Below are 62,972 nucleotides of genomic sequence, written 5' to 3' on the forward strand. Positions count from 1 at the left end.
CATCTGTTGCGCGAAGAGGTCACTGGGAATGGCCCAAGTAGATCCATTCCTATTTGTTGGAACGGTGCTTGAGGAGGGTCCACAGGGTGGAGAAAGCCAGCCGGTTTAAAGGGCGGTTTCTTGCGGCGCTGACAATCGCGGCAGGTTTTCTTTCCCAACAGAAGAAAAAAGCCGGGGCCAGTAATACTTCTGTCGTATCCTTGCTAATGTCTTAGCGAATCCCAGGTGTCCCGCGCATGGCTCATCATGGCAGGCTTGCAAAATGTCTTGGCGCAGCGCCGACGGCACGACAAGGAGGTACGTATTTGGACCGCTTCCGCAGTTTTTCCTGTAAAGGACGTTGTTGCGCAAACAGTACGATGATAAGCCGCGCACGAGCGAGCGAGGTAAAACACCTTCAACTCCTTGAAGGTGCTCGATCAGCGGCAGCAGCAGCTCAGGGTCAGCGCACTGGTGCTCAGCCATCTTTACGGCGTCGACAACGCCGACAAATGGCAAGTCATAGTCAGGGTCCGACGATGTCGTAGGGAGCGGTGCGCGGGACAAACAGTCAGCGTCACTGTGCTTCCTTCCAGATCGGTAGACAACGGTAACGTCGTACTCTTGTAAGCGCAGGCTCCAACGGGCTAGTCTGCCTGAAGGATCCTTGAGGTTGGCAAGCCAGCACAGGGCGTGGTGATCGCTGACAGCCTTAAAGGGTCTACCGTACAAGTAGGGTAGGAATTTACTAATTGCCCACACAACCGCTAAGCATTCTTTTTCAGTGGTTGAGTAGTTTTTCTCAGCCTTGGTGAGACTGCGGCTTGCATAAGCAATAGTACGTTCCGCACCATCTTGCCACTGCACAAGAACTGCGCCGAGACCCGCATTGCTGGCGTCAGTATGGATTTCTGTGTCTGCGTCTTCGTCGAAATGAGCAAGTATTGGGGCAGCTTGCAAACGCTGGCGCAATTCATTGAACGACTGCTGCTGCTCGTCCGCCCAAATGAAAGGCACATCGTCGCGTGTAAGCCGTGTGAGAGGCTCAGCAATTCTCGAGAATCCCTCGACAAAGCGTCTATAATAGGCGCCCAAACCAAGGAAGCGTTGGACAGCCTTCTTGTCTGTGGGTGGTGAAAACTCGGCGACGGCAGCTAACTTGTCGGGGTCTGGTCGGACGCCTTTAAGACCAACGACATGGCCGAGAAATTTGAGCTCTTGGAACCCAAAGTAGCATTTTTCGGGCTTGATGGTGAGGTCGGCAGTACGGATCGCAGCGAGGACGCTCTCGAGTCGTGCGAGGTGCTCGTCGAACGTGCTCGAGAACACGACCACGTCGTCCAAGTATACGAGGCAGGTTTGCCATTTGAGTTCAGCAAGCACGGTATCCATCATCCGCTGAAAGGTGGCAGGTGCGGAACAGAGACCGAAGGGGAGAACTTTGAACTCATAAAGGCCGTCAGGTGTCACAAACGCTGTTTTTTCACGATCCTGTTCATCAACTTCGATTTGCCAATATCCGGATTTGAGATCCAACGAAGAAAAGAACTTGGCATGTTGTAGACGATCCAATGCGTCGTCGATGCGTGGCAGTGGATAAACATCGCGCTTGGTGACACGGTTCAATTTTCTGTAATCTACACAGAAGCGTAACGTGTTGTCTTTCTTTCTGACTAACACTACAGGGGAGGCCCACGGGCTTGTGGACGGCTGGATCACGTCGTCTTGGAGCATCTCTTTCACCTGCTGCTTGATCGCTTCCCTTTCCACTGGAGACACTCTGTAAGGATGCTGGCGAACAGGACGTGCGGATTCATCCGTAATAACGCGGTGCTTTGTGATGGACGTACGCCGTACTTTGGACGACGTTGAAAAACAGTCGGCAAACTCGTTCACGAGACTCAGTAGTCGGTCTTTCTTATGGTTTGGCAGCGTAGCGTTAACGTGAATCCGTTCTTTTAGGCTGGGTAACTCAGATTGCTGAGACGATGCGATTTCCAACGTGCCAATGTCAGTAACATGAATGATTTCTCGAAGAAATGCGATTGTCGTTCCTCGTGGTACATGCCGATACTCGTTGCTAAAGTTTGTTAGCAAAACAACTGAACATTTGTTTTGCACCTCAAGAAGTCCTCTGGCTATGCAAATGTGGCGCTCAAGAAGCAGGGGGATGTTTGCCTCAGCAATTCCTTCGGCGACGTCCTCCATGTCGCATCGGACAAGGGTAAGCACACTGCTCTTGGGTGGCAACGTGACGTGATCGTCTGCAACGCGTAGCGCGATGTCACGGTCGTTGTCATTACTGTGCGCTATGGCTTGCGTAGTAGCGAAACTGACTCTAGACTCTTGCAGGTCGATGATAGCGCCGTTCGCCTGAAGGAAATCCATGCCGAGTATAAGGTCCTTTGAACATTCAGGAAGAATGACGAAGTCGCCGATGTACGTGAAGCCTCGAATGTTGACTCGTGCCGTGCACCGGCCCATTGGGGTTAAGAGGTGCCCTCCCGCAGTACGAATCTGAGTTCCGGCCCATTTCGTCGAAACTTTGTTCAGCATACGTGCGAGATTCTGGCTGATGACAGACGTGTCCGCACCCGTGTCGATTAACGCCGTGACTTCGTGGTCATCTATGGTAACTGGTACGTCGCAAGATACTGACACCGAACTGCACCGATTTCTCTGCGTCTCAATTACGTCATATCGCGGTCGTCGTAGTGGAGGATCTTCAGCGTTCGCAACGTCAGCGACCTCACCTCCGCAGGTCGCTGGACTCAGTTTTCCCGGGAAGCAGGGCTGGGTGAGCGACGCCTTGTTGCGCTCGGCGTGAAGAGGGGGCTGGAAGACCTGTTTCGGGCGGGTGACGGTGACCGGGTGTCATGGAATCGTGGGGCAAACGAGGTCCTGGCGTCCGCGAGGTAGGCTTCAATCTCTAGGGGGCGTTCGCCATTTCGTGGGCACGGGGCGTTCAGTGAAAATCCACGGAGCCCAGCTCGGCGGTAAGGACATGCCCTGTAGAGGTGGTCGGCTTCACCGCAATGAAAACACAAGGGCCTCCGGTCTGCAGTGCGCCATACGTCGCTCTTGCGGGGTGGTCGCGCTTCAGCCATGAATGGCGTGCGGCGAGGCCTGAAGTCGCCAGTTGCTTGTTCCACAGCGCGCACTCCATAGAAATCCGGCACGTCGCTCACACCGTGAAAAGTCGGCGACAACGAACTTCGCGCAACTTCCGCATACGACATGCGAGGCTGTGGCTGCCGTATCTCGGGCTGTGGTGTCTCGCTTCGCTCTGGGACTTCCTGCACTGCCTGCCTGATTTCCTCTCGGATGACCTCAGCCAGAGCAAGTCGCGGTACCGATGCCGGAGCCACCTGAAGCTTCTGGAGCTCTTCTCGAACAACAAGCCTAATGAGCTCCCGCAAGGCGTCGGTATTGTCAACAGGTATAGTGAGATGGTCACGTGATAGGGTCGACACGTCGCGGTTGTACTGCCTTGTTCGCTGCCGCAGTGCCTTTTCCATTGATATGGCTTCCGCGAGAAACTCTGCAACGGTCCTTGGTGGGTTGCGTATCAGGCCTCCGAATAGCTCTTGCTTGACACCACGCATTAAGTTCCTGAGCTTCTTCCGGCATGGACGGATCCGCGCGTCGGAAAAGTCGGCACATATCCTCGACAAACATTGCGACGCTTTCGTTCGGCCGCTGTACTCTCGCCTGAATTGCAGATTCAGCTCGCTCCTTGCGATCGAGGCTGGCATATGTGCTGATTAGCTGCCGTCGGAATTCGTCCCATGTTGATAGGGCCGCCTCACGGTTCTCAAACCATGTCCGCGCATAGTCCTCGAGGGCAAAGTAGGCGTTGCGTAGCTTGCGCTCCGGAGTCCAGCCGTTGAATTCTGCGACACGCTCAAAGTGATCGAGCCAGTCCTCAACATCCTCGAAGGTGTCCCCATGGAAGGATTTGGGGATTAGCGGCTGATTAAGCACGACCTGCACTTAACCTTACCTAACACTTCTACATCCTGCACTATGCTTGGATCGGCAGAGAGTATGAAATCTATTTCATTCCTTGTTTCTCCATTAGGGCTTTTCCAGGTCCACTTCCTGTTGCTGCGCTTCCTTCCAAGAGAAGGGAAGCGCAGTCGAGGACGGCAGAAAGTCAGGTGGGATGATGAGGTTAGGAAATTCGCAGGCGCAAGTTGGAATACGCTAGCGCAAGACAGGGGTAATTGGAGATCGCAGGGAGAGGCCTTCGTCCTGCAGTGGACATAAAATATAGGCTGATGATGATGATGATGATGATGAAGCACGACCTCGGTCGGTGCAGTTGAGGAAGAAGACGGAACTGATGTACTCATCGTTCTGACTCGGTTGGGTAGAGGCTCGTGCACCGGTGGCAGTCCTTGAAGTCGACGGCTTGTCCGTACGTGAACAGGAGTCAGCTCGACCGGACTTCGTACTGGGCTTGTAGGCGGGGTTCGATCTGGGAGTTGGTAGCATGTACCCAGCACCTCCACCAGAAAAATGTAACGTAGATCGAAGACGGAGTCTTGAAAAATAGATGCTTCTCTTGATGATGATGATGATGACCTTTTCTTTGGCGCATACCCACTCACGGGGATCGGCCAAGAGTCGGGCAGATTTTATATACGTGCTAAGTGAATAAATTTAGCAAATGTTTAATTTTGGTAAATATAAGAAAGCGAATAAATTCTAATACAATTTAGTGGACAATAAATATATAAAAAAGTAGGCGTACTAGTACAGGAGGGAATAAGGTAATGATAAATGGATTAATATGATTAACAATGGAACCGGTTTGATTCAACAATGAATTTCTCTATGGCGATGCATACATTCCTGTGTGAGTGTCCAAGCACAGAAGCTCCGAAAGACAGCAGTTCCGGAGAGTTCAATGGCAGGCCGAGCTGTCGCATTGCAATTTGCAATGTTCTTTTTCTTAGGGAGGAGAAACGCCGGCAGTCCAGTAAGTAATGGTCGATCGTTTCGAATTCGTTACAGAAATGGCACAAAGGGGAGATCGCCAGACCAGATCGGTGCATGTAGAAATTTAGGCGGGGGACTCGACATCGCAGTCTTGTTAATGTCACCTCTGTTTGTCTGGATTTGCAAAAGTTCCTGCTCCAAGGGAATTGTAAGTGGTGCAGTTCGGAGGATGATGTTAGTTCTGATTTTGATGCCATAAGGGTGTATCTTCTAAACCTGGCAGACGTTATGAAACCTGTCGTTGGAAGAAGGGAACACACAGGGCCTGTAATAGAAGCCTTTGCCAGGCTATCTGCCGCTTCATTCATAAATATGCCTTTGTGACCAGGTACCCATACTAATCGCAAATTCTGCAAATGACTTGGAACCAATGAGTGCAAATTTTTTACTATATGCGACTCGCCAGGAGCAGTAAGTGAGGTGCACAAGGATAGAGAGTCTGTTAATACTACCGCGGTTGTTGTGGGAGGCTGTAGCTTACGCAAAGCTAAGACAACAGCTAGGAATTCCGCTAGGAATATTGGAGTATAGTCGGGGAGTCGAACAGAAAAAGACCAGTCTAATGCAGATGAAAAAATTCCAACCCCGGCTTTTTCCTCACTCTGCGAAGCATCTGTGGCTATAATTACGTTTGTTTGGAGCTTGTCCAAGTGATCTTGGAGTAAGCCGTTAAGAATATGCCAGGGAAGTTGCTTCGCATGGTTGGGGTATATGTTATCATAAGTAATAACCAATGAATTTTGGATGCTGCTTACCGTGATTATATCATTTAATCGTACATTTAACGGACTTAATAACGATTCTGTTTTATTCACCTGTGGCGTGTGAAACCGAGGCCATGGGACTCCAAAAAATAAAGCGGGTTGACCAATAAATATCGACTGGGATCTTCTTATTGGTGATTCATAGAGCCTTATGAATGTTTGAACAGTGAGTATTTTAAATCTCATTTCTAGGGAAGGAAGTCGTGATTCCTTGTAGAGCACGGCGTTTGCTACAAACTTTGGCAGCCCCAGACATAAACGAAGTGCTTCCCTTTCCAGCAAAAGTAGTGGACGTAGTTTGTAAGCAGGGGAGCCAGAGAATAACACACAGCCGAACTCTAGTATTGGCCGGATATACATGCGGTAAATCATTAAAAGTGTGTCCCTGCGCATGCCCCATCGATTATTGCTAATCCTTTTCAATATCCCCATTGCACGGGAAGCTTTTGAGGTTATATTTTCAATATGTAGACGCCAGTTAAGGTTTCCATCATAAACAATTCCTAGGTATCTGACTTTTTCCACTTGTGGAATAGTGGAATGGCGGTACGAAAGGGATATCGTAAATGGGTCTTGTACCGGAAAGACAAGAACAGCGCTCTTATTTACATTAAGAGACAAGTGAATACTATCCAGCCAAGCTTCCAACTCGCATAAGTATTCCTGTAAGTACTCGTACAGTGCCTGAATATCATTTGCCGAAGCAAAAAACGCTATATCATCAGCGTAAACGTACGTGCATATATTCTGATGACAAGGAATGGAGCTTAGCAAGATATTAAACAAAAGCGGAGATAACACTGAGCCTTGTGGAACCCCGCGTGTTTGTCTGAATTTTCCTGATGCAATTCCACTTTGCGCACAGTAAAACTCCCTGCCCTGCAAGAACTCAGCAGTCCACGTTATGAAGTAATCAGGTAATCTAATTTCCTGCATCCTTTCTGTTAAAATAGGGTATTCCACACTATCGTATGCTTTTGAAATGTCTAATGTAACTAGAGCTGCACATTGGTTGTGGTAGCGAGCCAATTGAATTCTGCTTTCTAGGTCGACGTGTGCGCACCAGATTGACATCCCTGGCCTAAATCCAATTTGACAGGGGCTCAATAATTCTCTTGTTGTCACAAATTCAATCATGCGGGTGTATAATAACCTTTCTATTAATTTTACAAAATTTGATGTTAGAGAGATCGGCCGAATATTGTCTAGTACATACCCTTTGTTTTGGTCTTTGAGCAGTGGAATCACCTTCGCGATTCTCCACACAGGAGGGATCCAAGCATATTGTATTGAGTGATTTACAGTATCTAACAGAACGTTTGGAGCGATGTCAAATAGAAGTTTAAGCATCTTAGTAGTGAGTCCATCAGGACCTGGGGCTGCAGCTGGTAAACATGAAACAGCCTCCGACAATTCCGACAAAGAAATCTCTTCGAAATCTTCAAATGTGCCCTGTCTTTGAGGAGAGGAGGGAAAACAGGTCGAGAATCGGACCTCCAAACCTCTCGCAATTACCTCTAGAGATTCCAATTTGTCACTCGTGGTTAAAACTATTGACTCCAAGTTCAAGGGACGCGGAATAAATTTTTGTGATCTTAAAAACCGAAACAGTGCACGCTTATTATTTGACTTTGAAAGAAATTCAAAATGACGAACATTGTAATCATCTTTTGCCTTAGATACCGTTCTTTTAAACGTTCCAGCCATAAATTTATAGTTATTCCAGTTTCTCGGAGACTGGTTCTGCATGAGTTGTTTCCACGCAGCTTTCCGTCGCTTGTAAGCCCGCGAGCAGTCGTCATTCCACCAACGCGTAGAAGTACTGTTCTTGCTAGCTTTTAACTGGAATTCTGATCTTTTGCGCGAAGTCTCTAAGATTGAGCAAATATCCTCAGCGTTCAATGCATGATTTTCAATTGTTGATTTGAAAGTGGTCTGCAAACATTTTTTAAATCTATTGTAATCCACAAATGAGTGGATTCGAGCCTCCACGGCGGACTGCGAACCTATGACTTCAAACTTAATTGGAACGTGATCACTATTTGTCCCAACATTCACTGTTTCCCATGCTGATATGGAAAGACCTGGACCCGAAAATGTAAGATCCAGCACAGATCTAAACTGTCCGCGAAGAAATGTAACTGATCCCGAATTTTGACATAGAAAATTATTACTTGTTGCCCAGTCCCACAGACGCTTACCACACTGGTCTGATCTGACTCCCCAGGATATATGATGTGAGTTGAAGTCTCCAGCCAATACAATTTCTTTACCGCATTTTGCCAGAACTAAGTCTAGTGGGCGTGTATCCTGAACACCCGAAGGAAAATATACATTAGCCAATGAGAAGGGCCTACTGCCAGGGAGAGTAATTTCTACCGCTAAAATTTCACATTCTGGAGACATCAGCTGGAATGATACATTTGCCCTGTGGCAAAACTTGCTTGATACCATAATTAATAAGCCCCCTCCTTTAGACGGACGATCTAGGCGAAACGATCTAAAATCACGTAAACAAAATAATTTTTCAGGAGATAACCAAGTTTCTTGCAGTATAATTATATCTGGACAAAGTTGATAAGACAGAACGTTTAAATCGGTAGAAGCAGCGAATATTGATCTGCAGTTCCACTGTAGTACCCTCATCTACCTTCCGGTGATGAGAGCACCGCAGAGGCAACTGCCTCCTCCAAAATATTAGATTTTGAGTTGACTTCAGAGAGGATTTTCTTAGATTTACTAATTGAGCGTAAAGTGGTATTCTCCAGTGGAGAAAACCTCCTTTTCTGAGCCCTCACATCAATTTCCATGCTTGAGGTATCCTGTGAATCAGAATTGACTGAGCTAGTAGTGTCTTTGCTTGAGGAACCTGGAATAGGCCTAACTTGTTTTATGAGAGATGTTGCAATAACCTCATCTTCCTGAGCGTGAGGTGTAGTAGCATTCATTTCAGAGTGCATTGGTTGAGCAGTAGCAGTCGGTAATAATTGCACTAGTTGTGAGGATATAAGGCCATTAAAACATTCCGTGACGCTTTCTACAATACGCTCCATGATTTTAGCCATAGACTTTTCAATCGCTTGTGCGATTACCTCTGACAGGGTTCCATCAACGACAGCCTGGTGTCGTGCTGTCACACTCGCATATCCATGAGCTCTTTCCTTTACGGCCACAATGGCATCTCGGCGTGAGCAACGCCTTTTGTCCATAACTTCCAGGATTTGAATTTCTTGATTTCTAGCAGGGCAGTTAGAATAATCAGCCTTGTGGGCTCCAGTCGCAAAGGCAACACGTGTCCGATTGAGCCGAGCAGTCACTAGCGGAATGGCTCTCCCCGCATGTACAGCAGCGAAGGCTAGATTTACAACCGCCTATGCTATGTCCGAAGCGCCAACAATTGCGGCATTGTAATGGGCGCGAGGCAAGCGGATCCACTCTGAAGATCAGAGGCCAGACCTTTATCTCAGTGGGGCAAGATGTACCCGCAAACGTGGCAATTACTGATTCTGTGGGTACACGTGCATTGTCCACTAGTCTGTTGCACCGGTAAACAGAAATTGCCCCAGCCGCGGAGAGCTTTTCCAGGGTCTCTGCCGGACTTAAATTCGAGTCCACACCACGAACTATTCCCTTGGTACAGGCAAGATGCGGAGGGATGAAGGCACTTACTTGCAATGATCCAAATGATGAGCACTTAAGTAGGTCATACACGCACGCCTGGTCTGGCGATCGGCAAACAATCCCACCCCTGCCAAACTGTCGTACATCGGTGATGTGCAAGTAGTGATGCGTGGCCGCCTGAAGCTGAGCCTGCACTGCCTTTGGGTTGTTTAGCCGGATGGTTCCTCCATGCAAAGGCACCAGCGCCACAGGAATGCTGCTCACCCCGCTACGGAAGAAAGCTTCAAGAGGCATTTGATCAGGTGGTAGGGAGGCCGACCAAGGCGGAGATCGCCCCGGGCCATCCCCCGGAGAATTTGTCGACATCTGTGGCACTATCTGACTATATAAAAATTAAATTTCTCTCAAAACGATACTTAGCACCCACAATCAGGGAAATAAATCCGCCCGACACTTAGCCGAAACCCCAAAAGCTCACAGTTCGTAGAACCAGGCAGGCGCAAGATGGCTTCCTCTATCAGACGGCTTCTCTTTAATGGCGGGCCAGAAGAAGAACGTGCAGCCTAGGCGCTTCGTCGTCTTTCACGGCGCCGACCTTTGCGCGCGCCGTCCCGCTGTGCGTGAGCCCCACATCATTGTGTCAATATATATATATATATATATATATATATATATATATGGGTAGGTTTCGGAAAGCTGGTCGGGCCCCAGCTTCCCCTCCCCCCCCCCCCCCCCCCCGGAAAAATGAAAACTTCCCGCCTATGCATTGCAGGCAAAAGGCCAGTTCACTATCAAATGTGCAGAGCGATACATTTGTGACTGCACTACCTGTACAGTGTACTGCTACGTATGAAATGAGTATTCACTCTTTTCGCGGCGATCCCGTGAGCGCCGCCTTGTTTGATCACTTGGTGACGCGTCCATTACTTGCCTCAGCTGCCTCCGTCGCTTCCTTGTTTACAATGGATGGGCATGACGCCCGGTGCGGCGCAGAAAACCTCTGTATTGGCGGGCATTGTGGACGGTGACTGGGTGAACGACGCGAAGCTTTGGCCACAGCTTCAGAGGACATGCAAGCGCTTTCCGAGCTCATTACGCCTTTTCCAAACGGCACGAGCAGCATAAACGGGGCTTGTACTAAAGGTACGTGGCACTAGAAATGTATTCCAAGCTGTCCAACCTTCCCGCTTATGAATTAAGGATTAGAGTGTTTTGCTCTTCGTTATTTATTTGGCAAACACTTTGAAGCAGCGGCCTTGTCATGTTGCTGACTCAGTAAAGTGCATCGGTGTGTTTTTGTGCCTAATCGCTCGCCGCTGTGCTTAATTTCGACAGATTTGTCCTTGCCGAGCACAAAAGCTTGAATCCTAGATGTTCTGTACTTTGTAATAGCTTGTAGCAAAGATGTGTTATCAATAGTCATTCTCTTACTGTGACCGCAACGAAACATTTAGCTTTGACCATTCGTGCGCTGACGGTGCATTGATTGAAGTGTCACTTATCCGTGGTACGTTGGCGATAGAGTGCGCATACGTTTGCATGCGAGTTGGGCTAGATGCGTGTAGACAATGGGCGAGAAATTTACTATGTCAGGAAGTAGCGCTACTCCCTTTGCCATTGTTTAACGAGCGGTGCACTCTTGCCGACGTTCTGTGGTTGAAGTCCTTTCTTTGGAAGTTAGCAATACAACGCTGGCAGATGAGCGAATTTTTTATAATCATGGAAAGGCTGTGTATCGTGAAGGTCCGGCAACACAGGCAGTCTAGCAGTGGTCCGTGAACTGGGTCACACGGATTCGTTCCATTTCTTAATATGCCAATCACCATTTTTGCAGCCGACTACGGCACACATCTTCCCTCTACCAGTCTACATTTTGCAGCATGAATAGAGCACAGTGCGTTAGCAAACACCCAGCTGGATTTCCGACAGCTGATCGCACAGAAGAAGGGCAGAAGTTGCCAACGGTTTTGTATTCGTGCGCTTTCACCGAGGCAACATGCAGCGCGCCGCCGACGGCGCCATCTCGTTCCTCTGGAGCAAATTGCTCCGCGAAAAGGGTCAATAAGAAGCTGACATTAGCTTTGTTGTCAGCAGTATAGTCATCTGGAGGGTGCAGGTTGCACATGAAGATTAAAGTAGTTCGACAGACACCTTTTGTATTACTCTCATGCATGACTACATAGACTGTGATGTTGATTACAATATCTTGCTAGGCTGCATGGGTACACCAAGCATGAAATATTTTTGAAGAGCAAGTGAAGGACAAGCAGTGAACTGGATGAAATTGGAGGCACGACGACGCAGCGAACGTGCCAGTTTGTACAAAGGACAGGTTTAAAGAGCATTCGTTTTATTCGTATTAAGAAACGGCGTCATGAACGTTAAAAAAAAATGCAGGAGGAGGATCAAACACACAGTATATACCAAATCTTGCATTGCATAAAATCTGTAACTGTAACGAACACACTTTAAAAAATGACCTCTCTCTCTATATATATATTTATATATACGTATAAAATAAAAACTTTTTCAGCAGTTACCACACTTTTCAACATTTGTTACAAAAAGGAAAGGGCCACAGGTACGCCTATTATTGAGAGCTTTGGAGCCAGACTGCTCGTCACCCGACAGATAGACACATCTTGCCAAAACACTAAGCACACTTATGCCACACCAGACGCAGAACAAGCTGCTTAAAATGTATTCTCAATGCCTGCTGTAACTGCCATTGAATGCCAATATCCGATGTGCTAGCTAATGCCAAGGTGACAAACGGTGAGGCTCCTTCTGGGCCAAAGGCTTTTTTCTTATAATGCAGCCATCAGAACACACAAATTCATTAGGTGCCGAAGTGAGGCTCAGAAGCGGCAAGAAGATTTAACATGTTGCGCCACTAAAGCTGTGAACTGAACTTTGCTTGTAAACGCTTGTGGATTGTGCTATTGTGGACGCAAGTGTGCGGAAAATTACTTCTCTGCTCAATCTCGCATGGCAAGCACAAAATTTGGCATAAAAGGCTGCACGAGACCACCTTCTTTCTATGTCTATAAGCACAATGCATGCCTATTTTATGCAAGATGGTTGCTGAGTACTACTACGCTGCACTTAAATGGTAGTGCAATGCCGACCATTCCAGCCAGATAAGAAAGAAATTTCAGGATTAGAAACAACATAAGAAATCGGCCATTTTTACTTGCATTGTCTGAGGCTCTCGACATCCTGGCTCTCGAATTCCAAGACGTGGGAGTTAGAATGTGCCACACACTTGCTTCCCGAGCACACACTACCACAGATGTCAACGACTACAGAGCATGAATGCTACACTGCAAGCAGTCCACAAAAGCACACCTAACGATCCTCACTCGGCACAACTGATGCCTCACAATGACCCACTGAATGGTAAATCTCAGGACCTACTTCACATACAAAGCTGCAAACACACAGAAATGGGGAGGGAAAAAAAAAGTGATTTCACCATAGGTGCAACAGACAGAAGACCACAAGTACGAAATCAAGGAGGTACCATGCAGGGTAACCATAATTGCATGTTTACAAACCAAACAGTGTGTTTCATGGTGAAGAGCACAGTTCTTTACATTAAGACACTGCAATTTCCACATGCAAAAATTCTTCTCACATTAACACATTGCAAAAGACAATAAGAAATGAGGCAAAAGATGCGAGCCAAGAACCTGCACCAAGGCAGGACTGAAATCATATCGAGATGCTACTTTAATTACAAACCTTGACATATATTCCTTGCATAACATTGAAGGAGAAACTTCACAAAAAAGAAAAAGAAATGCCTATGAGATTCTCCAACTACAGATCCAACAGTGACTGACATTATTTCCCTGTACAACCTGCACTGCTGCAGTCATGACTTCTTGCAACAAGCATGGAACTTCATTCCTCGCCCCTTCATCCACGATGAGCACAACGCCAAGTCTTGTAAGCGGCATTCCATGAACTACAGAATGCACTCCACAAAGTGCTGCTGCCTACACAGCGAGACTTCCACCTGGCCTTCCAGCCCATATTTGAGACTCGGGTTCCACTCTACAAAATGGAACTGTTCACTCTATATGGGTCGCTCAAGAGCTAGGCTACCACAGTCAGAAAGCAAAAAAGCTCGCAATGCGAAAAAAAGGAAAAAAATAGTCACAAAAGGAGACCTGAAGGCACCAATGCTCAGGCATCTTGACAGCATGTATGCTTGTACACGTTGAGAGTTTTTAACATAAGAGCAAATATCTACAATGCAAGCATCGGCACAACTGTGACATTGTGGTTGAAACAATAGTAGCGCTGCAATTTTCATAACCAGGTTCCTCGATTGTACAATGGTTAAAAACACTGACTTTCTGTCTATAAAGCAACTCGCGCTGCCATATTCATGCATCTAGCTTGTCCGCCTCCCTGCTGCACCTGAACTTCACTGCATGATTGAGCACCCGTTTTGCCATTCATACTGGATGAGCTAACGATCATGGATCGTACGACAGACCGTTGTGGCACAAGAAAAGGGCCATACAAAACGGAGTATTGTACAGGCCAGCTCCTCTCAACCTGCTCCAACATAATGTTAGCGACTCTTTGCCAACTCCTTCCCCATTACAACTTTGAACGCATATACTAAGCAAAATTTCATGCCTGCAACAAGAGTAAATAGATTTTACAGAAGCTGGCTTGCTGTGTTTTGTTTGCAAGGCTGAGTTCAAAGCATAAAGCATGAAATGATTCTTTTTGAGAGCTTGACGGCAGCATGTGGCAGCCTGACATAGCGATACACTTAGCCAACATGGGAACTGCTGAATAGACATAATACAGGCTGAAACTCGTTCTCTTGCTCTTAAATTCGGACTTGTAGTAACATTCATTTTAATCCTTTAACCTGACAACAAAGTAAGATGATATTCAATATGCTTTAGGTCTGTTGGTCTGTTGCACATACAAAGCTCAATGACCCTCAAAGAGATGGCTATGTCTGCAAAAAAAAAAATACCAAGGGAGGAACACACCACCCAAAATATACAGCAAACAAATTCCTCTCTTATACCCCAGCACACTGTAGCAAAACGGAGTATGAAAATATTGCAGAAACAAACCAAACACATGAAGTCAGGAGTCAAATACCAATTTGAACAAGCTGCAAACTGTAGGGAAAAAATAAAAATAAAGTTATGTTCGCCTTGTCTTGCATGTTCCGCTGAACAGTGTTGCACCAAGAACACAAGCGTAAATTTATCAACAGTCTAGCAGTGGAAAATGGGCCAGCGTATGCATTAATCAATCACTCAAGACTTGTCTTCTCATGGTACAGACAATGGCAGCATGCACCAATCTTGTTCTTGGACACTGCTGCAACACGGCCTGTGAGCTGGCATGCCCATGCACACATGACTGTCTCTGGGTATACATGCATACAGACAGTGGATTTCACTGCGTTGTTGGCTTGCTAGAAGAGAAACTAAGCCTGCAGTGAGCTCTTTGCAAGGTATTTAATGATATTCAGAACAGATTTTCCACCAACTTTTTCCTTTTCTTTTTTCAATTTCTGCAAAAACTCATGAAAAATCAGAAACACGTAGTCTTTTTAAGAAAAGCTGCATTTTTTTAGCAGACAGATGAAGAATCAAACCTGCTGCAGGTATGTTTCAAAATGTATTTTTGATAACCTTTCTGCCAGCGGTGCAGGGGACTTGCTTAATACTGAGTGAGGCCGTATGCTCAACAGCGAAAGTGCGCCTGTGGATCATGCAAAAGACTATCTTGCCTGCTTCTGTGAGTCTGCTCAAGAGTTGCTGTACCCGTCAGTACAAAAAGAAAGAAAGCAGGTTTACGCAATAACGAGCATCACAGGCAGGATGTGGGCGGGAAGAAGTTAACAAGTTGTATTTTTAGGCTTAACTATAAACTATGATACTATAACTACATATATTGTCTTATGTACATACTACTTAAAAACACGCCCAGTAATGTCTTTGTCAAAACTGAGAAGGTAACATTATAAGAGACAGGGAGAGAACACAGATATAAAACAAGCAGGCATAACTGAGGTGTACTCTTGACGACAGTAAAATAATGCGCGAGGAACGTAAGTCAGAATTCTAGAACACTCCCCCTCGACAGAAAATAGTGGCCAAGGTAGTTCATTGACAGGACAAGAGCTTTGACACAACAGGACAAGCGAGGTACTGGACGCAGAAAAAAAAAAGTCACTCTGCCTGACGCACAACAAAAACTGCCGCAAGAAAAAAATGCGCACCGTTGCACTTAGGGAAAGTTTCTCGGCCTCGTATCAAAGTAATAAAAAAAAAAAGTTAAACGCCTCGTAAGCTGAGCTGCTAGGTTTTTCCCAAAAGAAAACACCACTGTCGGGAATGTTGAAGCGAGATGCTTTATAAAAAAAAGGGCATAGGAAGCATAGACCAGAACCATGCCGAGACCGGGTAGACACCGAGAAAGTCGGTACTACTAGCAGCTTATGAAAGTGCCCTTCTGTGAGGTGCCAGCTAAGCTGTTACACTGCTCTTTCCAGTTGCTGCAGTCTTTCTCAATTCTGTGCATTCTCTTGACCCTTCCTCTCTTTCCTATGTTTGGCCAGCATAGGCGGTGAGCCGCTCATTTTGTGTCCCCCTTGAATACCATACCTAATGATATCTATGAATAGTAAATTGGGGAGGGGTGGGGAATAAGACAAGTTGGGCTTGGAAAACAAAGAAAGCAGTCAGGTCCCAATGTTCGGCAAAAACTGACTCCCAGCCTGTAGGGAGAGACCAGACAAACAGTGCACATAGTGCTGCCTTCAAACGCACAGGCACTGGCCCGAGGGCAGGAAAGGGCAGAATGCAAGGAATGCATATGTTCCAAGGTAAAGCAGTGAGAAGCTCTGGTGGCAGCATGAAACAAGCAGTCGCGACCAAAGTCGTGAAAGCTGTGCTCTGTTCTTGCTACGTCAAGAAAGGCACTTTGTTGTGCGAGATCCAATAGCAGGGTTAGGAGGTTCTTGCAAGAAAGATTGTCATTTAGCATGCCCTCAACTACTGCAGCACTAAAAGCACGCGGATATGTGTCAATGGAGACAAATCTTGGAGGCAGTTCTGATAACAATGCAACTCTGTCTCGTGGTCACGAAAGTGATCAATGCACATGAAAGTGGCTGTAAAGAACCTACAGATAGTGACACTTGAAATTGCACAATCAAGTTCCTCCACAGAGGTGTACTTCTGGAAGCATGGCAACATCTCGTCTTGCAAGGAAGTCAGCTAGAAGAGATTCACTTGTGCAACTTCCTTGGGTCTTGGAATTAAATTTAGAGTGCTGTGCAAAGCAGAACGTTATGGCCACATTTTCGACACAGTTATCGGAACCACCTGTGCCGACTAAAGGTGAATTCACATTACAAATCGAAACAGCCGATTCAGCCCACAGAAGAGACAGCAAACTTTCAGCAACGCCCTTGCGCATTTCCCGAATTAGTGCCGTTGAGATATGTAATGCTCTGTCTGCAAGATAAATCTGAATCTGCAATTTGATAAACACATCAGTTTACCTTTAACAAGATTACACTGCCAGATTGGCCAGCATAGGCGGTGAGCCGCTCATTTTGTGTCTCCCTTGAATACCATGCCTAATGATATCTATGAATAGTAAATTGGGGAGGGGTGGGGAATGAAATAAGTTGGGCTTGGAAAACAAAGAAAGCAGTCAGGTTCCAATGTTCGGCAAAAACTGACTCCCAGCCTGTAGGGGAGAGACCAGAACCTTGCAGTTTTACTGAAGTAGCTTTCTTCACGGGGCAGGATGTTGCAATGTCCACAGCAGTAACCTCTGCGAGGTAGCTTAATTTTCATCATCAGAGAAAACGCCACATTGAGTACAGACACGATGGTACAGCCAAGCTAAGTCTGCTGTGTTGGCTCCCACCACAGCGATGGCTGATGAGCCAGTCATGACAGAAGGTGCAAAGTGCCAATGAAGCCAGTGCTAGTGCAATGTTGAATCATTTAGCTAGCACAGAATTGTGACACTTTCTTTTTTCAAGCTGAACACATTATACAAAGCACATGAGGTAATTGTACTTTTGATTCTCGTCAATTCGCTGTCTGTCAGCAAGAGCTGTTAACAGAATTTGATTCACAGTCAAGTGGCAACTTTTCATCTCCCTGCATCGCTACCACTGCACGCTACTGAGAATTGCTGCACGGATGATGTATCAAGAACATTCTGGAAAGACAAGTGCTGACCACCGAAGACAAAAGCATGCAGCTGTGACAACGGCCACAGCAAAGTGTAGAAGCTTATGGGTGAAAAGCTGTGAGCAATCGCTGAAGGCACAAACAGTGGCAGCATCCATGTTGACCTCTGTGAACCTATAAAAATCCTCACCAAGTCCCTCAGTCAATGTCACACGACTTGTGTGGTACATGGGAGACACCTCCATGCAGCCAAAAAAATTCAGGACCATTTGGTGAAGCTATCTCTTGAGTTAGTTTGATTAGGCACTGCACCTCAACACTGGTGTAGCTACACCCACCACATAGACCCAAACAAAGCTTTTGTGTCAAGAGCACAATGGAATGTACGTGCAGCAGTGGCCTCCAAGCAAATCAAGCCTTCCGACCTTGTAGTGGTCGCAAGTATTTAAGGTCAAACAACATTGCCTCTTGACCGAAAGAGGCCTTGCACCAGCGCTCCCCTGCAATTTCTACAGGGAGGTGTTGCAAGGAAAATTCCTCAGGATCTCCACTCTCCAGCACTCTCACACAGAAGCTGATGCTGCCAAGTTAAAAAAATGTTGAAAGTTTTTGGAGTGCGGACCACTACAGATGAAGGACTGCATTTTCCTCCAGTTTCCGGAGCCAAGTTGAGGTGTCAATTTGAGAACTGTTTAAAAGTGTGGAGGCCACCATCTCCCTTCCCTTAGTTACAGCGCTGAGTACTTCCCAGTGTGGATGAAGAGGTGCAACACGCAGCATGCTAGCTGCGACAAGAATGCAATAAATAGCTGCTGCAGCCAGCTACATGCACGACTGCTCAGTTTGAGCCATGCATGTCTACTGTATAGGGTTTTACTCCTAGGAGCTTTCTGCCACCAACTACAGAAGTTAAATGATGTGCGGTGATAGGTGCATAAATTTTTATCTATTGCGTCCTGCACCAGCAATACTACGAATTGCTTGCTCTCTTCCCTGTGCGAGACCACCACTCATGACATTATCATGACATAGCAGCCAAGACATAGCAGCACGTAGGAGAAGCAAGCAGTGAGAAGTTGTGTGGGCATTTACACACTCAGGGACTTCGAAGTACTGCCCGATTAGGAATATCTGAGAATTCCACTAATGAAAGGTGCCAGCTCTTGCGGTGCCCTAACACCCATACAGCTGGAATTGCGTGACAGACGCTACAACACTGCCCTAAAACTAAGCCCATTGTTGCCAGCATGTTGCCAAAAACCTGTTGAAGTAATGGGTCAGTGTCCAGTTAACCTTGTGGTGGGCCCTCGTTGTAACAGGGTAGACAACTTACTGCAGTTAGTTTGCAAGAGATTCCCCTTGAGTAAGAGCAAGCAAGCTCTGTTCCGCACAACACTCCAGTCGATTGAGGGCCATGGTTAAAGCAGAGTGCCCCTAAAGTATATGGCAGCTGAAGTCAAGTGAAAATGGCAAGCATTTTGCAATGAGCAACAGGTTCGCACTGGACGCTTTAGGCCACTAGCTCAACACTGAACACCTCAAGCGCTGAGCCATATTCATTATTGATCACTATAAACGAGACATGCATCTTGCGACATGCCATTCGGCATAATTTCTCACTGAATTAACTAACACTTGTTGGCAGCGCACTTCTGCTGTATGCCTCGTCAAAGTACAGGAAAACCTCCTTAATACGTAGTTGGCAGAGAACGTGGATCAGGTATGCACATCGTCATCCATGACGATGAGGTGGAAGTGCGCGAAGCATTGGGAGCAGGAAACACGTCCTGGCTACCGTGTTTTGATGTCACTATCGGTGGCAACTGTAGTCTGGAAAAGGCCCGTGCGTCGCAATTTTGCTATTTATGGTCTGCGCGTGTGCCATTTCAGAGTCCATGCTTGTATGCGCTGAAAAATTAAGTAAATACTACGCACTACCCATTTCGAATGTGTTAAGCGACTACGGTTTAAGCAGTCAGCCAATACATTAGGTTCAATGGTGACAGGGCGGGGGATCCGTCACGACTATATTTAAACCAGAATTACTTATTAAGCAGGTACGTATTAACAAGGTGTTACTATACTTGACAGTGCTGAAAGGGAGGGGTGTGAACCCATACCTTTCGTTTGTCATGCCTGCTTTTGCTGCCCACAGAAACTACAACTATTCTCAAAACAAATGATCAACAGAGAAGGCAGCCCACTGGTTGCGTCTTTCTCCATTGACTGCCCAAAGTAAAAGATGCCACGACATGTTTGCCTGCTGCACAGACGAGTCCAAGCACAACAAGAGGGAAGTGAATAGAAGAGGGGAAGGAGGGGGAGAGCTGAACAGATGGGTCAGTGCTTGAAGCCGGCAGAGCCGACGACTCCAAGGGAAGAACTCGCTCCTCCTTTCAATGTCATTACCCCGGCTCCTGAGGTCACGACATTGTTATCAAAGTCGTTGGCCGTTGGACAGCTTCCTCAGATATGGACCGAGGTGGCGGCCGTGTAGCGGGCTTCACCATGGAGCCTCCACTGGCTCGGACGATACTGCAGGCAAGGAAGAGTATTTAGGCACACAAGACATGTTCACAGATGATGAAATGGTGCAACACAATAAGCGTCTCGTGCTTTGCGCAGCCGATTTTGCCGAAAAACATGTCCCGCAATCGTGCTCGGCTTCGGCAGCAGGCCTTACAGATGCTCGTAGAGAAAGTGACAGAGCCGCAACTGAACCCAACGTCTAAACCATCAAACATTCATTGCAAGAAAGTTTCACTAAACACAGTCTCCCAACTGCAGTCCATTTTGCCCCACTGAAACTAGAATTATTGTTCAGCAAATACAGTCGTGAATGAATGATGGCATGAGTGTATGAGTTTCTTTTGCAGGTGTAAAACTGAAACACCCGGAGCACTCAACTTGAATATGTGTTGGGCATCTTATCAGATGCTTCATTGTACAATGTGCCTCTTGATTAATTCTGGCGTGAACGCATACAAGATTGATCATATGGCTTCAGGATTACGACTGCCATTGTGCTAGAACCAAACAAATGCACTCAGCACAACACTGAACACAGTATAACCCTGCTGATACGTTTTTCACGGGTTTCACGTAATATCCAGGAAACGCAAGAGCCAAGAAACAGGAAAAATTTAGAAACGAGAGTGGTGGTGAACTGCACAAAATTTTTTAAAATTATTACGTTTGAATAAAAGTCGCAGTTTCGCCCGAAAGCCGAAGCATCGATTTCGATAGCAAATTAGTAGACAGGTATACAAGGTAAGGATAGTAGTATTAACGTCCATATAAACTTGTAAACATTCGCTAATTAACTATTATATTAACTAGCATGATGTCAGTGCCGCAGCAGCTGCAAGCGATGCGATCTTTGTGCTTTCTATCACTTCAACGCAAACTGAGCGCTGAGAACACACAGCACACACAAAGCTACGAGCCGCTGATGCGCCTACACTGCCTAGACGCTGCCCCAAATGCAGATCGTTGATGCCAGAGTACAACGCCACGCAGGCATGCACTTTTTCCTTGTCGCAGATTGCGTTCAAGATACGGCGCCCACGCGGCCGCCGCCGGAGTGAACTCCCGACAATACGTCATAGGTGTCGCCTCCGGCACTTTGGGCGGCCAATCCCATCGTCAAGCCACCAAGCCAAGCGACATGAAAAGTCAACATGGCGGCTCGAGCCGGCGCTGGGTGGCAGTTCAAACTGCATGATGCGGGAACGATCCCACAGTTGCGACGCAACAGTTGGGTTACCATGGGTCCTATGGAAGCGATGCCGGGACCGGCCGAAAAACGACGTAACAGCCAGGAAAATGCAGCACCCAGGAACGTAACAGCGGGTTTCTACTGTACTCTTGAAAGTGGGCTGTTGAGGGACTCACCTTGATGAGGAGCTGTCCAGCAGGCGTCTGGGGGTTGCGGTATGCATACAGCAGCCACACGCCAACGGCAACTACGAGCACCAGGATCATGATGACAGCGACCACCGTGCCAGAGCTGACAGCGTGCGATGATGAGGAACCGTCCGATGGCATAACTGGAATTTAATCGTCGGTGTTTGTGATCTGCCCTCTAATTGGCGACAGTACTGCACTGCTTTTCCTTTCAGCTCCCCAAGCCCAGCATGCATATGCACTGCACGCATTATATGACACTAAAGCGCTGCCGGAAAGTTAACAGCCCAATCAATGAAAGAAATGCTCTATGTCCATGTAAAGGGCCCATCGCAGGTTTGGAAGTAAGAAACAAAGAAGTCCAATGTGTAAATTGTGTGCTTTGTGCAAAGTATTAGTAAACCGGCAAACATTGCAAAACCGGCAAACATTGCAAAAACGGTGGGGAATTCGAAGCAATAACCAGTCCCTGCTTCTCAGAATAGCTGATCTTTACACCCAGATGATACTGAAGATGCATTAAGCTTGTTACAGACCTACAATGCACCCACTGGTTGGTGTACTCTTTGCAAAAGTCAATTTTACTTTGCTGTAGGTCAATTCCTTCCTTGGTTGCCGAGGCAAAGTTACATGCAGCACCAGCTTCCATTGGGCGGCAGGTGCATGCCTTGTTCCTACATGCACCTACCGTGCAGTGGCTTACCGCAGCTGTGATGACCCCTTTATCTATGCTTGAAAGAATGCAATCAAAACATTTTCTTTGTTGCAGTAAAGATCCCTGCATGCTGTGCATCTAAAGACATCCAAATGCCTCTATTAGTTTTGTCTATTATAAGCTCTGCCACCACTTAGAAGATTTCACAGTTTTGCTGTGATTGCGAACTCATTTGTGCACACTTAATTTTGGGTTTTCTACACTCCAAGCAAAGGGTGTATCTTGTCCCCGAACAATAATTGTCATCAGTATTATTGCTTGCATTTCCTTTCTTGAAAACTATGAGCTCACTACGTTCCTGTCAAGAATACTATGTTGTGCTGATGTGCATGCAGTTCGTGACCAATAAGTACCAGGTGCACAGCGTTAAAGAAAGGAATTGCATGCAGGATTCGTGATCATTTTTGTTTGGAGACAAGATAAGCAACAATGAGTGCAAACTTTTCTAAGAGTGATCGCTAAGCTCCCTCTAATCTGGCAGCACCAGACCGTGAAATATATCCGCCTAGAGGTTGTTGATGCACAGGGAATGCTCCTGCCTTTTCGTTAAAATGACTGCAATCCATAGTGCCTCGAGCAATTGGTGGACTTACCGGCTGCACTGTGTGCTGCTGCATCACCGTGCACATCGTTGGTGTGAATGGAAACCACCTCAGGAATAGTACTGGTCGCTGCATACAAAAGGCAAACACTTGGCGTCACTCTACTATGTTGTAAACGTGGGCAAAATTGCATCCTGGTAATGCTGTACTTTGGGATTTATTGATGTGGTTTAATGTCCCAAAGAAATACTGGGGCTACGAAGACAACATAGCAGGAGGGGATGGCTCCAGGTGAATACAGACTACCCAGAGTTATTTAATGCACATATGAGTCCAAGTACACAGGTGCCTTTAGACTTGATGTTGCATTTTTCATGTCATGTGAAAAAGTGTGCCTTAGTTCAGCACAGAAGTAAGAAATGTATAATACAACCTTACATTACACAGGAGACACTAACATAACTATACAAGACTTTTCTTTTTTGTAGTTACGAGCTTAAGAAACCCCTACCCATTATATTCAGAACGTGCTATGAATATAACATGGGAAACTTCATTTTCCTATCTTGTGCTTCTAACGCCATGTCAATGCGGTCTTGGATGCCGCTGGATGTGCCGGCTGTCGATCCGATGGCACCAGATGTAATACAGCTAGGCCCAGCGGAATCAACGGCGTCGGTAGAATGTGAGTCGGACGCAACAGGTGGTTCTGGCCGTTCCTCGGTAGAATGCTCCTCTTCGAATGCAACAAAAGGTCGTTCCGTCAGCGCGCCATCATCCGCGATCTTCAGCCGTGCGTTCCATGGACACTTTAGTTTTTTCCCGCAAGACTTACGCGTCTTCTTTAAGCGAGCGTCTCCTGACATATCACCGTAATATGAAAAAAATGTGCGTGAGCCGCATGAATGCAAGGCGTAGCAGACTACCGAACCGGGAGCAATGGAGGACTGATAGCGGCGCGCGCAAAACACAAATAAAAAACAAAATGGCCACCTCGGTCACTCGCGCCAGCCAACGGGAGGGGCGAAACGGGGAGGGGGGGGGCTCGTCTTGCGAGTGCGCGCTCCGCCCAATCAGAGGCCTGCAACCACCCTTCGGGAAAGCGGCGAGGCTTCAGCTTGAGCGGCGCCAATCCGTTCAGCTTGAGCGAAGTCATTTTGAAGTGGCGCAAAATGCTCACAAAGAAACCAGCTACAAAACAAGCCCAAGATGGCGACGGTCGGGTGGCGGCTGCGCCCGCGGCGCGTGCGGGAAGTTTGAACAAATTTTGCCTGTCGCAGGTCATTTTGCAGTTCCCGTGGCGTTCTAAAAGTCGATTCTTTCCTATTTCCTGATCGAAATCATGGTTAATAATTTGAGGGCACGTGCATGAAGGCCCAAACATTCCTAAAACGCGTTTTTCTAGAAATAAATTTTTCGGCCGTTTTTTACCATTCTAGAACCCGCGTCACCCTTTAAAACACATTCAAAACATAGCCGGCCAACCAATAATTTGAAATTTGTTTGAATTATCACGAGTCTACTGTATCACAAAGGTTTTTTTTATTCGCCGTACTGCTACAATGAACGCGTCGAACCCGATCACAGTAAAAAGGGGGCACACGCAAAGTGCCAAAAAACAGAAGTGCAATCAAAGTGGGCACATGGCAGCATGCATCTGACTTTCAGTCCAATCACGATGATGACATGGCCTTCGAGATTAGCGCGCGACCGTCTTGCAAGGATTTCAGAAGCCATGAAGAAGGTCATGTGTTTTCAAGGTGTGCAGCGTACAGCATAGACAGCATGGCATGGGGTGTGCACTGGTGCGATAACGGATGCCATGACAGCACCATGCATTACGCCTGCTGCATTACGCCTGCTTCAACCATTTGGAACGACCATCTATGTCTTTCCAAATTGGCAACAATGACCACTCAAGCGTTCCTGTCGACGCAGCCCTAGGCGGCCTGAGCCAGCGAGAACGCTGCACCACATGCTACCACAACACAATGTTGCAAAGGGTCGGCGGTTACTACACCGCTATCAGGAGATGACGATTCGGCGGTGGTTCATTTACGCATTTGCCGATTGCTGATAACCGTTCGCAGTGCTGTTTTACTTGTCGAACATCACATTTTTTTCCCCGCCTGAAGCGACACAGATAATGTCATTTCACGGTTCTTGTGTGGCTGATGCACAGTCGTAACGCCAAAACCATGATGCCTGAGACCTTCGCAGAATAGCGGTATGCCACAGTAGTTTCCGAAGTTGACGCTTGTGGCCAACTAAAACGCTTCACTCTCGTGTGCGGAATACAGTCATGCGTTGCTGGTAGTAAAACTTATCACAAGCTCTCGAATAAGAGATGGCAGCTGTTTTTACAGTTTAGAAATGCCAGGTGATTGGACCCGGGCACCATTTTGTAAGAGCTACACGACACCACATTTCGTTTTTTAGATGGACGTTTCTAACTGAAGTTGGCAGCTAGGTGCGGGAATGCAACAGGAACAAAAATGGCACTGAACATCTGGTTTTTGGACCAAAGTGCAGCCGAATTGTAACTTCTGACAGCAGCTTCAGTGTGGTTAATTTTTTAGCGTCTTTAAGGGCGAGTCCATGGTAATGAACTACTGATATAACTATTGCTTTTCGCAGAAATATTAAGTTTGTTATGAATGGGTTAGACTGTATTGCGTTGACAGCTATCCATTAAAGAAAGAAAGAAAGAAAGAAAGAAGACCATGACAGAAATTTCGTGTCAATATTTTCTTTAAGGTAAACATGAGGAAACCTTGAAGATCTGTTTGTCTTATATATATAAAAAAAAGCCTATTAGATCAGCAGACCTAAACAATAGTCCCAAGGCTGTTCTGCTTTCAGAGAATTCGTCTTATCAAAGGTGCGCTTAGAGGCAGTCCATTATAACGATCTTTAAGTATAAACCGCATGCACGCGATCTTGTGCGCGACAGCGACAAGCGACGCGATGGAGATGGTTGTCGCAGTCGCTCGTCGCCTACAAGTCGTACCGCATGCGAGCAACGACTTTGAGCGACATCTCCTCAGTGTTGCCAGTATGAGGGCAGCAAATACTCGCCGAAACTGGGGTGACGCTTGCTTTATTAATTTAAGTTGATGTGTTTTAGTGTAAAGAGCAGCATAAATATTTCTAAAGGTCTTGCACTACTTTATTATCCTTGCACGTATCAAAATCTAGTCATTCGCTCGTTCCGTGCGACAATCGGTAGTGCCTTGACTGATTTATATCCAGTTCCGGCTTCGCGCTATTGGCTAGTCGCCCATAGCACTTCTGGGCGACGAGCGATGAATTCTAGATTTCTAGAACCGAGCGAGTGAGCGAAAAGACTGAACGATCTGTTTGCGTGACGGTCTGTTTCGTCGCTCGAAGCCGTCGCTCGTCGCCGTCGCGCACAAAATCGCTCTCACGCGGTTTGGGCTTTAACGTGCTCTACAAACTGAAGCGTCATATCATGATCACTGGGTTGACGACTATCGATAAAAGAGATACAGTTAAACCTGCGTATAACGAACCTCCATATAACGAATTTCGGGATATAACAAAGTTTTTCTATTCCCCGCCGTCACTCCACAGAAGCAGATGTATTTCAAACCTCTACGTAACGAAGTGGCAGCGGGAGACCCCCTCGAAATAACTAATTTTCCCCGCCGACAACCTAGAGATTTCACCCCAAATTTTGCCATTTTTGCACGAGCAGCAACCGGAAGCACCTCCTCTGCCGCGACGGAATGCGAAGCGGCGGCGGCGCGCTTGGCGCACTCGAATTCACGGCGACTGCGAGGCGCGAGCACATGTGCGTGCATGCGAGAGGCAGGCCTACATCCCTCGACCCAGCGATCTTGCCGCCGCGGGCGTTACCTTTCCCCCTCCCTTCATTCAAACCTGATCCCGCCGCTTGCTGCAGCTGGCCTAGCCCGCCAAGCTGGCACTCTCCTTTTCCTGTTGCCGAAGGAAAAACGTTTTTTTTTTTCAACGCGCTGGCAGCGCCACTCTTTGGTTACTGCGCAAGTCTCTGTGCTTCACCACTAACCTGACACTAGGTGACACTATACAACGCTACGACGCCATCGTGTCGCTCGCTCTTCGTTTCCGACGCCTCGCGCTTGTGCGAAACGACACGCGTCCACGCATCCAGTACCCGGTGTGACATTCCAAGGATGAGTGCTTCGACGAAGAAACGCAAGATATTGACTCTTGAGGACACAATGGCCATCTTGGACGCCGTTTGGACGCGCTTTACAATCGCGGGCGTGTTAGAATCGAGTAAATACGGTAAGCGTTTCTTTTTTGAATTTTCGTGCCTAACCTGCATATAACGAAATCCTCTTTATAACGAAGTTTTTCGGGAATTTGTCAATTTCGTTATATCCAGGTTTAACTGTACAGTAGAACCTCACTGATACGATCCCATTACATACGATTTCCTGGTGCCAATGTTCGCAACCGCGAACACAAACAAATGACCCAATACAACACTGCCATCGTATGATAAGTTTTTCTGGCTACTTGATCCTGTGTAAACAAGATAATGTGTGAGGCGCACGCGATAGAGAACAGTAGCCACACACCCAGCAGCTTCCCCACAATACTCGCCCGCCCATCTCACCTGAAAACCCTGGTGTGCACTCAAGTTTCTTATTCTGGTACCAACAAACCTCCTCCCGGGTTTCACAGTGCATGAGCCGCAGTGCCGTTGGAAGCATACTGCACACTTTAATAGGCGAAAACCCGAACGTGCGGCAGTTCCTAGCTGCAGCAGGTGTAAAGGAAGCATAATGTAATGCTCTGGTGACATCGTAGGCATCTTTTTCTAGTGTTGCCCGCCAGCTCAATTTCGTTTATATTACCCATCGCAGTCTTAAAAAACACTATGCAATCGGAAAACGACAATGTGCGTTTCGGGTCTCTTGCGTCCTACCAGCTCGGCTTGCGTCCGCGCCTGCCGCAACGATTCGCGCCCCCAAAATGCGCTGCTCGTAGAAGCTGCTGATCCAGGCTGAACTCGAGGAGTGCAAATGTACTCCGGCCGAAGCCTTAGGCTGTGTGAGCCACACCGGCTTGGCTCACGTCGGCATCTCCCGCTGCAATGATTTGCACAACGGTTCGCATCATGTAGGTGTCAACTACAGTTGAGTGCCAATTTTTCTAGCGGCTTCCGATCCTATGTTTTCTCAGATAGCACGTTCTTTCTCAAAACGTATCAACCAGGTTCTAGTTAATAAAGCTTAGACAAAAGTCTCATGTCAGTACACATTCGATATGGTTACACAAGCAAACGTGTACAAAAGGGTACAAAAGCAAGCACTGGATTACCCGAGTACGAGGTGACAATGGCGGCTTTCTCTCACCATTGGCGACAGCGATGGATGCATTGGCCACTGCCGCTGTAGCAGAGCTGCTTGGCGCTGTTGGAACAGCTGGTGGTGGCACTGTGGTGCGTGGAGTGGCACCGCACTGCGAGGCATTCTTCTTTTCCTGCAGAAAAGAGGACAGCTACTGACGGAGCACAATTTTCAAATCTACATGACAGTAAACTCCACTTGAACAAAAGTCAAGGTTGCCAAGTGGAAATCAAAACAAGTGAAAGTGTCACGGAAGCAGCTCCGCAAGCCCGCTTAAAAACACCTTCGTGCTGCGATAAGCCATCTCAACTACACTTTGGGGGAAAAAGCAAGTTTCAAACGGCCTCCCTTTCGCCAGAAGTTGTGGCAGGTAGATTTATTGGTGAACTACTGAGCTTTGGCCAGAATTTTCAAAGCTTGCTGAAATTTGATAGTAGCAGGCAGCTTAAGCCAAATACTCATGCACAGCTTCCCCATGAGATGTTTCCGAACTTGTTCCACCTTGACACTTCTTAGGATCCCTTGATCGAGGAATTCTAGCAGTGAAGTTAGTCGTCAGTTAAATCTTAATATCCCATTTAGGGAAATTTAGGGAAATCTGCAATATAACTATTTTGTTTTTATTTCCTGGTCTCAGATTGAACACCATGTATTTTGTTTCGGCGAGGATACCCTGAAATATCAACTTCTTTATTTAATCAGATATCTGAATGAAACTTTCAGGGTAGGTTCATAGCGCAGACACCTGAACCAAGTGCAAAGTTTCATGGAGCTGTACGTGCTGGTTCTCAAGTTACAGGGTATTACAAAATATTTCATGCGGGTCCCTTTGGATGATTTGCAAAATGTGCTGGCACTGTTAAATTCATTATGATCATTCCTGGATAGGTACTTCAAGGCAAGACAGAGCCTTTTTTAAAATTTAATTGCTGAAAGATTTTAGCACAGCACTCAATTTAGTGTGGTTGACCCGACTTGCAATTGTCAAATTCTTTACTACACATTCTAGACAAAATATATCTGACATTTGAATTTATTTGCAGCAAACACCAACAAAGTTCATCCTGCAGGTTCTACAATTTAGACTTGCTTACGAATATCGACAATCACAATAATAATAAAAAAATATCAATTGAGGCATGAGATTGTAACAGAGTCAAAGCAGTACAATATCAGACCATACTTAAAAAAAAAGTTCTACGCACAGAAAAAAAAAAGAGTTCTATCACAGGCTTACAGGGATTCACTGCCAGAGGGCTCCTATTTACAAATATGTCAATGTTTTTTTCTCATTGTACATGGTGTTCAGCAATGTGGGCAATAAGAACTGCAGAAGAGCGAGAACTGCAGAAAGAGCCAGAAATTATCACAATAGCTGTCCATAGTAACGCAATTAGCATTTGAGCAATGTAGTCACTCACCATATTTCTGAAGTCAAGGTTATTTAACACCTGCAGTAGTTATTCTGAGGCTTCTATTGCTTCACCAATATGTTACATAATCCTGCACCTTCCCAAGTTGCTTTAGCACTCGCCTGTCAAGGTCATCAATGAGCACAGGGGGGCATCGACTGTATTGCGCTGTCGCACTGATGATGAAATGACGACGAAGGAGTCACATCGCACTTACAACGAAGGAATCGCATCGATGGAACGACAAAGATGGTATGAAGACAACGACATGATAAAAATGAGATCACGATTCTTAAATGACGATGACAATATGAAGACAGCATGATGACAACGGCACAAGCACAATGAGATGACGACAATGGCAAGACAATGACGCAAAGTGTCAGGCAATCGGCCACCAACTACCGCAAACGCATACACAGTGGAATCTCGATATCATCTTCATGGAAACCGAAAAATAAAGCGTACTATCCGAAAACTGTATGATCCAACGTATTATCCAACTATATCGTATTATTGGAAAAAGTAAAAGAAACGTATTACCCCGAAAAACGTATTATGCAGAATCGTATCAACGAGATTCCCCTATTGCAAAGTTTCTCTGCTGCTTCTTCTCCTGACTTAGATTTCCGGCCTAGCCCATGCGCATGATACGATCGCCGAGGCTGATCCACTGGGGACACCAGGAACACTGGCAACAATACATTCTCGTACCAATGGTGCAGTAGATATATAGACAGCGTTGGTGCAATTGCCATCTTGTACCAATAGAACAGAAGCTATGTCACTGAATAGGTTGACGTAATCATTGGCGGTCCGCTTTGCCAGAATCAGCTTCGCCATGCGGGCCAACTTTATAGAATGCTTCTATGCACTGAACCACTGACCGAACGTGTGTAGCTTCACTCCACGGATCATGTCTCATCATGCAACTATCAGGCAGGCTACATGAAACTATTGAAGGAGAAGGCACAGCGAGAGATCGTAAAGACGGTGAAGACTCGAGAAAGTGCAACGAGTGATCGCTGCAACTCGTTATATATTTGATTTTAAGCAGTTTCTTGATGAATTAGGCACTGATAATTACAGAAAAGGTAGTTTATGACATATACAGCCCAAATATGCAGTTTTCTGAAAATCGAGTTACTTGAGATTTTTTGGTTTTGGTTAATCAAGGACCAGGTACATCAGACACACCTGGAACCTTTAAGGGGAGAGGCGGGTCAAAAAACGGCGAGTTTCATTAAAGAAATAGGTTTTGTGTTTTTAGTTGTTTCAGCAACATTGATCTCTCCTATTTTACATATGAAGAAATCAGAGCCAGAAATTATCGGGAAAAGTATAATAAACTAGGTTAAAGCACTCGAGGTGGCAAGAAAAGGCACAGATATGACACATTTTCAAGCGCGCGATGCGTCAAACCGCGGTGTCGCACGCCATTGTGCTCGTGCAAGGTGGAAGGCCTAAGCTTTTTCTCTCCAAGGTTAGCTTCGCCGCATCACAATCTCCCCGGGAAGTAATAATAATAATTAACAGAAGTAAACAACTTTTATAACTTTCAATCACGTTTTCTCAACTTCATATTTTGGGCAAAACAACGCGTTTGTGTACAACATTTTATGTACTTATTGCGGTTCAATCAAGACCAATATTGATGGGCGTAATTTTTAGGATATGCAGAATGCACTTATCTAGGATTTATTGCAATCACTTTATTTTTTTAAGGATGAAAATTTTTAATGTACTCGGGCACCAGCCACTGATTATGAAGCACCAGATACAACATTCTCTTAAAATGCTGCGTGTAAAGGGAATCACATTATCTTGCTTATTAGCACTCAGTGGAGTGTTAGGGATAAGAAAAATAATTTTGCACTGCTTTATCATGCTAACTGCTAAGTCCAGCAGCTGCACAAACATGCACTGCTTCTCACTTATGCATGGCACTTAGGACATGAAAGCATCGAGATATCCTAAAACTAAAAGTAGATTTCGAATGAAGAGATCAAGCTCTATAAGTGGTAGAATTTTCATTCGCCCAGCATCATTATTTAAAAAGAAATGTTTCTGAGGAGCATCTCCCCTTAAGACCAGTAAAAGGAAAACATCGCCAGACAGTGAACTCATCATTGGCTTGTGTCCTTGCTCATTCAAATGTTGCCGACAAGCAGCGAAAAACACCAACTGTCGTGCAGGTGACAGAACACATCCCTTTCATGTCTGTCATGGCAGTAAGGAAACTGTGCTGAGCATGTCCCATCCATGCCAGATGTGCTCCCAAACATGCCAGTGTCCAGTCGAAACAGGAAAGCGCCAACCACAAGTGAGTTTTGGTAGCGATGAAAGGAATGAGCATTGCCTTGGTGGCAGCATGCTGCGTTGCTATTGCGAACATTGGTCCAGGGGCAATCAATTACGCTAATAAAAATACCATTTAAAATTATATTCCGGGGTTTTGCGCACCAACACCATGATCTGAATATGCGGCATGCCCTAATGGGAGACTCCGAATGAATTCTGATCAGCTGTTATTTTTTAATGTACACCCAAAGCACGGTACAGGGACGTCTCTGCATTTTGCCCCCATCGAAATGTGGCTGCCGTGGCCGGGATTTGACACCACGACCTTGTACTTAGCAGTGCAACACCGCCACTAAGCAACCACAGCCGGTGGATACCAAGAAAGCTTGGATATACAGCCAGGCACAGCATACAGGCACTTAGTGGCAAGTGCATGCCTTAGGAACCGCTGTCAGCGTTCCCCACGGTGCATACTACTTAAGAGAGGCCAGTCTTGCTATCTGCGCCCTCGTATGTAGCAGCACCGGTGCTAACATATCGGGCAGAAACTTGGAGGTTAACAAAGAAGCTCGAGAACAAGTTAAGGACCGCACAAAGAGCGATGGAACGAGAAATCTTAGGACTAACGTTAAGGGGGGACGTGGCTTTGAAAATCAACTTCCTGATTTCTTCATGGATTTTGATGAAAATTGGCACAAATGTTTAGAATGTCTCCCTGATACTTCCATAAAAGTTTCAGAGTGATACCTTGAGAACATTTTATTCAGCAGAATTTTTCTCTCTTGAACTTTCTGGAGGGCCTGGGGAGCTTAAAAAACATGATGGAAGGCTCATTGAGTATTGACTGCATAGCTCAATGCGTGCTGAAGGTCGTGACAGTCTTACTTTTTTTTTCGCAACACAAATTTTTTAGATAGTCATTTTTCAAGTTACCTTCGCACCAAGCACACTTTCGGGGTGAACGAATAGCCACGCCATAAATTTATAAAATGTCAAGATAAAAATGCGAGACTGTCTCCACCTGCACTGTAGTCCAAGGAACGTGACAAAAAAAAACAGAATCAAAATAGGCTAAACGGTAACGAAGAAATCAGCTCCAGAAACTGAGCAGAAAGGCGAAAAAACAGTTTTGAGAAAACGGCTCTCAAAGTTGCACCTTCTCTTCAGTTCTCTAAAACGCACCAAAGTTGTAATCTTTGATGTGTTTTGTGACATGGGGCTTCTTGGACATGTGGCCTCTGGTCTGCTGAGCCTTCGTTCTGCCTTTTTCATGTTTGTATGGCATTCTTTACTGCTGCTCTACAAAGAGCATGGTGCCTGGGTTTCAAACCAAGTGAGGTGCAGAACTATGTGGGCATAAATATACAGTAGTTCTAGCGTTGTATCTGCAGACTGCCTCATTGATAGCAGCCTATAGTGCAGTCAGTGAGGCATTGTTTTCTTTTGGTAGAATCGACCATGTTACTGAATGAAGGCTCTCAGCAGCCTTCTGAATCATCTTCCATTGACAATGGCTATGGAGGTTAGGAGAGCCACTGATAGATAGGCAGCAATGCAGCTGCTATAGGTGCTTTCCAGCCTGTACTTTTTGTATCATGCCTCACTTATACAGCCAGGTGTCTGTGCCAGCCCAAGTGGCCTAGTGAACAGAGCTCATGATGAGGTTCTCTTTATGAAGGGGTGGTATGATAGGTATTATTAGTAGATATCGTGGCATTACGATAACAGAGTCAGCGCGCGATGTGCTAAGTCGCGGGTCGATCCGAGGTGCCGATGTGCGAAATGCCTGGTCGCGGGTCCGCGGAATAGACGCTTGACGAGCTTAGTCGCGCAGTCCGAGGTGCCGATGCGCGAAATGCGTAGCCGCGGGCTCGAGAAGTCGACGCTCGATTTGCTTAGTCGCGCAGTCGGAGGCGCCAACGCACGAAATGCTTAGGCAAGGATCCGAGAAGTCCGCGCGCGATGTGCTTCATCGCCGAGTCGGAGACGCCTGCGCGCGAGAGGCTTAGCCGCGTGTCCGAGCATTCCGTGCCCGAAGCTCGGTCGCGAAGTCCACGTCACCGATGCTCGGAATGCTTAGCCGCGGGTCTGAGACGTCCACACTACTGCTATGTCGACGTAGCGCCCGCTTTAACACTCGTCGAAATTACGGAAACTGTCCGGAGCTCGCGAGGACACCGCAACAAACGGAGCAGACGACGCCATCACGGAGCGAGCACCGAACCAATGGCGAACCGCGCTGGAGTCACGTGGCGGGCGCGGCCAATCGGTGGCTCCGGCACGACCTTCAATCATTTGCTTTTTGTGTGCTTGTTTCTGTATGGAGGAGATAGCTGAAGCGGCAGATTTGAAGACGGAGAAATGCGCTTTCCAACGAGACCAAGATGGCGGCGCTCGGCTGCGCCGTTCCGAAGATATCGTGGCTTGAAAAACGCCGTTTTTTCGCGATTTCCGCGCAATTTTTCGGCACCTTGGCTGATACAACAATTTTTTTAGAGCACTTCTACTTGGTTTTCAGTGATGATATTTCGGAATCAGATAGAATAAGAGTTACAGAAACTGAAAATGTGATTTTCAAAAAATCGATTTTTTAGCCATTTTTCGCGATGCGAAAGCCGCGTCCCCCCTTAAGAGACAGGAAGAGAGCGGTGTGGATCAGAGAACGGGGATAGCCGATATTGTAGTTAACATCAAGCAGAAGAAATGGGGCTGGGCAGGCCATGTAATGCGTAGGATGGATAACCGGTGGATCATTAGGGTTACAGAATGGATACCAAGAGAAGGGAAGCCCAGTCGAGGTCGGCAGAAAACCAGATGGGGCGATGAAGTTAGGAAATTTGCAGGCGCAAGTTGGAATACGCCAGCGCTAGACAGGGGTACTTGGAGATCGCAGGGAGAGGCCTTTGTCCAGCAGTGGACATAAAATATAGGCTGATGATGATGTAGCAGCACCGTACAGTGGAATCTGCCTGCTCAGGTTGTCATTCACTTTCGCTAATCTTTCTTCCAGAGAACTGTACTGCCACAAATCGTAGATGTGGACAACCACGAATCACTGAACATATCTCTGCTTTCTTCCAACACCACCTGTGCAGGATACCCACCTCAAGGTCACACTGGTTCTCCAGCCAGCTCTGGCGGTGCCGGTCAATGCCACTTGAGCAACGTTGCACCGCATCACACCACGAGCAGCTGAACGAAAGCTGTGCTGAGCGGCACTCTGTACAAGTCTTCAGGCCCAGGCACGCTGCAAGATGGTAAAGGGAGAGCATGGTCAGTTGCCCCAGTTGTGCTGCAATGCAAGCATACGTGCGCCTCTCGCAAATACATTGTCCCTCAGTTTTGAGACCCACCACTGTCAAAGAAGAACGTTGCTAGATCCCGAAAATGAATTCTGCAGCAACAATTTTTTGAAAAGTGCACTTAAATGGACAATAAAGAGGAACATGTTGACTTAAAGGTTTTAGGTAACAGTAGTTTCTTGCAATAAGTGTATAGCTGCAAGCGCATGCTACTGTGGGCAAGAGGAACAAATGGTGGTGACAACCTTACAAACCTAGAAATGTCTGAAAGGACAGGGCAACTAAAGTGTAGACCGCTTATAACGCAAGTTGCCGGAGTTGCGAATATCCGCACCATAAGCGGTACCGCACTATAACCAAAGCAACAATTTTCAAGGCCCGCACATATGCAAAACATGTGCACCGAGCCGCCACACGTATGCGACAGTCGAGGAATGCTGCTAGAACGTTTGCATTCAATTTACAGTCGAATGTCGTTAGTTCGAAAAAAATCATGCGGCGGCGCCTCCGACCAGCATTGCTCCGCCACCGCCATAGAGTAAAAGCTTAGGAGAGATCCCTCAATGTCGTGCGCAAACAAAAAAAAAAGAAAAAAACGCGGCGGAAATTTAACCCTCTCTGAAATGGCAAGGTCGCCGATTCTGCGTTGCGCCGGAACATGCGTGTACTAAAGCCCCTATGCATAAAAAGTAGCGACACTCTCCTCCTCTGCCTTCCCTCCTCCTCGTTTCTCCTCTCTTTCGCGCTCCTTTTTCGACTGTTGCGCTGCCTACATCGCTTGAAACACGTGCACTTGATCAGCGGCGCCGCTGATCAGATTTGACGATCGCCGACTGTGTTCGCCGCTATCGTCTTGCTCCTCGCCAGTCGGTAGACGCTTCTCGGGCGAAAATGGCGATGGAGCGTGATCGTAAACAAACGCAGCCAGCGCCCGGGGGCTCGACGGTCCACGTGATGCCATTAGGCCAATACCGACGCGGCGTCGGCCTCGGACAGGGTGTGCGAGGAGGCGGCGGCATTCTTCAAAGCGTGACGCTACTTTTTATATATAGGGGCTTTAGCGTGTACGTGCCGACGTCTTAGCCCCGCTACCGTAGCAATGCATAGAAAATGGCAGTGAACCCTTCTTTCTCCTTTATGCTTCCTCTACTTTCTAATCATGTGTTGACCTTGCACGCTGCGGCTACGGCGCAGAGGGAAGCAGCGGCACTGCGCACGCCGGCAAACGCCCGCTTCCCAATAACAGCAGAAAATGAAACTTCGGGGAGCTGGCGCCGGGCCGGCTCAAGCGGCGGCGCCTGCACGGCGTCGGGCGCGCACGGTGACAGTCCAGTCGAAAGTGAGGGAGCTATGAGGGAGGGCGAGGGGAGCCACCGAAGCGGCGGAGTTGCAGAGGCGAAATCCGCTTCCCTGCCGCCCTCGTCCCTCACATTCCACGGTCTCCACGTGCGCCCTTCCCCGTGCCGTGCCGGCGCAGCCCGCTCCCTGAAGTTTCGTTTACTGCTGTTATCGTGAAGCGAGCGTTGGCCAGCGTTGGCAGTTTCGTAGCCCTCGCTAGCTATGCGCGCCGTGATATTTCACGACTCGCACTCAAGACTCTGGTTTCAGCCTCACTGGGCCCTTCTCCACGTGCCCTTCTCCTCCACTTCGTCTCTCTTTCTTCCTCGAGCACTCCTTGGGACACCTGTTTGAGGGGAGCGCTCGCCGTCTCCGCTGACTTCCGTACTCCCAGGCAGCCGCACTGTAACCGGTATTTCGTTTCCCGCAACTGCACTATAAGTGATACGTGTATACATGGAGTGCTATGGGAAAATTAACGGGAGTCTGAAAAGACCGCACTATATCCGGTCCTGCACTAAAAGCGGTTATGTTATAAGTGGTCTATACTGTATTAGGAAGCTGGAGCACACAGGTATGGACATTTGCAGCCTGATCCCTATACAACAGCTTGCATTATTGGCTAACTGCTCACATGCACTGCCACAGCTTGTCCAATAGATCATCCATGCTTTCAATTGTGTTTCAAAAGTGAGAAACTTTTACTAACTTAACCCAATTGCTACTGTGTGCCATGCACTTAGCTTCGGCATTTTGTATCAAATGTTTGCTGCATTGCAAGGGACATGGCACATCTTTGTACAAGCAAAGAGGATAAATTTGCACCTCATGATAAATGCCATGAGCATGAGCATGGAGCTTGAGAGACTCTACTGAAAGACTTCCTCATCATTTGCCAAACATCTAATAAATAAAGCCCACTCTAACTTTTTTGGTATGAAAAACTTAATCCCACTGAGGCATCAAGCCACCAGGATGTTTTCTACTTGAGTTATAATTAAACTAATGCTTTGAGCAGCAATTTTCATCCCACATACGTTCACGATCAGCACAGTCATCAACACTTTCTATGCCATCATCACTTTCGAATAAGATAACCACAAATTCCTTCCTTTAGAGACCATGGTGACAACCAGCTAACACCACGCTTCCCACTCACAAAGCCCACCACAAACATGCAACAGGTAAAAACATCATGGCAAACTATAATGATAAACTAGCACTACATGTTCAGAAAGTCTTTCAGCTTAAAATAAGAAGAATAAAAGCAACAGCAGCTTCATACAAATCATGAACAAGTATATGAAATCGCAATGTTCTTGCACACCAGTGTTTTGCAGGCTTTGCAATTTTCTGTCCCACCATGCGAGGCAGGTAATCTACAAGCTTTGCTAGCTAGTGGTTTACATGTGAACTGTGCACTCCAGCACTGCTCACAGTAGCAGTTGCAAGGCTACTTTTATTACCGTATTTATTCGAATCTAGTCCGATAGTTTTTTTCAAATAATCACATACGAAACTCTAGGGTCGGCTTAGATTCGAGGATTTTAAAAAACGCCCCAGTTTTTAACTGAAACTGATAAATATGGTGCATAGTTAGCGCCATCTAGAAAAGTCAGTACCGCAGCCGCTACTAGCCGCGCCAGTAGCCAGCTGAAGTACACGAGCGACGTCGCCATTTTGACCTGCGTCGTATCGGTAGTATCGGTATGATGCAGCATCGGCGCGCGGTGTGGCGTTATCGTAATGGCACCAAATGGGCGATGCCATTATAGTGCCGCTTTCTAAACGAATACTGTATTTACTCGAATCTAATGCGCACTTTCAACACGACCCTAATTCTGTGTCGGCATTTCAAAATGGCCGCCTCACACGCGCGTCGTGCCTAGTTACCGTAGCATGCGGAAGCTTCCTCCGTGTGCTGCAGTACACGTGCTTAGGCAATAGTCTACCGTCTGTCTTCACGTTCTCAGCGTCTGCTCTATCTATCAGCATGAAGTACCGAGTTCATCATGATGCCGCATTTAAAAGGAAAGTGATCATCTGTGCGGAGACGGACGGAAATCGGGCCGCATCACGGGCGTTCGGGGAATCCGAAACTTGCGAGCGGGACTGACGCAAACAGAAGGAGAGGATTTTCGCCAGCAAAGCAATGCGGAACGGTTTCAGTGGACCGAAACAGGACGTAATCTGCGACGATCCGATACGGACGTAACGAACGATACGGACGAAACAGGACGTAATCTGCGTAATCTGATACGATCAGGCTTGGCCCTATCTTGAAAGCAATCTGCGACTGGTAAAGTCCGCCACGCGCCGTGTTTTCGCCGCGTTGAAGCGAGAGGCATGCTAGCACGAAGGCGCGCTTCGTCTCCAGCGTTTTGACAGTTCGTTTCCGCGGTCAACGAGCAAGGTGTTTTCATGTTTGCTTGAGCGCGCGTGACACCGTGCTTGTTAATAGCGGTCTACTAATTTGCTACCGCATTCGATGCATCGCCTTTCGGGCGAAACTGCGACTTTTTTTATTCATCGCAACATCAGTGCATCGGGAGGAAATCTATTTTTCCAAATTTTTCCTCACGGAAAACAGGTGCGCGTTACAATCGAGGAAGCGTGAGAATCGAGTAAATACGGTAGTTGAGCTAGCCGTGGAGGCATCGTCAAACGTTCAAACCGGGCGGAACTTCGGCATCGGTCTGTCGTTGGAGGGATGGTTTTTGCGTGCGCCGCAACGTGCGCTCCTTCCAAAAATGCAGCATCTCTAATGCGCTGGATGGTACTGAATATAGCGCACTGTTTGAAGATGTCAGCAGTAAGGAAGATAGCGACGAGGCTAGCAGCGATGGTGACATAGAATGAGCTCGGCATGTTCAAATTTAATAAATGCTGTTTCATTTTGCGAATGCTGTCCTCGCTTTTTCGTTCGGCCTACATTCGAGGTAAGTTTTTTTTTTTTTTCGGACTTCGAACTTTTGGGGGGTCGGCTTAGAATCGGAGTCGGCCTAGATTCGAGTAAATACGGTAATGACAACTGAGCAATGAGAAAGGCAATATCTTGCATATGGGAGAAATGAGGCACCACACACTCACTGGGCAGGGCGGTGAACACAATGGCCGTGTTGCTACGAATGACGTCACTCTTCTTGCTCACCTGGTGGTACTCGTAGATGGTCTTCCGCTTGACAACTGCAGAAAACAAGGCAAGAGATAGATATACAGCATGCATTTTTTTTAAAGCTTGCCCAGAGCATACGCTTTTTGCAGGGACACATTGACACCTCTTATTAAAGATATTTACAGGAATATAAGGCAAGTTTTTTTTAATCCAGAAATCTTAGCCTTGAAGTTAATCCTCACCCCACCCCCACCTGATAGAGTATGTTTCAACATGGCAGCAGCAGCACTGTATTTCCGGCGATTCAGATCTTAGACGGCAGGGAAAATAGTAGCAACTGATAAATTTTGGCAGGTCAGGCAGCATTGGCCGTCACACCAACACAAAGCAAATGCTGTTGATCATCATAGTCATTAATGAGTTATCAAGCACACAAAGTGCTGCCTTGACAGCCAGTGGAAAGCAGCTGTGGGACATGCCAGAAAGTGGCATTTACAAGGATGTATTGATTTTCTTAAGTTTTTTTTTCTTACGTTACATTAGGAATTAAGTAAACTGAGTCGGTTGCCGTTACCTCAGCCAACAGTGGTAGACATAACAAAAGGAACAGCAAGTCCCTTTGAAAGTGCCCCTAGCAATCCGGATATTCTGAAATTCTGCTTCTGGTAAATGGGTAAATCTCATGCAGAACTCAAATATGGTCACTACTCACAGAACACCATGCGGTCAAACATGTAGGCATCCGATATTCCAACTTTGACTGGGTGGCTCCGGTCAGGAATTTCCGTTACGGCCATTGGCAGCTGAAAATGTGCAGGCATCACCACACGAAATGGATTAAATGATGAGTCTAACATGGCACGTCCCATCACATAGCATGTCCCTGGGGACATGTTAGGTCATGGCACCATATTTGGTACCACATTCACACAATGCCAACACCAATCCCGTTTTAATTTACAGTGCAGACCACTTATAACGCAACTGCTTTTAGCGCAGAACCAGTTATAGCGTGGGTTTTTTTTTACCACCGATATCTCCCATAGAACTCAATGTATAGGCGGACCCGTTTATTGCGTAGGCGCACGAAGCAGAATACCAGTTATAGCGCGGTTCTTTGAAGCGCGGGACCATGAAATCGGTGCACGGAGCACGGCCGCACGGTTGCCGGGCGTGCAAACGCAAAGGAGTGGGAGCGTGGGCGCGATTGGAGACCAGCGGCGAAAAGCGAAACAAAAAGTCACAGTTTCCCCCGAAAAGTGAAGCAAATTTACTAGTAGAGTATACGGAGTAAGGATAGTAGTTTTATCGCCTGCATAAACTTGGCCACATCTGCTTACTAACTGAATTAACAAGCATGGTGTCAGCACACACAAGCAAACATGAATAGATAGCACTCGACGACCGCAGACAAGCACTGTAAAAACGCAGGCGTGAGCAAACGCGGCAGGAGCAGCGACTGAAGGTTCGTGTGGTCTATCGCTTCAACGGAAACTGAGCGGTGAAAGCACAGCGCATAGAAAGAGAAAGCCGCGCCCCCTCCCTCCCGCGCTGCCTTCGCGCTTTCCTCCTTTCGTGTGGGAGATTGAGTCGCCAGTTGCCCTTGCGCCCGGTCGCAAGATACGCATTGAGTTCCGCAGCTAAACGTCGCCTCCCTTCCCTCCCTCCCCTCCCCCCACGGCCTTCCACACGACAAGAGTCATCGCGTTTGCTATCCACCATACGTTCACTCCAGTGGCGTAGCCAAGGGGGGGGGTTGGGGGGGGTTCAAACCCCCCCCCGAAATTTTTGGCACCCCCCCCCCCCCCACTAACCCACCCTTTGCTCTCGTCGCTTCGCGCTGACATATTTCAAGAAACCGGTGCTACTTTCACACTTTCATTCCTGGGCGCTTCCGTTTGGGTTGGTAATTTACAGCGAATCATGTCTGCATATGAAAAAAAAAAAAACTGTCACGGTGTTTGTCAAGGCCTCGACACTCTGTGAGGTTTTGGGCGTGAATGTGGCGGCCGCATTCTGAAACAACAAATACGCAACAAATGAAGCAACAAATGCGGCAGCCGCATTTTAGATGAAGGCGAAAATGCTCGAGGCCCGTTTACTTAGATTTAGGTGCACGTTAAAGTCCCCAGGTGGTCGAAATTTCCGGTATACATTTCCGCCGCTTCCCTTCAGGTGCCGGTTAGGCCGCGTTCGCGTAGGAACTTGGTCTCGAAGCTGGCGGAAGCGGCAAAATCTTGCAAAAATCCGCCCGCCTAGGCGGCAAAACAGGCAGAAAAACAGGCGGCGAGCCAAATTGGTCTCGGACCGATTTTTTCGCCATGGCGAAGCGGAAACGTGGCGGAAAGTCGTTCTGCTCGACCGGAAGCTACACTAGCATGTAAACTTCCGGTCGTAACATTGAACATGGCACCAAAAGTGTAGGCTGCAATGCTGATGGACGCGATCAAGAACCACCCCTTGCTCTACGACAAGAGAAGTACTAAAACGTACTGTCAGCAATACTCGCGATAGTATTCAACGTCGCGCGACCGGAGGTGCGGCAACGAACCCTTGGCGTGACCCAACTTCTTACACTTTACCAAAGCCAGGCGAACCCACCACTGCCGTTTCCGAGGTTTTCTTGTCTTCCGTTTATTCATTGTCCATTTCTAGAAAACAAGTAGGTAGAAGTATAAAAGCCATTTCTTCTTCCACTTCCATGACAGACAATAGTTAGGCAGATTCCTCGTTGGCACTCCATAATTCTCCTCGCTCGTGCACGGTATGTTGCAGAAGTCGCGGGGTGCTTTTCTCGTCGCGACGATAGATTGGGAGCGTAGGTCTCACGTAGGACGCGCAGGCTTCGGCGAGCCCCAACACAAGGGCCAGCCCGGGTTTTAGCTTTGGTGTTCCCGTTGCCGCTTTCGTGTCCTGGAGGCGCCGAAAATAATACGAAATGATGAAATGTTATTACAACTTGTAAATAAAAGCTATTAAAGAAATATAATCACGCCTACGCAGCAACCTGTGACACAGCGCTACCGCGCCCGTCTGAGGAGAATTACAGAACGCCAACGAGGAACTTACCGAAGGTCGCAGATGACACGCGAAATTGCGCAAGATGATCACTTTTGATGACGGGTGGGTCAGTGAATGAACATACCGCTCGAAATAATGCGATAATGAGCGTCACCCCGCCGACAAACGTACGCAGACTATAGATGGATGTGGACGAAAGCGGCAGCGGTGGCCGCGGTGGTAGCAAAACAAATGTGAACTTGGACATGCGCGGAAAAGATTTTCCGGCCGCTTTGGCCTCTCCACCCGCTTGCCGCTTCCCAAGTGTGAACGTAGCCATAGTCTGCAACGCAAAACGTCTCTCGTTTGCGATTGCGCCCCTACGGAAGGCTGGTAGTTACTGTTGTGTTGCTGAATCCCAAACCAGCAATTACGAAAGGCTGGTAGTTGCTGTTGTGTTGTGGAATCCCAAACCAGCAATGTACACACGAAAGGGTTGATGCCAGCAGTGAAATTCCACCGACTCGCAACAGAATGCACGAAACAGACAGCCGACAAGCATGGATTACTGCTGTGCGCAGTACAGCGTAAGTAAACTCTTGTTGCAGGCGCTGACAGTTCTCGTCGGAGTTCACGCGTCCTGAGAAATTGATTATGTGCACTATGCACTGAACAAGACCGGAGTTCATTCCTGCATCACTAGTACACCAATGAGTCGAGATTCTGTGAGGTACAAGGCCACTTCCTGTTTGCACCGGCCTAAGTGAAGCAGAAATGACTCGCACGCACTACTTAAAATGCGTACACATGCCGTAACTATGCAGTGCGGTGAAATATTCTGTACAATTCTGAATCTGTTGACGTAAAGGCAAATGACGGCTGCACGCTCGCACACAGCGGAAGACACAGCGGCCCATGCACTTGCCGCAGGAAATGCAAGGCGACGAAAGCTTCGTAAAAAAAAGCATTACTCGTTTTTGCGCGTATTATTAAGTTTTCTAGCGCAAAGACGCAGCGAACAAGCTATTGCTATGGGAGTAGGTATAGCCTGGTAACACGTGCATTTTCACATGTATAGCCGTCCTTGACCTGTGAAACGCACTTAGCCCCGACGAGGACGACGCCATCTACGCTTAACGGAGATTAACAATTAATGATGCCGTCTCCGATCGGGCGGGTCGTCTCAATGATGCGTTTTCGAAGACTGGTCCATTCAGTGGCGCGATCAGAGACGGTTGCTCCAAACGCCCACTGTACCTGTCGTACTTACTGTATTCTACTGAGCTTACATTACTTTTTACTTAATTTCTTCACAAGCACACAGGCACACACACACGCGAGGGGGGGGGGGGTATACATGCAGAGAGTGTGCTTAAACTACCGATATTTATTATCGATCACGTCACGTAGAGGAAAGCAGACGCTTACCCCCCCCCCCCCCGCCTCCCGGTCGGGCCGATGAACCCCCCCCCCCCCCCCGAAAAAAATTTCTGGCTACGCCCCTGGTTCACTCTCCGTGAAAGCACACATCCTTAGCGCACTTTTACTCGCACATAAAAAAAGCGGCATACAGCATTTTTTTTTCAGGAGTGGGAACATGGGCGCGTGCGTGAAGATCAGCGGCGAAACGCAAAACAAAAAGGAGGAGAAGGGCGGGAGACTTTGGAGGAAGGAGGGCACGTGTTTTCATCACTATAGCAGTGTCTAGAGTGAACTAAATAGCAGCGTCCAAGCGGGGTGCGCGGAGTGCGGGAGAGAACGGTGGCGCAGTCCTTTTTATTTAGTTTTTTTTTTCATGAGTGGGAGCCTGGGCGTGCGCATGGAGACCAGTCTCCAGATGAAAATAACAGCGTTCTTCCGCTGATGCCACACTTAAGGGAACTTGGTTTCTGTGCTGTGTTGCGATTGTGTTGCATGTGTGTGTGGGTGAAATATGTAATAAATTGTGTTTGAAAGGTGGGTTGCTTGTTTGGCATAAGCAAAAGCTGAAAAAAAAGCATGCTTTGGTTATAACGCGGCACCGCTTGCAGCGGAGATTTTTACAACTCCCGCGACTTACGTTATAAGCGATGTACACTGTATATCATATTGTTGCTTGCAAAAGCCCCGGCTTCGATTAAAGTGATACTTTGTACACCTTGATGAAATATAGTTAAATCTCAATATACCAAACATGGATATAAACAATTTATTAGTGTTGTGCAAATATTCGAAATTTTGAATAGTAATCTCGAATATTACGCTATTCGATATTCACTTTGACAGCAGTTGTAATATTCGTGCTTTTGGTATTGTTGGCAAACGGTCACGAGCTTGTTTACTGTTTAATAATCAGATCTGCTGGCAGCCACAGCCACCCCTCCTTCTCTAGGTAGAAAGGTACATCTAGGTAGAAAGAAAAAAGAATAAGTGCAGTCCTCTGGAGCGTTGTCAGCCAAGGAAGAGCGGGCATGGCCTCGGGGACTGAAGATGGCGCGAGCTCTCTATATTGATAGTGTGCCTCCTAATCTCGGAGGCTATAGAGCGAGCCACTGGAATCCAAGCCAGTGCAAAATCCAGCATGGCGGCCTCCAAGATTGGGTAACGTAGCTCAGAACGTAGCTCTTTAGTGCAGAAAATCGCACTTTGGGGTCTCAATTCGTCCAAAAAATCGGTTGCGAAAATGCATGAACTCAATGGGAACCCTGACAGTGCATTTTTGAAGTCCTGAATATCCAGCAAGTACAAATTTTTGGAGTCAAGCACTCACACGCCCGCTTTAGCAGCAGTTATCGATTCCGTGATGATCGTCCGCAACTTTGTTGAGTGCAGTGCGGGTGATATTTACAGTGGAATCTCAATGATACGATCACAGCTAATACGAATTTCCGGATAATACAAATTTTTCTGTGGTCCCGGCGGAGCCCCATTGCTTTGCAACGTGCTAGAGAACGGTTGTTACGAATTGATTTTCGACCCATGTTGATTGATACGAATAAACGCCGCCCCACCGACGGCCGCGAAAGAGAACAGCGCGCAGTCATGCTTTCTCCATTTCTGTTTTGGTATAGAGGCACGGACGCGGCGCTGGACAGCGCAGAGCCCGCGAGTGGGCACAAAGAGTTTGAAGCGGTGGCGCTTTTGCTGCTTTTCCTTTTGTGCATTTCCCCACGCAGGCGTGGGGAATCGCGGACGCCACAGCGAGCGAAGGTTCGTGCGGTCTATTGCTTCAAGGAAAACTGAGTGGCGTAAGCACAGTGCATACAAAAGTCAGAGCCGTGTGGAGATCGCTTTCAAGATACGGTGCGCGCAATAACACCGACAGCCGGCACAGGCGCAAAGTACAAAAATGCATTTGTTGGCAGATTAGAAGCCGCCCCCCCCCTCCCTCTTTCCCTCCTGCGCTGCCTTCCCGCTTTGCTCCTTTCGCGTGGGAGATTGCGTCGCCAGTTACCCTTGCGCCCGGTTGCAAGATACTACTTACACCGTGCAAGATACGCATTTGGTGCCGCAGTACAGCGTCGCCCCCCTCCCCTCCCATACCCCCACGGCCTTTCGCGCGACGGAAGTCCCGTTTGCTCTCGGCTGTGCGTTTGCTTTCCGTGAAGGCGCGCGTCCCCCACACGCTTTCACTCGCACATATGGTGCGCGGTGACGATTTTATCGCCCTTGGACTCATGCTCCCCGTCTCCGCAACGCCCTCGTTGATCTCCTCTCCCATCGTTGGGCGCACCTCGTTGAACCTCGTTGAGAAGCGTGCTCGCTACCGCCCTTGTCGGCGAGATTTTCCTGCGGAAGCCGGATTACAACCGGTATTTCGTCTCACGCGGCTGCACTCTGAGCGGTATGTGTATTACATGGAGTTCTACTGGAAGGCAAACGAGAGTCTGAAAAGGCCGCGTTGTAGCCAGTTCTGCACTATAAACAGTTGTGTTATAAGTGGTCTATACTGTAAATGCTCTTTATGTGCATGTGCCTGAGTGAGTTCACCTCTGACTCTTTAATTTAGCTAGTTTTAATTGTGTTTCGATGATACGAATTTCGGCTAATACGAATATTTTTCGTAACCCCGTGAGATTCGTATCATCGAGATTCCACTGTATATGCTACGTGTTGTGAGCCAGCTGGAGAGCATGGCACTTGGGGCGGTGAACTTATGCACCAAGTAATCCCGCATCAGTGATTACTTCGAGTAATCTTTTTTGGACATGGAAAATAAAGGCGATTTATTTTTGCGGCAAGTTCTTGCTTGTTTTCTTTTTTTATTCATTTCGGTTAATCTGAAAATCCGCTTATTTCGAAGAATTTTCAGTCGTTCGGCAACCTTCAAAATATCAAGGTTTTACTGTATTCCAATAAATAGTCGTACTTGAATTAATTGTGGTCTCATTCTCACAAATTACTCCAATAAGTGCATGTATCCAATAATTATCTTGCATGCCACTTTGTGGCCAAGATTTTTGAACAGCAACTATTCAATGTTTGATTAAAAAATATTTGGCCAAAATCACTATTCACTTCGAATTCGCTTCAAAATCAAAATCCACTATTCGCACAACCCTACAATTTTTAGCAAAACAACGTGAATCTAAAATCCAATTTTTTTTTTTTGCCACCGCGTATATTACAACAAACATTGCTATATGAAGGTATTTTCATGTTGGATGTGACTTTATTAGAGTGAGATTGGACTGTATTTGCCTACTGTGTTTTCTGAAAGGCATAGCAAAAACAATTCATTGCCTTGCTCCATGCGGCAGACTTCAAAACATAGGTTGATCTATGTTAAGTATGTACAACTCTAATGCAGCTACTAACACACAAGGCTGACTTATATTCATGGCCAACCTAATTAAATCAAGTCACTCACATCTTTGTAGACAAAGACAATGTCTCCATTTTTGTGCAGCACAGCCTGGAATGTGTAGTTGCCTCCTGCAAGAAATTTCACGCAATAAAAAATCTTAAAGGGGTGCTGCGACGCTTGTTACATCTTCGTGATGGCTTCCCTCACTATCAAAAATTCAGAAAAACTCACTTTGACTTGCTTGGGAAAAACCGCCACATTATTTTCAGGCTATCACATTTGCTAGGCACATTTGCTTGGTACTGTCTTCATAAGTGGGAATGAAAAGTGAGATGTGTTTGTACTTGGCAAAAGCATCCATAAATACAGCGATAGCCATAGACAGCATACACTGACCTAGAACCAGCATCAACTGAGAGTGAACAGCTTAATTAAGTCTGCAAGGATTTCAAAGGGCTACATAAAGTTCCTTATTGCACAATTGCAATCTCAGATTCTACAAGACAACCTTTGGAGGCAATATCTACGCCTGTGTGAATTTCCTATCTTCAGAGCTTCACCTTGGCACCTCTAGTGACACCTCTAGTGACAATGCCTGTGGGGATTCCTAGCTAATACCTTTATGACCATGACTGCTGGCTACACACAGAATGCGGTGCCACCAAATCGTGAGTCCATCTGAGCATGCCTGTCCATGCTTCCAAGTTTTGCTGCAACTTTGTAGCTTAGTTACAGGCTTCAGTATCTTATCACGCACTGAGGGAATTGCCACTACCTACACATGTTCTACTCGTTATGTGGCAACGCTTTCAAGTCACTACTGCCTCTATGCACCTGCCGTATGGACATTCTTTGAAAATCTACCCTGCACGCACGGAAGACAAATGTGGAGGATGGATGGATATTCAAATGTTTCAAATTCTCCCTTTATTTATACGAATCAAACAGCAATCACTATTCAATTCACATTTGAAACTTTGGATATTCACACACATCTACAATATGATGCACTCCTGCCTGTTTCTTTGTCTGAAAACATTTTCCCAGAGCTAAGCATGCTGTGGTAAATGATTCTTTTATGGTCATGGAAGCGCTCACGTAAAATGAAGCTCGACTAAAACTCCCTTCCATAAAGAGAAAAGAAAGAAAAAAAGAACCCCCCCCCCCAAAAACTTGCATTTTAGCATATGCAGCAAGTATTTATTTGAAGGTTGCAGTAAATGCAGTAAAAATGAACTAATCTTACCACTGGGCTTGTCCTGCAGTACAACCTGATGCCACTCCACCACAAAGGATGTACCTGCAATGCAAAATGCATGCTTTGTTCAACACACACTGTGCAGGCAAATACTAATAAAACAAAAAAGCACAGTTGCATTTTTCATTGACCAGCTTCATAAAATGACAGTGTGACGGCTCACTGGAGTAAAGGTTGTTCTGCTTGGTTGTAATATACTGGTTGACTGCCAGTCAGTAATTGCCAAATGCCAATCAGCATAAAAAAGTTACATGGGTTTCACATAGTGTGCTTTCAATCGCAATCGAGCCCTATCACGATTGGCTCTTCTGTACAAACTGCAGAAAGGAACCAATCACAGTTGAGATATTCTATCGCGATCGAAAGTGCACCTTGTGCCACTGGCATTGTATCGCTGAAAGCAATCGATCCAAGATGTGGCCCCTGATGGCACTTCCTCAGTGACTGGAACTACATGATGTACTGTATTTACTCGATAGTAACGAGAGTTTCCTTTCCAGATTTTTGCTACCTGAAGTCGATCCTCGCATTACAACCGAATACCGAAATTTAAGTTGTCTAAAAAGTGCAATGATGACTCAATTCTAATCAACAAATGAAATATGCGAGTGAAAGCGCGCGAGGGACTCGCACTTTCACGGAGAGCGAACGCACGGCGGAGAGCAAATGCGACGTCTCCATCGCGCGTAAGGCCGTGGGGGAATGGGAGGTAGGGAGGGAGGGGAGGCAACGTTTAGCTGCGGCACCAAATCCATATCTCGCGACCGGGCACAAGGGGAACTGGCGACTCAATCTCCCACGGGAAAGGAGGAAAGCAGCACGGGAGAGAGGGGGCGCGGCTTCTACTCTGCAAACTTGTAAGACCTTATGTACTTGCACTTTGCGTGGCTGCGGGCTGTCACGCGCACCCTATATTGAAAGCGATCTCCACACGGCTTTGACCTTTGTATGCGCTGTGCTTTCGCCGCTCAGTTTCAGTTGAAGCGATAGACTGCACGAACCTTAGCTCGCTGCTGTCGCCGTGCTTGTTCACGCCAGCGTTTTGACAGTGGTTGCCTGTGGTCATCGAGTGTGATCTATTCATGTTTGCTTGTGCGCACTGACACCATGCTTGTTAATTCAGTTAGTAAGCGAATGTGGCCAAGTTTACGCAGCCGATAAAACTACTATCCTTACTCCGTATAGCTCCTTACTAATCTGCTATCGCAATTGATGCTCCGCCTTTCAGGCGAAACTGGAATTTTTTCATGCATCCGGTGGTCTCGCGTTACTTTATCGGTTTCCTTCATTTTTTTTTTTTGCTGGACACCACAAAAAGTAACCCCTCGTGTTACTTTCGGGGTTTCATTTTTCTTGATGGACGCAATGAAAAGTCACCTCTCATGTTACAATTGAGTAACGTTACTTTGGCGGTTTTATTTTTTTCTTGATGGACGCAATGAAAAGTCACCCCTCGCGTTAATATACGGTATTTTGACTTCATAAATGTTGTACTTTTGTTACAGAGTACACTATGCAATAGTGTTCTTCTGTTCTTCAGTTAACAGGGACAGTTCCCGTTCAGGGAGGTTCTGGTTAATTTGTTTGCATGATGCCCTGCACGGCATAACCAACCTGTTAATGCCATCACAAGCAGCGGAGGGGAGATGGGTGTGCGTGCATACCTAATTACAGTGTAGACCGCTTATAGTGTAAGTCGCTGGAGTTGCGAATATCTGCACTATAAGCGGTACTGCACTATAACCAAAGAAACAATTTTCAAGGCCCGCACACATGCAAAACATGTGCACCGAGCCGTCACGCGTATGCGACAGTCGAGGAATGCGGCTAGAACGTTTGCATTCAATTTACAGTCGAATCTCGTTAATTCGAACCAAATCACGCGGCGGCGCCTCCGACCGGCATTGCTCCGGCACCGCCATAGAGTAAAAGCTTAGGAGAGACCCCTCAATGTCACGCGCGAACAAAAAAAAAAAAAAAGCGGCGGAAATTTCACCCTCTCTCAAATGGCAAGGTAGCCGATTCTGCGTTGCGGCGGAACATGCGTGTACGTGCTGACGTCTTAGCCACGCTACCGTAGCCAAGCGTAAAAAATGGCAGTGAACCCTTCGTTCTCCTTTATGCTTCCTCTACTTTTTAGTCACGTGTTGACCTTGCACGCTGCGGCTACGGCGCAGAGGGAAGCAGCAGCGCCGTCCCAGGACGGCCAACGAAACTGCCCCATGCCAGCAAACGGTCGCTTTCCAATAACGGCAGAAAACGAAACTTCGGGAAGCTGGCGCCGGGCCGGCTGGAGCGCCAGCGCCTGCGGGCGCGCATGGGTTGAAAGTGAGGGAGCTACGAGAGAGGGCGAGGGGAGCCACCGAAGCGGCGGAGTTGCCGAGGCGAAATTCGCTTCCCTGCCGCCCTCCTCCCTCACATTCCACGGTCCCCGCGTGCGCCCTTCGCCGTCCCGTGCTGGCACCGCACGCTCCCTGAAGTTTCGTTTACTGCCGTTGTCGTGAACCGAGCATTGGCCAGCGTTAGCAGTTTAGTGGCCCTCGCTCGCTATGCGCGCCGTGATATTCTCTCGCACTCAAGATTCTGGTTTCAGCCTCACTGGGCCCTTCTCCACGTGCCCTTCTCCTCCACTTCGTCTCTCTTTCTTCCTCGAGCACTCCTTGGGGCGCCCGTTTGAGGGGAGTGTTCGCCGTCTCCGCTGACTTCCATACTCCCAGGCAGCCACACTGTAACCGGTATTTCGTTTCCCGCAACTGCACTATAAGCGATACGTGTATACATGGAGTGCTATGGGAAAATTAACGGGAGTCTGAAAAGACCGCACTATATCCGGTCCTGCACTATAAGCGGTTACGTTATAAGTGGTCTATACTGTATTGCACGAGTGGAACATCCTCTTGTTTTAGGTCCCCTTTAGCCACGTTCCATCTTCACTGGTCGGGTGTTTACTAGGGTGTCCCATACTGCTTGCTATTCCCCTTAGTATAGGCTTAGGGATTTCTGGCCTATGTTTAACCTCCTCGTAGAATGTTTTGCGCCGGCACACCTATTGTTATCGTGCACAGTGGTTCGTTCGTCACAGTACTCCGGATGGCAGCTATCAACCGCACACACAATGGGATTAAACTGAGCATTCTCGCCCTGTATTGAGAAAGGGTTTTCTTTTTCTCGTTTCACATGGAATTTTTCGAACGACCTACCATATAATGCTGCACAGTATACAAAAATAGCAGCGGCCTCGCAAGTGCACTGTAGCAGCATTTTGTGCAGTTTAAGTGGAGCAAAAATGCATTTGAGCCCTTTTTGTGCTCTGTTAGCATTACACGAGTAAAATAATAAGGGGTCTAATGTTCCAGCAGATTTCGCTATTTAGAAAAAAACAGATGCATTAAATCTTATGGGCATTCGCCGGGGGTATGAAAATATTTCATTCAAGGTTCGTACAGGTATCCAAGGCAAAAATTCAAGGATATTCAAGAACTTTCCAGGAGCTGTCACAGGTTTTTCAAGGACTCAAAGTGGCATCCAAAGTAGAATTTTTTTTACTCTAACATTTCCAAAAATGACTAGATTTATTGCACTTATAATAAATAAATGTATATCACAATTATAATAAAAATGTCAAGCCCTGATAACTTCTCAAGTTCACAACATAAAATGAACGCTTACAACAGTGGCATTCAGCATAGTGTTATTGCACTAATATAAAAATAAATAAATGGATATCACAATGATGTTAATAATGTCTAGCCTTGATCACTTTGCAAGTTCACTACAATACTGAAAAAAAAAAGTTCACAAAACAAAATGAATGCTCCCAACAGCTACTTGACTTCTCCACTTTTAACTGGACAGGTTTACCGAACATTTCCAAAACGTTCATTGTAGATTTGCTACAAATCCATTATATTAAAACAAATAAATGTATATTGCAATTATGTAAAACATGTCTAGTCTTGATCACTTCTCAAGTCCGCAATATTAAAAGTTCACACAACGAACACTCACAACAGCTGCTCAGGCTTTAGCAGTATTAGCTGGGTTGGTTCAACAAACATTTCAAAAGATTCATCAGTGTTATTGCACTTATACTATATTATAAATAAAAGTATACCATAATTATATTTAAAATGCCCTGTCTCGATCACATCTCAAGTCCACAATATCGAAAAAGTTCACAACACACAAAAAACGTGTACAACAGCTGCTGAGAGTTTTCTAGTATTAACTGGGTAATGTTCGACAAACGTTTCCTAAACATTCAGCGTAGTTTGATTGCGCTTATTTATAATAAATAAATGTACATCACAACTATATTAAAATGTTAAGTCTTGGTCACTCCTGAAGTCCACAATATTGAAAAAAAAAAAATGTTAAGCCGCCAGCCCGGCGCCAGCTTAGCCCGCTCCCTGAAGTTTCGTGTTCTGCCGTTATCGGGAAGCAAGCGTTGACCGGTGTGGGCAGTTTCGTGGTCCTCGCTCGCTGTCGCGCACCACGATATTACACGACTCGCATCGTTTGTGCATCGTACTATGGTGCACGAAAACTTCACGAATAAATCCTTCTTTTAATTCAAACTTCTTTTATTTCGAACAAATTTTCAAGCCCCTTCGAGTTGAATTATCGTGATTCGACTGTACTACAATGGCGGATATTCGTTAAACTGCTGGCTACATTAACAAAGGCACTGAGCATCAGTGGTAAAGTTGTTCCACTATAGCTCTCTAACTTCACACTCGAGCGCAAGAGGGAAAGTGGGAAAAGGCAGACCGACGGACGAAGAGTGAAACGAACGATAGGGTGAGGAACGCAGCATAAACACTGTGAGCCGAGCCAGCACCAAAGCGTGGCACGCATCTCTCGCTCCGTTCGCGGTTTGACGCGGTGAAGCCTTTTATTTTTTTCCACGCAGTTCTGCAAAACGGAACCATGTGTGCTCGCGCCGGCGTATTGTTTCTGAAATGGGGAGTTTGTCAGATCGACGCCGGAGGTCGCAATGCCGATAGGAGGTCGCAATGCCGATAGGAGGTCGCAATGCCGATAGGAGGTCGCAATGCCGATATCAGAGGGCATTGCTCAGAAAATTCAAGGATGTTCAAGGAAGGAAAAAGATTCCAGGACTTTCAAGGGCCTTGAAAACGCACTTTTCAATTTCAAGGGTTTTCAAGGATTTAATGGACCTGTATGCACCCTGTTCATTGATTGTGGCGAGAATTTTATTGTCTTGAGCTTTCATTATCGCGGGGTTCCACTGTAATACTGTATTTACTCAAATCTAAGCCGATACTTAAAAAAATATTTAATGTACGAAAGGATGCACTTTGGCCGCAACCGCCAGATACGTAAAAATTATGGGGTTTTACGTGCAAAAACCACGATCTGATTCTGAGGCACGTTGTAGTGGGGGACTCCGGATTAATTTGGACCACCTGGGCTTCTTTAACGTGCACCTAAATCTAAGTACACAGGTGTTGTTGCATTTCGCCCCCATTGAAATGCGGCCCCCGTGGCCGGGATTTGATCCCGCGACCTCTTGCTTAGCAGCCCAACAGCATAGCCGCCAAGCATCCACGGTGGGTACAGCCAGCTACTTAACGCCACCTTGTGGCCACAGGCTTGCGGTGGACGAATTGCCGGCTGGTGTGCACCATTTTGTTCGTTTTCTCAAAGTGTGTCACTCTCAGTGGTTGAATCCGCAAGCGTTGCACTGTGACCTTGTCTTTGTGAGGAGCTCGTGCTCAAGGCGAAATGGCACTCACCAAGAGATGCCACTACACTATAGCCTTCAAGCCCAGCACGAGTTTGGCATAGACGAAAAGAATGTGTGCCGATGGTGGAAACAATGGAATGAGCTCTTCAACTGTGCTGCGATGCGAATGGCGTCCACCAGATCACAGAAAAGTTGACACCCCGAAGTGGAAAAAAACGCCACTGACTTCAGTGGGTCTCAAAGAGAAGCATGCATGACAGTAACGACAGATATAATACAGGTGAAGGCAAGGGAAATCTCGAATTTTCCAGGTGTCATACAAACCATATTCAAGGCTAGCAGGGGCAGGGTCATGCGGTTTATAAAGTGGTTCAGATTCAGCCTTCAGCGACGGATTTCAGTATGCCAAAATCTCCCCAGCGACTTCAAGGAGAAGCCTGTCACGTTCCAGATCTATGTAATCAAGAAACAGCTGGAGAACGACTAACAATTGGGTCAAACTGGAAACACTGATCAGATGCCAGTCTACTTCGATATTCCTGTGGTGTTCCTGGTTATCGAAAAAGGCGCCAAAGAAGTTAAGGTTAGAATTTGGGGCTACGAAAAGCAACGAACGACCATAATGTTGTGTTGCACTGCCGACAGGCGGAAGCTGCCACTATAGATCGCTTTCAAGTGCAAGACTCTTCCAGCAGGAGAAGTGTTCCTGAAGAATGGCGTGCGCAAGAACGGCTGGATGAGTAGCGCAATAGTGAAGGACTTAGCCAAGACTGTTTGGCAACGCTACGCAAGGGCCCTGTTGTGTAAGGAGTTGCTCCTGGTTCTCTACTCCTACTGCGGTCACTTCACCGATCTCGTGAATGCGGTTTCACAAGGTGGTATGGACATGGCGATTACACCCAGAGGCATGACGAGCCAACTGCAACCACTCGGTATCTCTATTAACAAGCCATTCAAGGATATGCGTCAGACATTATATTGGCTGACATTGCAAGAGCATTAACTCATTCCTAGGGAATTAAGCATGCTTCTCTTAGCCAGCTGGCAAATTGGCTACATGGGATGAAATTCTGGCCAAAATGATTGTGCAAGTGTCCTAAAAATGCAGTATTTCTAACGTGCTGTACGGAAGCAAGGACAATTCCCTGTGGAAACAAGAAAGCAGCAAAGCGGACAGTGACGTTAAGGATGATGTTTAGTAAACACCGAATGTGCCTACGAGAAGTGTGCTTGTATAATAAAATGCATGCCCGTCCGTCTCAATCTTTTTTTTTTTTCCACACGGTTTATATTTTAGGAAACCTTTTCTTTATTTTCTGACCTTGTGGATGCGGGTTGGCACATACACAAGTAATATTTTTCTGATATATTTAGGCCCAAATTTAGGGGTGCAGCCCTTACACAAGAATACAGTGGAATCTCGTTGATACGATCTTCATGGGAACTGTAAAATTGCATCATCCAATGTATTATCCATATATTAAATATATATTATTATATTAAATCATATTATCATTAAAAAAGTATCCCAAAAACGTATTACGCAGAATCATATCAACTAGGTTTCACTGTATACGATAGTGGGCTTGTAACTGACCATAGTTGACTGCTAGTGTCACTTTTACTGTGCTCGTTCAGCATCATCAGATTTGTGCCACTGTGCACCCGCTTCACAGTAGGACCAGATCTATTATTGCACGACCGGATGCTTCCAAACTGAAAAAAAAAAAGTTTGATAAACATCAATGCGCATTTGCTGGGATCAGAAGGCAAGTCTGAATTACCTGATTTAGCAAGGGTTGAGCTAACAAACTTTTACAGTGGTTTCAAATTGGATTGTCGGCATTTAATGCACAAGCCAAGTTGGTTCAAGGCCAGTAATGCCTCAAAAAGGGCCAGAGTGCGTGAACCACATTTACCACTGAAAAGTAGCGGTCCTCATAAAGTACCTTCACATGAAGGAATAAAAAAACAGACAAATGATCCTTGGATTGCATTGATTCTTATTGCCTCATTGTGTGCCACATTGATCACACTGTTACATGTACACTGAAACTAAAACCAGTGGACTTAGATTTAGGTGCATGTTAAAGAATCCCACGTGGACCAAATTTTTCGGCGTCCCCCACTACGGCGTGCCTCATAATCAGATCATGGTTTTGGCACTAAAAAACCCAAAATTTAATTTTTTAATTAAAGACCAGTGGATGTTCATACTTTTCATTTCGATATGTACATGTTCAATTCATGAACTGACCTACTTGAGTCAACACTAAGGAATTTCTGTATTTGATTGACTGCACACCCCCTTGTAAACTGCATGCAGATATGATCCTTCATAAACTGCAAGAAAATTATGTAGGTAAACACCAGTAAAAGTGCGCTGCAATTTCCAGAGATGAAAAATAAACATGCTTACATCTACTAGCAAACAACTTCCGAGGTAAGTAAGCTAACACTCACCGTTATCGACGTACTTGATTGAAGACTCGTTGCTGGAGATAGTCTCAAAGTTGGCCATGAGGGGTGCAATGAACTGCGTCGCAGCCAGCCACACGTGCAGCATGTAGCCTGTGAACAGGAAACCTGGAGAAGAAAGAAGCAGATCTTAAAGGCACCTAGCAACACTTTTCTTTAGCATTGTAAACAAACTTGCATGGTTGCTGGGCAATATTGCCACGAACATCTGAGCCTAGCATTTTCCCAGCAAATGCAGGTGGGAGCCCATAATATCATTTGAAATGCTGCCCAGTCTTTCTTTAACTTTTTAAAAGCACTACCACATTTATCTTCAACCTAAAGAGTAAACATGTCTACTCAGCAGATTTCTTTAACATCGCTGCAACTAGCACTTCTGGCAAAAGCAGGGAAATCTCATATTTGACAGATCATATTTGACATCTGGTGGTAGAGAACAATACCAGCACACAGATAGCATGTCTTTTGAAATGGGTGACAAAGGGTTGTGTCACACGATCTCGAGGTCATGCCGATACAAAAGCTTGTTGCAATGATGGGTGTAGCATGGCCGCTGTCATTACTTTGGGAGCAGCGGCACAGCCTCAAGAGCAGTTCACACTACACAACGATAGGAGGGGAAACCTGTAAGCGCATGGAAGCACCCGCATTTCATTGCCAATAAGTCGAGAGAGATATATATTTATACTGATAGAAAAGCTGAAGTAAGCATGTCAATATGAAACTGAAACTGCATTCGTGGTGTTGGCAACAGCCTACGGTCAGAGCAAGCATCATTGCCATTAAAATATGGCAACAGAACAAGTTCCTCTGTAGGCTGGCAACAATAGGGCAATGACAACATGCCACTTTCATTAAACATTCATTCAAAAGAAAGTTAACATTTTACTTGCTAAGCTAGAAGCAAGAGATCTGCATCCGATAATTATGGCATTCTGGAGACTTCAATGCACCACAGCACTAACTAGCAAGTGGTTAGCCAAGGCATGAGTCAACATGCTGTTGGCGATTGTTGTAGCCATTCAAGAAATGTGAAATAATGTAATGGACCACATTGAGGACGCGCGGTCCGTAGACAGCAATAAAGAGCTGTCTAGCAGCACCAACACACAAAGTGTAAATAAATTATGTGAAAGTAAATGTGTCGGGATAAGGGAGGGATGCCAACGACCCTCTGCCTCGACACACCGAGCCCCGCAGTTTGCGCATGCCTGCGCATCAACCGCAGTCCGGTACAAGCTCGAGGAAACAATAGACGACAACCACGTGTACACTCGGAAAGCATTTATTACGACTGCAACTAACACTTCGAGCAGGCCAGCTAGCTATAGTTGACATCGCTGAGGGTTCCCTCGAAGAGAATAATACACTAGGTAAAGAAGGGCTTTCGACTTACCAACTGGGGAATACGGGGGGGCCGCGGCGTTTGCCGCGGCAAGAACGCGGTTGACTAACCACGTGCGGGAATACGGGAGCGACGGCGGAGACTTCCACCGTCGCCGCTTGCTGGAGACCAAAGAGACCTGGGCGATATCAGCGGGATCTCACGTGACCCACCCGGTGGCGCTGATAGCACTTGCGATTCCCGTGCAAAGGAAAGTTTCCCCTCTCCCAACTCTCCGTGGCCCGCATGTGCTTGACGCGACGTTCGCTGCCCGTGCGGCGGTTATGGGACCCGAGGGTTCCCACAAATGATGCACATTTGTTCCTTTTCTGACTGCTAAATTCAGAGGTGTGCAACTTTTTTCTTATGAAATTGGGTGCATGTTAGATTTTAGTGCACATTATTGGGTGCATGTTAGATTTTAGTGCACAAATTATTTAAATTCTTGGTCAGTTTAATATAGAGTAGAATCTCAGTGATATGATCATGCCTGATACGAATTTCGAGATGTAACCAATTTTTAAAATGCCATGGTCAAGATCTTTAGCTTACAACATGCTTAAGTTTGGATGCTGCGAACCGCTTTTCGAGTTGCGGTGGATAATCTGCACAAGTGAGCCACCTCATGATGCCTGACGGAGTGGGTGAGGAGCCGGTGCGGTGGTAGAGATGGCAGTGCCGGGCACTGGCTGTTATCACGCCGGCAAAGCAGCCATGCCAATGCGCAGGTTGCATTCCTATTGCCAGGGCAACGACCTATGCCACACTGTCTGGACTCTGCCCCCGCGCAACTCCCACCCCCACCCACACAGCAAAAATCTATTGCTCTGTTTTCTTTACAAAGCTTTCTTTGTTTTATTTACACTTCTATGCAATCCTTGGCTTTCTTTAGCAATATCATGCAGCTTCTCGGCTGTTTCAAATGCTTTGCAACATAATCATGAGCCGGCAATTACATACGACCCAGTCTTGCCACGTGAGCAAGATTGGCGCCATTTGCTTCCATGTGAAGCCATATCTCTATTCCCCGCCTACCGTCGTCTTCGGCACCCACTGACAATTGAAAACTTTTACCTTTGCACCCGTCAGTACGCACAATACGAAGTCAGTTCGGCGCAGCAATGAAAAGTAAACAGATTGCCTTATTTTGCTCAAATCATGTCCTTGTCACCATGTGGGAGTGGCTAGGACACAGCAACGAAAGAAACTCAAGATTAACTGCACAGATCTTCAAATGTCAACCTCGGAACGTGCTAAGTGTGCAACTTGCTGCTGCCAAAATGTGTGCGAAACAAGCACGGCAATTATTCAAATCTGCGTCGGCCAATAGGAGCACTTCCCGCACATCCCTTGACTACAGCAACGAATCTCAACGCTGATCTTCCCTTTTCGTGCTTGTTCCTTTTTCCTTGCTTTCATTATTATTTCAGCATTGAGAAGTATGGAGCTGTGGCTTCCGGAAGCTCTGATCTCTAGTGTTTATGCTGATACCAAAACGGCAGCCCTGCGTCAATGGAAAGCCGCCCGATCAGCAGTGCGATAGCACCTCCCAAAGCACATTTTAATGCGATTAGAATTCTTTGCATACTTCAGGCATTTTGAGCCTATCTACTTACTCTTACGCTGAGGTCATCTACCAGCTTGGACCACTACGTATGCGCTCGTGGCCGTGATGCAGTCATGTTTGCATCGTCGTCATTCCGGCTTTGTCACCAGACTCTCGTCATGTCACCATAGTATACAGTCGTGTATTTGTTGTCACACCATCGTCGTCATGCTGTCGTGGTTGTTCCATCGTCATCACGTTAGCTTAGTCATCCAACTCTCACCATGCCGTCGTCGTCATACAGGCTTAGTTAGTGATACAGTTTTCGTCATGCCATTGTAGTCATACACTCGTCGCCATCCCATAGTCCTCATGTGGTTCTCATGTCGTCATCATTGTGTTGTCTTCATACCGTTTTCGTGATGCCTTCATGTTCGTTCTGTAGTCTTTATTTTAACTTCGTCATGCTGTCATCCTTACGCCATTGTCTTCACACAGTCTTTGTCAAACTGCCTTCGCCGTTCCATTGACGTCAATCTTTTTTTATCATTCTACTGTAATCAAGCTGTCGTCAGTCAATCGTTATGCCATCATCATCAATATGTCGTCCTCGAACAGTCACTATCATGCATCTGTTGTCCAAGGAGGTTATAAAAAAACTTCTGAAGTGGAGATGCCGCGCCGTGGCTGACGCCGGCGACCGCCATATTGCTCCGGGCAGAAAACGTAGCTGCGCCGCTTAGGCCCTTGCGGTAGTTCGGCAGTTGCGGCCTTTATCCACTCTTAGTGCTTAGTTACGGTCTGCTGAGCGGTAGTTGTGCGCTTGTAAGGGAACATCCAAGCTCTACTGAACGGGATGGCGAACGCCTGCGTCGCCTTTGGCTGCACGAATCATGCGAAGCAAAAGTCCGCAGTAATGTTTCACGTCTAAGTAGCGCGAAAATGCCTTCAATCGCTCGACCATTGCTGTGCACTATGTCCATCGAGGAGCGCTGTTGTACCTGAAATCTACCACTTAACTGGCGAATATAGGCTGAAACAAGCTTTTTTTTCTGCGTATGTTTGTGCGACAGGTTCCTGAAAGAGAAAACGCTGCGTGAGGCATGGCAGCCCACTGCTCGAAGAGGTGGCTGGGCGCCTTAAGATTCGGATATTCTTTGTTCGGTGCACTTTGAAGAGGGTTGTTTTGACAGGTCTGGTCAAACGACAAGGCTGCGACAGAGCAGCATTGCAACCATTTTTCCAGCGTTCCCCGCACATCTGCATAAAAAAGCGAGTTCGTAAGAAATGCTTGCTGTTTGTATATATTTTCGGTGCGCTTGCATACGAGATTCCCCTTGTCGAGAGGAATTAATAATTACTACTTATTTATATAAAATGATACAGCTCTCAGACCTGGCGGACGTCGTAGCTGCGTCTCACAAGTTGACTGTATATAATTACGTGCATAAATATCGGCACACAACAGTTTCGCATCAAAACAAGAAAATAACTGACGTAACTGGTAATAAATAGTATTGCCAGTCACATATCATGTGTGTAACAACAAGATATGTGCCTGGAGCAACAACAGTTCTTGTGCAGCCATAGGTATCCTATCTCTGCGTAATTTAACTTAGGCTGGATCGCGAATATTACTGTTTTCTGAGATCAGCTGCTGTTGCATGCTGTCGTGTAAAGTTCTATACAAATCAGAGTTCATAGAAATTTGTCTATTGCGGACTCATGATCTTTACAATATTTAAAAGCCATTATTCGTATTTACTGAACCGTGCACCTTAAGAAGTGACATTATCAGAATGCCTTTAATTTTGGGCATTGGTGCAAATTTTTGGTTTTGCGCAGCCAAAAATATGTTTGTTTTGATGTGTTTGCATTTTATATATGCCTGTTGGGTATTATTTTCTTATAGTATACACTGTGATGCACCAGGTAGTTAGGCAATATTTTATTCATTTTTTCCACCATGTTGTTTTACGCTTCTTTTATCAAAATAACCAGGACACAATAAAAATTTATTTACCACTTTACTGATTTCACCTTGTACTTATTGTCACTTCGGTAATGTGGCAAGCTGATGCTCATAAAAGGCGTTACAGCTTCAGCCCACGTATTCTTGCATTAACAACTGCCTTGTGGATTTGGCCTTAACCTGACAAGACAAAGATTACTGGGGATTCCTAATGATACAACTAGGCGACATGAAAGCCCTAACGTCGCTAACTCAATGATACGACGGCCGCTTTCCACCTCTTTTACGGAGTCCTTCGTCACTTTATTTCGTCACAATTTTTTCAGCAAAAATGTCACTCTAAATTCGCCTAATTCACCTCTCTGTGCACGCATTATCGCCTCAATTCAATTGCGAAATTACTTTTCGACTGTTAAATGTGGCTTTCTCATCATCATCAACTAGCCCAGCACCGTGTGTTCTTCCCATCATTACCTTTAGTTGAACTCCTATCACCCAGCTAAACCCCTTTAATCCACCATTATTTACTCCTAATTCAACATAATTACAGTCTTAATACACTTCATTCACCTCTCTATATTCATTGTTACTTCAGTTCACATGCTTAATATTGTATACTTAATAGTGGTTCTGTGCGCGCTATCGCCTCTTATCCTAAGAGGATCCTTTCGTGTCAACAACACGGTTTTGAAACGGCCTTGAGACGGACACCCCACCATGAGTTATGCATAAAAGCCTGTCGAAAAAAAAAAAAAACATCTGCGCTAAATAAATCATAGCAATTCTCCCGCTTTCATCATAAAACGCCACCACGAAAGCGCACTGGTTACGCTACCAGCGTGCAAGCAGCACTCGCTCTTGCCCGGAGAAAGATGGCTGCCAACCGGTTTCCCAGGCTTCAGCCGGTCGCATGGGAGCGCATAGGGGATCTCCACTCCAGAAGTTTTTTTATAACCTCCTTGCTGTTGTCATACCATCCTCGTGCTGCTCTTGAGCCATGCCATCGTCGTCATTCAACTCTCGTTATGCCTTCATCGTCAGAGCGTTGTTGTCACACACTTGTCATCCCAACGTGTTATACCATTGCCATGCCATCGTCGTCATACAGTCGACATCATGCATTCGTTGACATACCATTGTCGTGACAACGTTGTGGTCGTTCCGTTGTTGTCATTCTAAGTTCGGCATCAGACCCTCATCCTACAGCCGTCGCCACACCATTGTCATCATGCAGTTATTGTCATACCATTGTTGTTATGCCATAGTTTCCCCGCT

General features: G+C 46.6%; 1 protein-coding gene across 1 annotated transcript; it reads right to left on the minus strand.

The window, feature by feature from the left end:
* Positions 1 to 18,653: 18,653 nt before the first annotated feature.
* On the minus strand, positions 18,654 to 56,933 carry LOC119441422 (plexin domain-containing protein 2-like). The gene is made up of 10 exons (XM_037706045.2): positions 56,781 to 56,933; positions 48,596 to 48,649; positions 47,413 to 47,477; positions 40,276 to 40,366; positions 39,539 to 39,634; positions 34,913 to 35,055; positions 28,102 to 28,228; positions 22,784 to 22,861; positions 21,464 to 21,618; positions 18,654 to 20,104 (listed from the first exon to the last, which is right to left on the minus strand). The coding sequence occupies exons 1-10, from the start codon at positions 56,881 to 56,883 to the stop codon at positions 20,036 to 20,038; spliced, it is 981 nt and encodes a 326-aa protein (XP_037561973.1). The 5' UTR covers positions 56,884 to 56,933; the 3' UTR covers positions 18,654 to 20,035.
* Between the last annotated feature and the right edge of the window lie 6,039 nt (positions 56,934 to 62,972).

This window comes from Dermacentor silvarum, chromosome 2, assembly GCF_013339745.2.
Source record: "Dermacentor silvarum isolate Dsil-2018 chromosome 2, BIME_Dsil_1.4, whole genome shotgun sequence".
Classification (NCBI taxonomy): Eukaryota; Metazoa; Arthropoda; class Arachnida; order Ixodida; family Ixodidae; genus Dermacentor; species Dermacentor silvarum.

Bases quoted from the DNA above. Each gene is read 5' to 3' on its own strand.
- LOC119441422 (XM_037706045.2), bottom strand. From the start codon at position 56,883: ATGCTGCACGTGTGGCTGGCTGCGACGCAGTTCATTGCACCCCTCATG. The intron at 47,478-48,595 runs GTAAGATTAGTT...AATTTCTTGCAG, and splicing joins ACTGCAGGACAAGCCCAGTG to GAGGCAACTACACATTCCAG. The intron at 21,619-22,783 runs GTAAGTCCACCA...ATTAAATTCCAG, and splicing joins AGCAGCACACAGTGCAGCCG to TTATGCCATCGGACGGTTCC.